This window comes from Oncorhynchus masou, chromosome 15 (assembly GCF_036934945.1).
Source record: "Oncorhynchus masou masou isolate Uvic2021 chromosome 15, UVic_Omas_1.1, whole genome shotgun sequence".
Classification (NCBI taxonomy): domain Eukaryota; kingdom Metazoa; phylum Chordata; class Actinopteri; order Salmoniformes; family Salmonidae; genus Oncorhynchus; species Oncorhynchus masou.
Genome location: NC_088226.1, coordinates 41,583,491 through 41,655,382, shown reverse-complemented (window position 1 = coordinate 41,655,382; position 71,892 = coordinate 41,583,491). Strand labels below are relative to the sequence as shown.

Genomic DNA, 71,892 nt, shown 5'->3' with positions numbered 1-71,892 from the left:
GGTGTAGTGGCCTTGTGAGAGGCTGGTCTTGCAACCTGTCATTATATGCCTGAGAGTCGCTGGAGCTGGGCAGAGGGGGCAGGTCGGGTCCTCGCCATAGCATTGATGTAGGTTTTTTGGTGATGGAAGCACATCATAAACAGCTCTTATGATGAAGCTGATGTTGCTTGCCTCCATTTGCCAAAGCTCACTCCAGTTGATCTTTCTCCTCTCCAGGCCTTCCCACCGCGTCCATTGCCCTTGTTTAGCAAGAGAGACAGCCTTTGCACTTCTTGCAGTCTCCTCCTGTCTGCGCACCTCCTCGACCACCAGCTTCCTGGGTTCAGATGTTGTTGCCTTATGGAACGTTGGTTTGCTTGCTGCCAGGCCAAAACCTCCTCTTCCATGCTGGATATTCCCCACAATGTCTAGGTGTCTCAGGGCTGATGTTGCTTGCTGCACAGCCTTGGATGATGTCCATTTCCATCCAGTTTGTAGGGGAGGTGCAGCCCTGCTAATGGTATGGTCTTTGGAGTCCTTTAATGTCATCTGAAGTCTTACTTTAGAGCACTTGTACTCCTCCGTTAGACTTGTAAGAGGTAGTTCAAGGACCCCTTTGACATAGAGGCCGATGTTACTCAGGCATCGTGGGACACCCATTCATTTCTTCACGTATGAGGTACTGGTTCGCTCCATCTTCTCCACTGTTGTTATTGGGACCTCATAGACGGTGAGTGGCCACATTACCCGGGGGAGAAGTCCAAACTTTAGGCACCAAAGCTTAAGCTTCCCAGGCAGTAGGGTCTTAGGATTCCGCACTTTTCCTTTGCGAAGAGGTCTTTGACAAATGTAAGTTCTTTTTATAGAACTGTGTTCTTGAGTGTTCCTTCTTCCTACGAAGATTCCTTAAATTTTCCACTCTTCGCAAGGTTGCCAGCCGACATTTGATGTCTGCTTGGAGTAGCATGAGACCTTCTCTCTCTGCATCAGAGGCTTTCTTCCACTGCTTTCTCAGCTGCCTTCTCTCTCTGACAAGTATCTCGATCTCTTGCTGCCTCCTAGATTTGGCTGGCGTGGGTGTTGTCTTGCCACTTCTCCTTTCGTTTACTCCAAAGCGCTCTCTCCGTAGTGGTAGATAATGTCTCCCATCCTTTCAAGCTTTTTCTCTGCTGTTCCTACCTGTTGTTCCAAGATTTGTGTCAGATCGTTGTTGATTATTTCCCACTCTCTCTTTTCAACAGCTTTGGGCCACTTCACACTCGGTCTGTGCCCTTTGATCTTTTCCTCTTTTAGAGGTCTCTGTGGTTGGGTGAGTTCATCCACCGGCACTTCTGTACTTGTGTTATCCTCCTCCGTTACAGGGGTGCTGATGCTCTGCAAACTTTGGTTTGCGTCCCGTCGCTGTGCTTCATTCGACTGATTTGACTGGCTGCTTCGTAGGAAGTACTGGTCAATGCGAGGTCCGTGTCCCTGCTCTCCCAAGCACCTTTTCCTCCCTTGATGGATCCTTAACCGCCTTGCCGATGTTACTCTCTCCCAACCACAGCTGCACACCTGAAGTGTGTGTCCTACTGCTGTTATGGTTGTCTCATGTGCTGTGTTCCTACTCGTAGTCGTTTCCGTTCCTGGGTCCATAGCCGTGAGATCAGTCGTTGAGCCATCTTGCGTCCCAGCTCTCGCAGGCTCTAGGGGTATGTTCCTTTGTTGACTTTCAGTAGCACTTAGCGGGTGTCTCCAACATACTGAAGCAGCGTCAGAGACTGCCAACATGCGTGGCTAGCCCATGACAGCCCCAGTGGGATCTATTCCCTCCGGTCAGATGTCTCTCCAAGCTGTCACACAGACTTTCCTATGTTGCCAGCTGTCCTTTCACAGCAGTCACTGGACTGGTCCAGATAATCAGAATCATAAAACACGGGACGAGATGTTAAAAACGGTCCATTGTACCAATAGATGGTATGCACTCACATGAGATTTGCAGTGATGTTGACAGATTGGCATGGGAGGTTTATTTCTTAGACTGGGTTAAGATGTCAATTTTGGGACACATCCTCAGTAGTGTGCCTTAAAATCAGTGGGTGTTTCGGCCTTTAATCACTAAACACCCTCATCAAAGGTGGCCAGCTAAAGGGTGATCAAGCCTGAGCTTGTGTCCCATGCCCAAATAAGATTTCCCACGGGACTATGCAAGGCAGGGGCGTCCTCTTCCCTGAGCCAGCCCTACAGCTGACCGCATACCTCAGACCTATATCCATACCTTACAGACCTATATCCATCCGCCCTGCATTTCTAAAGTTTTTGAAAGCCAAGTTAACAAACTGATCACCGACCATTTCGAATCTCACCGTACCTTCTCCGCTGTGCAATCCGGTTTCTGAGCTGGTCACGGGTGCACCTCAGCCATGCGCAAGGTACTAAACGATATCATAAGCGCCATTGATAAAAGACAAGGCTTTCGACTCTATCAATCACCATATTCTTTTCGGCAGACTCAACAGCCTTGTCTTCTCAAATGACTGCCTCGCCTGGTTCACCAACTCCTTCTCAGACAGAGTTCAGTGTGTCAAATCGGAGGGCCTGTTGTACGGACCTCTGGCAATCTCTATGGGGGTACCACAGGGTTCAATTCTCTGGCCGACTCTTTTCTCTGTATATATCAACGATGTCACTCTTGCTGCCGGTGATTCCTTGATCCACCTGTACGCAGACGACATCATTCTGTATACATCTGGCCCTTCTTTGGACACTGTGTTAAACCTCTTGATACTCCCCATTCCGGATCCGGGATCGTGAATAAAGCCTCAGGCTCATTAGCATAACGCAACGTTAACGATTTCTGAAAATCGCAAATAAAATGAAAATAATGTGCCTGCTCTCAAGCTTATCCTTTTCTTAACAACACTGTCATCTCAGATTTTCAAAATATGCTTTTGAACCATAGCAATTCACTAATTTGTGTAAGAGTATGCAAAGCTAGCTTAGCATTTTGAGTAGCATTTAGCACGCAACATTTTCACAAAAACCAGATAACCAAATAAATAAAATCATTTACCTTTGAAGAGCTTCGGATGTTTTCAATGAGGAGACTCTCAGTTACATAGCAAATGTTCAGTTTTTCCTGAAAGAATCTTTGTGTAGGAGAAATCGCTCCGTTTTGTACATCACATTCGGCTACCGAAACGAACCGAAAATTCAGTCACCAACAACGTCAAACTTTTTCCGAATTAACTCCATAATATCGACTGAAACATGGCAAATGTTGTTTGGAATCAATCCTCAAGGTGTTTTTTCACATATCTCTTCATTGATATATCGTTCATGGAAGCCTGCTTTCTTCTCTGAATTCCATGGAAAAATACTTGCAGCTGAGGTTTGCGCACCAATTTCGGCGCAGGACACCGGGCGGACACCTGGTAAATGTGGTCTCTTATGGTCAATCTTCCAATGATATGCCTACAAATACGTCACAATGCTGCAGACACCTTGGGGAAACGACAGAAAGGGCAGGCTCATTCCTCTCGCATTCACAGCCATATAAGGAGACAATGGAAAACGGAGCCTCAAAAATCCTGCTGATTTCCTGGATGCCGTTTCATCTTGGTTTTGCCTGTAGCTCACGTTCTAGGGCACGCACAGAGAATATCTTTGCAGTTCTGGAAATGTCAGAGTGTTTTCTTTCCAAAGCTACCAATTATATGCATAGTCGAGCATCTTTTTGTGACAAAATATTGGATTAAAACGGGCACGTCTTTTTATCCAAAAATGAAATAGTGCCCCCATTGCATCAAGAGGTTTTAACAAACCTCCAAACGAGCTTCATGCCATACAACACTCCTTCTGTGGCCTCCAACTGCTCTTAAATGCTAGTAAAACTAAATGCATGCTCTTCAATTTGATGCAGTCTATCATAGTGCCATCCGTTTTGTCACCAAAGCCCCATATACCACCCACCACTGTGACCTGTAGGTTCTCGTCGGCTGGCCCTCGCTACATATTCGTTGCCAGACACTGGCTCCAGGTCATCTATAAGTCTCTGCTAGGTAAAGCTCCACCTTATCTCATCTCACTGGTCACCATGACAACACCCACCCGTAGCACGTGCTCCAGCAGGTATATCTCACCCCCTTTGGCCGCCTTTCCTTCCAGTTCTCTGCTACCAATGAATGGAACGAATTGCAAAAATCGCTGAAGTTGGAGACTTATATCTCCCTCACTAACTTTAAGCATCAGCATTGTTAATTTGCTAAATTGTAATTCCTACTATGGCCTATTTATTGCCTTACCTCCTGACGCCATTTGCACATACTGTATATAGACTTTTTCTACTGTGTTATTGACTGTACGTTTGTTTATTCCATGTGTAACTCTGTGTTCCTGTTTGAGTCACACTGCTTTGCTTTATCTTGGCCAGGTCGAAGTTGTCAACTTGTTCTCAACTGGCCTACCTGGTTAAATAAAGGTAAAATAAATATAAAATAAGTTACTTATAAATTACACAATATAAAGTATGATGCACTGACATTAAGGTGATGTAACATGGGTTTATACCACCATGTGTTGCTACTGGGATATTTCCATGTGTTTCACCCTTTAATCAATGGGACAGGGCTCTATCACCCATAGTTAGAATGCCAAGTAACTAATGACTAGAGTTAGATGCCAGTCTTTTTCTCTCATACAGAAGATTCCAGAGAGGTGTGTCTTGAGAGGATTGGAGATGTCCATTCTCCTTCTTCCATTGACATTTTGTGTGTGTGTGTGTGTGCATACAGTATGTGTGCATTACCACGTGAGTTTTCCATCACCTATCTCTTGTCCCTTATCTCCCAGTCAGTCAGCTACATATGCTGGTCTGTGGTGCAGTCAGTCAACTGTGTGTGTGTGTGTGTGTGTGTGTGTGTGTGTGTGTGTGTGTGTGTGTGTGTGTGTGTGTGTGTGTGTGTGTGTGTGTGTGTGTGTGTCTCGCGTGCGTGCGTGGTCAGTCAATAGATTCCCAGCATGACACAGAGTTTCTCCATGAGATCAACACAAACACAAAGCATTTATTTATCTTAACATTCCTTCATCCTCCCTTGTAGATGTTTACAGCTGTACAACTGAGGAAAAAACAAAAAGGGATCCGGGGGTTGGTTGTCACACTTTTTTATTCTCATGTGTATTTCTCAGCACCAGTATATCTTACAAGACTCTCTTCAATATTAGGAGAAAGACCAAAGTATTGGGTTGACATGGAGTTATTAGCCATCAGACACTCTGTCCACTTGTGACAACCAGCCCCATCGCAGGGTTGGATTGTCACAACTGGACAGAGTGTACACGTATTTTTTATTTCGACAGGGAGTCATGCAGAGACCAAGGTCTCTTTTACAGATGAGCCCTGTATACACATTAATATACATCAATAGACACTATAGACCCATTCACTTTTTCTACATATTGTTACGTTACCGCCTTTCTCTAAAATTAATTAAATTGTTTGTGTTTTATCATCCATCTACACACAATACCCCATAATGACAAAGCAAAAACAGGTTTTTAGAAATGTTTGCACATTTATTAAAAATAAAAAATGTAAATATCACATTTACATAAGTATTCAGACCATTTACTCGAGCCTTCGAGTCTTCATGGGTATGGCGCTACAAGCTTGTCACACCTACATTTGGGGAGTTTCTCTCATTCTTCTTTGCAGATCTTCTCAAGCTCTGTCAGGTTGGATGGGGAGCGTCGCTGCACAGCTATTTTCAGGTCTCTACAGAGATGTTTGATCGGGTTCAACACCGTGCTTTGGACATTCAGAGACTTGTCCTGAAGCCACTCCTGCGTTGTCTTGGCTGTGTTCTTTGGATATTTGTCCTGTTGGAAGGTGAAACTTCGCCCCAGTCTGAGGTCCTGAGCGCTCTGGAGCAGGTTTTCATCAAGAATCTCTCTGTACTTGGTCCGTTTATCTTTCCCTCGATCCTGACTAGTCTCCCAGTCCCTACCACTAAAAAAACATCCCCACGGCATGATGCTGCCACCACCATGCTTCACTGTAGGGATGGTATCGGGCAGGTAATTAGCGGTGTCTGGTTTCCTCCAGATGTGACGCTTGGCATTCAGGCCAAAGAATGCCAATTCAATCTATGTTTCATCAGACCAGAGAATCTTGTTTCTCATGGTCTGTTTGTCTTTAGGTGCCTTTTGGCAAACTCAAAGCGGGCAGTCATGTACCGAGGAGAGTCTTCCGTCTGCTCTGACATGCACTGTCAACTGTGGGACCTTATATAGATATGTGTGTACCTTTCCAAATCATGTCCAATCAATTGAATTTACCACAGGTGGACTCCAATCAAGTTGTTGAAAACATCTCAAGGAGGATCAATGGAAACAGGATGCACCTGAGCTGAATTTGAGCTGAATATTTATGTAAATAAGGTATTTCCATACCCAACTATAACATTTTCCGTCAAGATAGAACTGCCAAAGGGGGAGGAGTTGCAGTCTACTGCAGAGATAGCCTGCAAAGTAATGTCCTACTTTCCAGGTCCATACCCAAACAGTTCGAACTACTAATTTTAAAAATGACTCTCTCCAGAAATAAGTCTCTCACTGTTGCCACCTGCTACCGACCCCCCTCAGCTCCCAGCTGTGCCCTAGACACCATTTGTGAATTGATCGCCCCCCATCTAGCTTCGGAGTTTGTTCTGTTAGGTGACCTAAACTGGGATATGCTTAACACCCCGGCAGTCCTACAATCTAAGCTAGATGCCCTCATTCGCACACAAATCAACAAGGAACCCACCAGGTACAACCCTAAATCTGTAAAGAAGGGCACCCTCATAGACGTTATCCTGACCAACTGGCCCTCCAAATACACCTCCGCTGTCTTCAACCAGGATCTCACCGAACACTGCCTTGTTGCCTGTATCCGTTAGGGGTCCGCAGTCAAACAACCACCCCTCATCACTGTCAAACGCTCCCTGAAACACTTCTGCGAGCAGGCCTTTCTAATCGACCTGGCCCGGGTATCCTGGAAGGATATTGACCTCATCCCGTTAGTTGAGGATGCCTGGTCATTCTTTAAAAGTAACTTCCTCACCATCTTAGATAAGCATGCTCCGTTCAAAAAATGCAGAACTAAGAACAGATATAGCCCTTGGTTCACTCCAGACCTGACTGCCCTCGACCAGCACAAAAACATCCTGTGGCGGACTGCAATACCATCGAATAGTCCCTGCGATATGCAACTGTTCAGGGAAGTCAGAAACCAATACATGCAGTCAGTCAGGAAAGAAAAGGCCAGCTTTTTCAAGCAGAAATATGCATCCTGTAGCTCTAACTCCAAAAGGTTCTGGGACACTGTAAAGTCCATGGAGAACAAGAGCACCTCCTCCCAGCTGCCCACTGCACTGAGGCTAGGTAACACGGTCACCAGAAGCATCAGTGTGTCAAATCGGAGAGCATGTTGGCCGGTCCTCTGGCAGTCTCGATGGGGGTGCCACAGGGTTCAATTCTCGGGCCGACTCTTTTCTCTGTATATATCAATGATGTTGCTCTTGCTGCGGGCGATTCCCTGATCCACCTCTACGCAGACAACACCATTCTGTATACTTCTGGCCCTTCCTTGGACACTGTGCCATCTAACCTCCAAACGAGCTTCAATGCCATACAACACTCCTTCCGTGGCCTCCAACTGCTCTTAAACGCTAGTAAAACCAAATACATGCTTTTCAACCATTCGCTGCCTGCACCCACACGCCCGACTAGCATCACCACCCTGGATGGTTCCGACCTTGAATAGGTGGACATCTATAAGTACCTAGGTGTCTGGCTAGACTGTAAACTCTCCTTCCAAACTCATATCAAACATCTCAAATCTAAAATCAAATCTAGAGTCGGCTTTCTATTCCGCAACAAAGCCTCCTACACACCGCCAAACTTACCCTAGTAAAACTGACTATCCTACCGATCCTCTACTTTGGCGATGTCATCTACAAAATAGCTTCCAACACTCTACTCAGCAAACTGGATGCAGTTTATCACAGTGCCATCCGTTTTGTTACTAAAGCACCTTATACCACCCACCACTGCGACCTGTATGCTCTAGTCGGCTGGCCCTCGCTACATATTCGTCGCCAGACCCACTGGCACCAGGTCATCTACGAGTCCATGCTAGGTAAAGCTCCGCCTTATCTCAGTTCACTGGTCACGATGGCATCACCCACCCGTAGCACACGCTCCAGCAGGTGTATCTCACTGATCATCCCTAAAGCCAACACCTCATTTGGCCGCCTTTCCTTCCAGTTCTCTGCTGCCTGTGACTGGAACGAATTGCAAAAATTGCTGAAGTTGGAGACTTTTATCTCCCTCACCAACTTTAAACATCTGCTATCTGAGCAGCTAACCGATCGCTGCAGCTGTACATAGTGCATCGGTAAATAGCCCACACAATTTACTACCTCATCCCCATACTGTTTTGATTTATTTACTTTTCTGCTCTTTTGCACACCAGTATCTCTATCTGCACATGACCATCTGATCATTTATCACTCCAGTGTTTATCTGCAAAATTGTAATTATTCGCCTACCTCCTCATGCCTTTTGCACACAATGTATATAGACAATTTTTCTTTTTTCTACTGTGTTATTGACTTGTTTATTGTTTACTCCATGTGTAACTCTGTGTTGTTGTCTGTTCACACTGCTATGCTTTATATTGGCCAGGTCGCAGTTGTAAATGAGAACTTGTTCTCAACTAGCCTACCTGGTTAAATAAAGGTGAAATAAAAAATAAAAAACCTCAACCTGCCTTTCTCTCATCGGACACCTCTGACCTCCAGCACCATGGGTACCCTTATAGTTGAGCCTACACACACATTTTTCCAGTGATACTACACAGTCCTTTGTCTCATGTCCTCCTGCACACTTCTCACATCAATGCTGCTACATGACCATAAGCTTGACACCTAAATCACCTTAATGGGTTTGAGACAAAAGCTTTCACAGGATAACTGACACATCCTAACTTGACTTTACCTGGTAAAAACTCTGCATCAAAACGCAGTAGTACAGACAGTGTCTTCTCTGTTTCACCATGCTCTCCACCGGGTCTGCGTCGCATCAAACGATGGTCGTCACAGACACCGGGAATCTTCAACTTCAGTTGACCCTCCTCAACACTTGACGCCACTCCAATTATTTGAGCCTCACCCTGCTCTGGAGAGGAAAGCAAGTCACAGTTCTTGTCACCAGTCACGTGGTTTGGCGCGCACTCTCTGGACGGCAGAAATGCAAGATTCCACTTCGAGTCACTTTCACCAATCCAACATTCCCCAACCTCTTCTCCACCCAACCTGAGACCCCACATATGGATCATACACATTCCATGTGACAACTGTCCTCAACCCCCTCATGTCAATTACCACATGGCTGGACCTAGGAACTCCGAAATAGCTTTGAAATATACAGTGGGGCAAAACAGTATTTAGTCAGCCAACAATTGTGCAAGTTCTCCCTCTTAAAAAGATGAGAGAGGCCTGTAATTTTCATCATAGGTACACTTCAACTATGAGAGACAAAATGAGAAAAGAAAATCCAGAAAATCACATTGTAGGATTTGAAATGAATTTATTTGCAAATTATAGTGGAAAATAATTATTTGGTCACCTACAAACAAGCAAGATTTCTGGCTCTCACAGACCTGTAACTTCCTCTTTAAGAGGCCCCTCTGTCCTCCACTCATTACCTGTATTAATGGCTCCTGTTTGAACTTGTAATCAGTATAAAATACACCTGTCCACAACCTCAAACAGCCATACTCCAAACTCCACTATGGCCAAGACCAAAGAGCTGTCAAAGGACACCAGAAACAAAATTGTAGACCTGCACCAGGCTGGGAAGACTGAATCTGCAATAGGTAAGCAGCTTAGTTTGAAGAAATCAACTGTGGGAGCAATTAATAGGAAATGGAAAACATACAAGACCACTGATAATCTCCCTCGATCTGGGGCTCCACGCAAGATCTCACTCCGTGGGGTCAAAATGATCACAAGAACGGTGAGCAAAAATCCCAGAACCACACGGGGGGACCTAGTGAATGACCTGCAGAGAGCTGGGACCAAAGTAACAAAGCCTACCATCAGTAACACACTACGCCGCCAGGGACTCAAATCCTGCAGTGCCAGACGAGTCCCCTTGCTTAAACCAGTACATGTCCAGGCCCATTTGAAGTTTGCTAGAGAGCATTTGGATGATCCAGAAGAAGATTGGGAGAATGTCATATGGTCAGATGAAACCAAAATAGAACTTTTTGGTAAAAACTCAACTCGTCGTGTTTGGAGGACAAAGAATGCTGAGTTGCATCCAAAGAACACCATACCTACTGTGAAGCATGGGGGTGGAAACATCATGCTTTGGGGCTGTTTTTCTGCAAAGGGACCAGGAAGACTGATCCGTGTAAAGGAAAGAATGAATGGGGCCATGTATCGTGAGATTTTGAGTGAAAACCTCCTTCCATCAGCAAGGGCATTGAAGTTGAAACGTGGCTGGGTCTTTCAGCATGACAATGATCCTAAACACACCGCCCGGGCAACGAAGGAGTGGCTTCGTAAGAAGCATTTCAAGGTCCTGGAGTGGCCTAGCCAGTCTCCAGATCTCAACCCCATAGAAAATCTTTGGAGGGAGTTGAAAGTCCGTGTTGCCCAGCAACAGCCCCAAAACATCACTGCTCTGGAGGAGATCTGCATGGAGGAATGGACCAAAATACCAGCAACAGTGTGTGAAAATCTTGTGAAGACTCACAGAAAACTTTTGACTTCTGTCATTGCCAACAAAGGGTATATAACAAAGTATTGAGATAAACTTTTGTTATTGACCAAATACTTATTTTCCACCATAATTTGCAAATAAATTCATTAAAAATCCTACAATGTGATTTTCTGGATTTTTTTTCTAATTTTGTCTGTCATAGTTGAAGTGTACCTATGATGAAAATTACAGGCCTCTCTCATCTTTTTAAGTGGGAGAACTTGCACAATTGGTGGCTGATTTAATACTTTTTGCCACACATATGGGAATAATTAGCACTGTGACAACCAACCTGTGAGACAACCAACCCTGGTCTCCCCTACATTTTGTTAGATATTTAGGCCCAAATCCTAACTAAGATAGGATCATGCTTAAGTTAAGTTTGTGTAAATAATGCATTTGAGGTCAATGTGAGTCAGATGCATACAAAAACAAAAGCGACACCTGCAGATCTCAATTTGGGACTCCAGCCTTTGAAAAGTAAGTAGAAAGAAATAAGAAGCAGACGGTGGTGGTACTTATCTCTTTCAGAGACCTGAATGATTTGTTGTTCTTAATTCAAGCGTGATGAAAACAGCTTTCTCAGACCACTGCTGACGTTGTTCGCTACAGGGGGGTCCTGAGTATGGTGGTCTGTAGTGGTCCCCCCCCCCAGCGTTATAACTTTCCCTTGATCTCTCCCAAACCTCCACAATGTCTACTTTTACAGCTGCTGTCATTTTCCTACTCTCACTATCTCAGTGTGAGTGTGTGTGTGTGTGTGTGTGTGTGTGCCTGTGTCTATGTATGCATACGAGTGTGTGTGTGTCCTGTCTCTGTTCCTGGCCGTTAACACAACATTTCCAAAAACAGGCTGCTGAAGGGGAGACTGGGAATGGGGGATATGTCACAAACAACACCAGCCCAGTCTGTTGTCAACATGGTCGGTGGTGGCTGTAGTGCCTTTTAGTTGCCCACTAGGGAAAGAGATTACACAGTGTATACTGTAAGTGCGTCTCAAATGGCACTCTTTCCCTAGTGCACTACTTTTGACCAAGTCTCTGGTCAAAAGTAGTGTCCTGTATAAGGAATAGGGTGCCATTCAGGGCGCAAGCTATGTCACAGTCATAGTAAAGCCTTTTCGCTACAATTTATGACGTTTTTTATCCTGATAGGATTACAGACCCAGACTAAAGGATGGTGTCTCATTTGTGTTAAAACAGAAGCCATCAGACTTTAATTTGGACCCAGTAGATTTTGCTGTTGGGCTTTCCTCACCTAATTCAATAACAAATCATACGCCATCCACGCTGTACCATTTACACTCATTTCCAGATAACTATAGGATGTGTAGGCTTAAAAGGGCAAGGTGGAGCTTACGTACATACTGTAAATATATACGGAATGTACAAAACATTAGGAACACCATCCTAATATTGAGTTGCACCCCCTTTTGCCCTCAGAACAGCCTCAATTCGTCGGGACATGCTTTACAAGGTGTCGAAAGCGTGCTCCACAGGAATGCTAGCCCATATTGACTCCAATGCTTCCCACAGTTGTGTCAAGTTGACTGGATGTCCTTTGGGTGGTGGACCATTCTTGATACTCACGGGAAACTGTTGAGCGTGAAAAACCCTGCAGCATTGCAGTTCTTAACACACTCAAACCGGTGCGCCTGACACCTACTACCATACCCTGTTGAAAGGCACTTAAATATGTTGTCTTGGAATGGCACATATGGCACATATACATGTCTCAATTGTCTCAAGGCTTAAAAATACTTATTTACATAAATATTTAACCGGTCTCCTCCCCTCCATATACACTGATTGAAGTGACATCAATAGGGGATAATAGCTTTCACTTGGATTCACCTGATCAGTCTATGTTATGGGGGGGGGGGGCAGGTAGCCTCGTGTTAGAGCATTGTGCCAGTAACCGAAAAGGTTGCTGGATAAAACCCCTGAGCTGACAAGGTAAAAATCTGTCGTTCTGCCCCTGAACAAGGCAGTTAATCCCCGGTAGGCCGTCATTGTAGATAAGAAGTTGTTCTTAACTGACTTGCCTAGTTAAATAAAAGTTAAATAAAAAATAAAAACATTTCATAGAACGAGCAGGTGTTCTTAATGTCTTGTACACTCAGTGTATGTATACATGTTCACCATCTTATATTATTGATGAATAACCTGACTCATTCTGGATTATAAAAACCTGATACAACGCACAGATTGGACTATGGGTGCCATGGCAAACAAGCTTCAGCGTCCTTTCACCTTCACATTGCTGTTATGTTTACTCTCCTGGTTTGCAACATTGCCTGAAGCTCTGTCTGTGTGTGTCTGTTGGACTGGATGGTTCTAAACGGCAGTGGATATTTTAATTGCATTTCTTCCAGCGCACGCTCTGTGGAGCATGCAGAAGGGCATGTGATGTGCACATGACTGCCCCAGACCATGCCTCTATCCATTACTAATCCGCTTGAGGAAGGCAGGAGAAGACAAAGGGATTGAGCATTGGTCAAACTCACTCAGTCGGCCCCAATTCGCTCCCTATCCCTTCCCCTTGGCCCTAGCCATCCAATGTTTGTTGTGTAGGGAGGGAGAAATTTGGGATTGGCTGAGTTTGTCATCATGGTGTGTGTTAGGATTGGGTGAGATTTGCTATGGCTAGGCCACAAACTACCTCTCACCACTACAGCCTCTATACCATCTGTTTGCACAGGAGGTTGGTGGCACCTTAATTTGGGAGGATGGGTTCGTGGTAATGGCTGGAGCAGAATAAGTAGAATGGTATCAAATACATGGTTTCCATGTGTTTGATGCCATTCCATTCGCTCTGTTCCAGCCATTATTATAAGCTATCAACCCCTCAGCAACCTCCTGTGATGTTGTCTAATTACTGTCACACGTTGTCTCCTAATGATCACCACTGTAACTGGAGCAACTCCCAATCAGTAGATTCACATATGCTTCAACCCTTTTGATCAGGGTTGTCAAACTCATTCCATGGAGGGCCTAGTCTCTACAGGTTTTTGCTTTCAATTAAGACCTAGTCAACCAGGTGAGGGAGTTCTTTACTAATTAGTGATCTCAATTTATCAATGATTTGATTTATTTTTATTTTTAGGCATTTAGCAAATACTCTTATCCAGAGCGATTTACAGTAGTGAGTGCATACATTTTCATACTTTTTTTTTGGGGGGGGGGGCTCTATGTAGTACTGTGCGCCTCCCATAGTCTGTTCTGGACTTGGTAACTGTGAAGAGACATCTGTTGGCATGTCTTGTGGGGTATGCATGGGTGTCTGAGCTGTGTGCCAGTAGTTTAAACAGACAGGTTGGTGCATTCAACATGTCAATACCTCTCACAAATACAAGTAGTGATGAAGTCAATCTCTCCTCCAATTCGAGCCAGGAGAGATTGACATGCATATCATTAATGGTAGCTTTCTGTGTACACCCAAGGGCCAGCTGTGCTGCCCTGTTGTGAGCCAATTGCAATTTTTCCTAAGTGTGGCATCAGACCACACGACTGAACAGTAGTCCAGGTGCGACAAAACTAGGGCCTGTAGGGCCTATCTTGTTGATAGTGCTGTTAAGAATGCAGAGCAGCACTTTATTATAGACAGTCTTCTCCCCATCCTAGCTACTGTTGTATCAATATGTTTTGAGCATGACAGTTTACAATCCAGGGTAACTCCAAGCAGTTAAGTCTCCTCAACTTGCTCAATTTCCACATTATGCAATACAAGATTTAGTTAAGGTTTAGGTTTTCGTGAATGATTTGTCCCAAAAATAATGCATTTAGTATTTGAAATATTTAGGACTAATTTATTCCTTTCCACCGCAGCTCTTTGTTAAGTGTTGCTGTCATTTCAGTCATTGTGGTAGCTGACGTGTATAGTGTTGAGTCATCCGCATACATGGACACACTGGCTTTACTGGCATGTCGTTAGTAAAGATTGAAAAATGTAAGGGGCCGAGACAGCTGCCCTGGGGAATTCCTGATTCTACCTGGATTTTGTTGGAGAGGCTTCCACTAAAGAACACGCTCTGTGTTCTGTTAGACAGGTGTCACACCTGCTCTCCCTCTCCTGTGGTCGAGGGTTCCAGACTGCCTATCAATTACACACACCTGTACCCTTCGTTACGCGCATCTGAACTCCATCACTATTTGATTGTCTCCCTTTGTCTGTTTCCTGTGTCTGCGTTGATGTTGTTACTTTGTCCCCTGTCCAGATGCTGTTCCTGGCCTGTTTTATGTCTGTTATTCATTAAATGTTCTCCCTGTACCTGCTTCCTGTCTCCAGCATCGATCCTCACAGAATGTAGACACCACAATTGGAAGCATCAGGGAGGCCTGGGGTTTTGTTGGTGACGTCGGGTCCGGGTGACATTTTCGATAGAACCGGGGGTGCCTCAGCTAGCTTGTCGGGCTTCCACGCCCAAGCTGGCTTGAGAGGTTTTTCTTGCCCCGGTGGGCTCGGCAGGCGCCCACCCCATGTCATGCTTCAGCCGGCCATCTGGCTTTCATGCCTCAACTGGATTGTCAGGCTCCCACGAGTCAACCAGTTCGCCAGGCTCCCACGCCTCTGCCGGTTCATCAGGCTTCTACGCCCCAGCTGGCTTGTCCAGCGCCCAGGCCTCAGCCGACCCGCTAGGCTCGCCCAGATGGGACGCCTGGTGGCGCCCCTAGAGGGGGGGGTACTGTCACGACCGCTCCCGCTCTCCTTCCTGTGCTCGAAGGCGCCAGACTTCCTATCATTACGCACAGCTGTCCCCTTCATAACGCGCACCTGCGCCTCATTGGACCCACCTGAACTCATCACTATTTGATTGCCTCCCTTTTATCTGTCTGTTTCCTCTGGGATAAGGTACATTTGCTGAAGCATTATGACAACTCAGCGACATAATGGTAGGGATTAAATGAGCTGGACTTAGGTCATTGTCTCAACGCAAGTCAGTTAAGAACAAATTCTTATTTACAATGACAGCCGAGGAACAGTGGGTTAACTGCTCTGTTCAGGGGCAGAATGATAGATTTTTACCTTGTCAGCTCGGGGATTTGATCTAGCAACCTTTTGGGTTATTGGCCCAATGCTCTAACCACTAGGCTACCTGTCATCCCCACATAATGCTGTGAAAAGAGCCAGGAACCCTACTGATTTGGGTGGATCCCATCCTCTTTATAATACAAGCTTTGTGTCCAGAAAGTATCAAAATTGTCAATAAATGTTACACCCCCATTAATTAGAATCAACATAATAATTCACATTTCCTGTTGCTGCAGAATTATTTTCCTGATGTAGCAAACTGGCTCAAATGAAGATCCTTCATCTGTACAGAGACAGCCCAATTATAATATTTTTCCACTAATTGTTTTTTGACCAATCAGATCTTCTGGGTTAATTGGGGGGGGGGGGGGGGTCTGAATTGGGCTTCCTAGGGAATATGTTGCCATTTGGAACGCAACCAGGGGGTTGAATTAAGACCAAGAGAGAACCAGCTTGTTCTTCTTTGCCTGTCTTGCTTATGAGATGGTCAAAGTAAAACATTTAGCTGGGTGTTTGTTTTGTCATTGACCTGAGCTGCAGTAGTTAACAGCTGTGTACAGCTTATGTTCCATCTCCAGCAGTGAACTGTGGGACTGTTTCTATCCATATGGGATTTTTTTTTACATGGTTGTTCTTCCAAACTTGTTTGTTTGAACAGGTCAGCAACTCTCACGCTTTCCCCCTACAGCTGGGATGATGACGTCATCATGTGGTTATCCACGTACTGTGCATTCGGAAAGTATTCAGACCGCTTGGCTTTTTGTTGCAGCCTTATTCTAAAATTGATTAAATTGTTTTTTCCTCATATATATAAACACAATACCCCACAATGACAAAACAAAAACAGGTTTTTAGAAATGTTTACAAATTTATTACAAACAAAAAACTGAAATATTACATTAACATAAGTATTCAGACCCTTTACTCAGTACTTTGTTGAAGCACCTTTGGCAGCGATTACAGCCTCGAGTCTTCTTGGCTATGACACTATAATCTTGACACACTTGTATTTGGAGAGTGTTTCCTATTCTTCTCGGCAAATCCACTCAAGCTCTGTCAGGTTGGATGGGGAGGAACACTGCACAGCTATTTTCAGATCTCTCCAGAGACGTTTGATCAGGTTCAAGTACGCACTCTGGCTGGGTCACTCAAGGACATTCAGAGACTTGTCCCAAATCCACTCCTGCATTGTCTCCCTCTGTACTTTGCTCCGTCCATCTTTCCCTCGGTCCTGACTAGTCTCTCAGTCCCTACCGCTGAAAAACATCCCCACAGCATGATGCTGCCACCACCATGCTTCACCGTAGGGATGGTGCCTGGTTTCCTCCAGACAAAATAGGCCAAATAGTTCAATATTGGTTTCATCAGACCAGAGAATGTTGTTTCTCATGGTCTGAGATAGAGGACGATTTCAAGTATTCATAACAATCGGTAACTTTCCTTTTTGGATGCCGATTATGGCCGATTACATTGCAATCCACGAGGAAACTGCGTGGCTGGCTGACCACCTGTTACGTGAGTGCAGCGTCAAAAGCACCTTGTGGCTGCAAGGAGCCAAGGTAAGTTACCAGCTAGCATTAAACTTATCTTATAAAAAACAATCAATCTTAACATAATCACTAGTTAACTACACATGGTTGATATTACTAGGTTAACTTGCTTGTCCTGCGTTGCATATAATCAATGTGGTGCCTGTTAATTTATCATCGAATCACAGCCTACTTCAACTTCGCCAAACAGGTGATGATTTAACAAAAGCACATTAGCGAAAAAAGCACTGTCGTCGCACAAATGTACTTAACCATAAACATCAATGCCTTTCTTAACTTCTTGAAACTCCCCAAACCGGATCCGGGTTTGTGACTAAGCCTCAGGCCCATTAGCATAACGCAACGTTAACGATTTCTGAAAATCGCAAATAAAATTAAAATAATGCGTTTGCTCTCAAGCTTAGCCTTTTCTTAACAACACTGTCATCTCAGATTTTCAAAATATGCTTTTGAACCATAGAAATTGACTAATTTGTGTAAGAGTATGCAAAGCTAGCATAGCATTTTGTGTAGCATGTAGCACGCAACATTTTCACAAAAGCCAGATAACCAAATAAATAAAATCATTTACCTTTGAAGAGCTTCTGATGTTTTCAATGAGGAGACTCCCAGCCACATACCAAATGCGCAGTGTTTCCTGAAAGCGTCTGTGTGTAGGAGAAATCGTTCCGTTTTCTACATTGCGCCTGGCTACCGAAACGAACCGAAAATGCAGTCACCTACAACGTGAAACTTTTTCCGGATTAACTACATAATATCGACCGAAACATGGCAAACGTTGTTTGGAATCAATCCTCAAGGTGTTTTTTCACATATCTCTTCATTGACATGCAGTTCTTGGAAGCTTGCTTCTCTCTCTGTGCCCCATGGAAAAATACTGGCAGGTGACTTTTGCGCACCAATTTCGGCGCAGGACACCGGGCGGACACGTGGTAAATGTGGTCTCTTATGGTCAATCTTCCAACGATCTGCCTACAAATACGTCACAATGCTGCAGACACCTTGGGGAAACGACAGAAAGGGCAGACTCATTCCTCTTGCGTTCACAGCCATATAAGGAGATCATGAAAGACAGAGCCTCAAAAATCCTTGTCATTTCCTGGATGCCAAGTCATCTTGGTTTTGCCTGAAGCTCACGTTAAAGGGCACGCACAGAGAAGATATTTGTATTTCTGGACACGTCAGAGTGTTTTCTTTCGAACAGTAGCAATTATATGCATAGTCGAGCATCTTTTTGTGACAAAATATCTTGTTTAAAACGGGAACGTTTTTCTTCCAAAAATGAAATAGCGCCACCATAAGTGTAAGAGGTTAAAATCAATACACAGAAGTATATTTTTTTAAACCTGCATATTTAGTTAGAATAAATTAATGTTAGCAGGCAATATCAACTAGGGAAAGTGTGTCACTTTTCTTGCGTTCAGTGCAAGCAGAGTCCGGGTATATGCAACAGTTTGGGCCGCCTGGCTCATTGCGAACTGTGAGAATTGCCAGAATGTTACATAATTATGACATAACATTGAAGGTTGTGCAATGCAACAGAAATATTTCGATTTAGGGTTCGATAAAATACGTAACGGTTCTGTATTTCACTGAAATAATAAACTTTTTTTGTTTTCTAAATGATAGTTTCCAGATTTGACCAAATTAATGACCAAAGGCTCGTATTTCTGTGTTTATTATATTATAATTAAGTCTATAATTTGATATTTTCATACTTCTGGCGCCGACAGAGATGGCCGCCTCGCTTCGCGTTCCTAGGAAACTATGCAGTTTTTTGTTTTTTTTCTACGTGTTATTTCTTACATTAGTACCTCAGGTCATCTTCGGTTTCATTACATACAGCCGAGAAGAAAAAGAGTGAAACGTAATGGTTTTCTGGTCAAACTACGGAGACGGGCACATCGTGCCCCACTTCCTAGCATTCTTCTTGCCAATGTCCAGTCTCTTGACAACAAGGTTGATGAAATCCGAGCAAGGGTAGCATTCCAGAGGGACATCAGAGACTGTAACGTTCTGTGCTTCACGGAAACATGGCTCACTGGAGAGACGCTATCCGATGCGGTGCAGCCAACGGGTTTCTCCACGCATCGCGCCGACAGAAACAAACACCTTTCTGGTAAGAAGAGGGGTGGGGGTGTATGCCTTATGGCTAAAAAGGCATGGTGCGATGAAAGAAACATACAGGAACTGAAATCCTTCTGTTCACCTGATTTTGAATTCCTCACAATCAAATGTAGACCGCATTACCTACCAAGAGAATTCTCTTCGATTATAATCACAGCCGTATATATCCCCCCCCAAGCAGACACATCGATGGCTCTGAACGAACTTTATTTAACTCTTTGCAAACTGGAAACCATTTATCCGGAGGCTGCATTCATCGTTGTTGGGGATTTTAACAAGGCTAATCTGAAAACAAGACTCCCTAAATTTTATCAGCATATCGATTGCGCAACCAGGGGCGGAAAAACCTTGGATCACTGTTACTCTAACTTCCGCGACGCATATAAGGCCCTGCCCCGCCCCCTTTCGGAAAAGCTGACCACAACTCCATTTTGCTGATACCTGCCTACAGACAAAAGCTAAAAAAAGAAGCTCCCACGCTGAGGTCTGTCCAACGCTGGTCCGACCAAGCTGACTCCACACTCCAAGACTGCTTCCATCACGTGGACTGGGACATGTTTCGTATTGCGTCAAATAACAACATTGACGAATACGCTGATTCGGTGTGCGAGTTCATTAGAACGTGCGTTGAAGATGTCGTTCCCATAGCAACGATTAAAACATTCCCTAACCAGAAACCTTGGATTGATGGCAGCATTCGTGTGAAACTGAAAGCGCGAACCACTGCTTTCAATCAGGGCAAGGTGTCTGGTAACATGACTGAATACAAACAATGCAGCTATTCCCTCCATAAGGCTATCAAACAAGCTAAGCGTCAGTACAGAGACAAAGTAGAATCCCAATTCAACGGCTCAGACACAAGAGGCATGTGGCAGGGTCTACAGTCAATCACGGACTACAGGAAGAAATCCAGCCCAGTCACGGACCAGGATGTCTTGCTCCCAGGCAGACTAAATAACTTTTTTGCCCGCTTTGAGGACAATACAGTGCCACTGACACTGCCTGCAACGGAAAAATGCGGTCTCTCCTTCACTGCAGCCGAGGTGAGTAAAACATTTAAACGTGTTAACCCTCGCAAGGCTGCAGGCCCAGACGGCATCCCCAGCCGCGCCCTCAGAGCATGCGCAGACCAGCTGGCTGGTGTGTTTACGGACATATTCAATCAATTCCTATACCAGTCTGCTGTTCCCACATGCTTCAAGAGGGCCACCATCGTTCCTGTTCCCAAGAAAGCTAAGGTAACTGAGCTAAACGACTACCGCCCCGTAGCACTCACTTCCGTCATCATGAAGTGCTTTGAGAGACTAGTCAAGGACCATATCACCTCCACCCTACCTGACTCCCTAGACCCACTCCAATTTGCTTACCGCTCAAATAGGTCCACAGACGATGCAATCTCAACCACACTGCACACTGCCCTAACCCATCTGGACAAGAGGAATACCTATGTGAGAATGCTGTTCATCGACTACAGCTCGGCATTCAACACCATAGTACCCTCCAAGCTCGTCATCAAGCTCGAGACCCTGGGTCTCGACCCCGCCCTGTGCAACTGGGTACTGGACTTCCTGACGGGCCGCCCCCAGGTGGTGAGGGTAGGTAACAACATCTCCTCCCCGCTGATCCTCAACACTGGGGCCCCACAAGGGTGCGTTCTGAGCCCTCTCCTGTACTCCCTGTTCACCCATGACTGCGTGGCCACGCACGCCTCCAACTCAATCATCAAGTTTGCGGACGACACAACAGTGGTAGGCTTGATTACCAACAACGACGTGACGGCCTATAGGGAGGAGGTGAGGGCCCTCGGAGTGTGGTGTCAGGAAAATAACCTCACACTCAACGTCAACAAAACTAAGGAGATGATTGTGGACTTCAGGAAACAGCAGAGGGAACACCCCCCTATCCACATCGATGGAACAGTAGTGGAGAGAGTAGCAAGTTTTAAGTTCCTCGGCATACACATCACAGACAAACTGAATTGGTCCACTCACACAGACAGCATCGTGAAGAAGGCGCAGCAGCGCCTCTTCAACCTCAGGAGGCTGAAGAAATTCGGCTTGTCACCAAAAGCACTCACAAACTTCTACAGAGGCACAATCGAGAGCATCCTGGCGGGCTGTATCACCGCCTGGTACGGCAACTGCTCCGCCCTCAACCGTAAGGCTCTCCAGAGGGTAGTGAGGTCTGCACAACGCATCATCGGGGGCAAACTACCTGCCCTCCAGGACACCTACACCACCCGATGTTACAGGAAGGCCATAAAGATCATCAAGGACATCTACCACCCGAGCCACTGCCTGTTCACCCCGCTATCATCCAGAAGGCGAGGTCAGTACAGGTGCATCAAAGCTGGGACCGAGAGACTGAAAAACAGCTTCTATCTCAAGGCCATCAGACTGTTAAACAGCCACCACTAACATTGAGTGGCTGCTGCCTGCACACTGACACTGACTCAACTCCAGCCACTTTAATAATGGGAATTGATGGGAAATGTTGTAAATATATCACTAGCCACTTTAAACAATGCTACCTTATATAATGTTACTTACCCTACATTATTCATCTCATATGTATACCTATATACTGTACTCTATATCATCGACTGCATCCTTATGTAATACATGTATCACTAGCCACTTTAACTATGCCACTTTGTTTACATACTCATCTCACATGTATATACTGTACTCGATACCATCTACTGTATCTTGCCTATGCTGCTCTGTACCATCACTCATTCATATATCTTTATGTACATATTCTTTATCCCCTTACACTGTGTATAAGACAGTAGATTAGGAATTGTTAGTTAGATTACTTGTTGGTTATTACTGCATTGTCGGAACTAGAAGCACAAGCATTTCGCTACACTCGCATTAACATCTGCTAACCATGTGTATGTGACAAATAAAATTTGATTTGATTTGATATTTGATAGAGCAGTCTGACTCAAATCAAATCAAATCAAATTTATTTATATAGCCCTTCGTACATCAGCTGATATCTCAAAGTGCTGTACAGAAACCCAGCCTAAAACCCCAAACAGCAAGCAATGCAGGTGTAGAAGCACAGTGGTTAGGAAAAACTCCCTAGAAAGGCCAAAACCTAGGAAGAAACCTAGAGAGGAACCAGGCTATGTGGGGTGGCCAGTCCTCTGCTGGCTGTGCCGGGTAGAGATTATAACAGAACATGGCCAAGATGTTCAAATGTTCATAAATGACCAGCATGGTCGAATAATAATAAGGCAGAACAGTTGAAACTGAGTGGTGGTAGGCAGCAGCAGGCTCGTAAGCCCCCATTCAAACAGCACTTTACTGCATTTGCCAACAGCTCTTAGCAATGCTTGATGCACAGCTCTGTTTATGACTTCAAGCCTATCAACTCCTGAGATTAGGCTGGCGATACTAAAGTGCCTATAAGAACATCCAATAGTCAAAGGTATATGAAATACAAATGGTATAGAGAGAAATAGTCAACACGTCATAATTCCTATAATAACTACAACCTAAAACTTCTTAACTGGGAATAATGAACCCCCAGCTTTCATATGTTCTCATGTTCTGAGCAAGGAACTTAAATATTAGCTTTTTTACAAGGCACATATTGCACATTCACTTTCTTCTCCAACACTGTGTTTTTGCATTATTTAAACCAAATTGAACATGTTTCATTATTTATTTGAGACTGAATATATTTAGTTTATGTATTATATTAAGTTAAAATCAAAGTGTTCATGTTTCATTCAACATTGTTGTAATTGTCATTATTACAAATATATACATAAAAATTGGCAGATTAATCGGCATCAGCTTTTTTTGGTCCTCCAATAATCCGTATCAGTATTCACGTTTAAAAATCATAATCCAGAAACAAGTCTCTCATCGTTGCCGCTTGCTATAGACCACCTTCTGCCCCCATCTGTGCCTTGGTCAACATATGTGAATTGATTTCCCCCCATCTATCTTCAGAGCTTGTGCTGTTAGGTGACCTAAACTGGGACATGCTTAACACCCCGGCCATCCTACAATCTAAACTTGATGCCTTCAATCTCACCAGGTGGAATGATCAATGAACCTACCAGGTACAACCCCAAATCCATAAACACGGGCACCCTCATACAAATAATCAGAACCAACCTGCCCTCCAAATACACCTCTGCTGTCTTCAACTAGGATCTCAGTGACCTCATTGCCTGCGTCCGTAATGACCACCCCTCATCACTGTCAAACGTTCCCTAAAACACTTCAGCGAGCAGGCCTTTCTAATCGACCTGGCCCGGGTATCCTGGAAGGATATTGACCTCATCCCGTCAGTAGAGGATGCCTGGTTATTCTTTAAAAGGGCTTTCCTCACCATCTTAAATAAGCATGCCCCATTCAGAAAAATTAGAACCAGGAACAGATACAGCCCTTGGTTCACTCCAGACCTGACAGCACTTGACCAACACAAAAACATCTTGTGGTGTACTGCATTAGCATCGAATAGCCCCCACGATATGCAACTTTTCAGGGAAGGTAGGAACCAATACTCACAGGCAGTTAGGAAAGCAAAGGCTAACTTTTTCAAACATAAATTTGCATCCTGTAGCACAAACTCCAAAAAGTTCTGGAACACTGTAAAGTCCATGGAGAATAAGAGCACCTCCTCCCAGCTGCCCACTGCACTGAGGCTAGGAAACACTGTCACCACCGATAAATCCACTATAATTGAGAATTTCAATAAGCATTTTTCTACGGCTGGCCATGCTTTCCACCTGGCTACTCCTACTCCTGTCAACAGCCCTGCATACCCCACAGCAACTCGCCCAAGCCTCCCCCATTTCTCCATCACCCAAATCCAGATAGCTGATGATCTGAAAGAGCTGCAAAATCTGGACCCCTACAAATCAGCCGGGCTAGAAAATCTGGACCCTCTCTTTCTAAAATTATCTGCAGAAATTGTTGCAACCACTATTACTAGCCTGTTCAACCTCTCTTTCGTATCGTCTGAGATCCCCAAAGACTGGAAAGCTGCCGTAGTCATCCCCATCTTCAAAGGGGGTGACACTCCAGACCCAAACTCCTACAGACATATATCTATCCTACCCTGCCTTTCTAAGGTCTTCGAAAGCCAAGTTAACAAACAGATCACCGACCATTTCGAATCTCACCGTACCTTCTCCACTATGCAATCTGATTTCCGAGCTGGTCATGGGTGCACCTCAGCCATGCTCAAGGTCCTAAACGATATCATAACCGCCATTGATAAGAGACAATACTGTGCAGTTGTATTCATTGACCTGGCCAAGGCTTTCGACTCTGTTAATCACCACATTTTTATCGGCAGATTCAACAGCCTTGGTTCTCAAATGACTGCCTCGCCTGGTTTACCAACTCCTTCTCAGACAGAGTACAGAGTGTCAAATCGGAGGGCCTGTTGTCCAGACCTCTGGCTGTCTGTATGGAGGTGCCACAGGGTTCAATTCTCGGGCTGACTCCCTTCTCTGTATACATCAATGATGTCGCTCTTTTGCTGCTGGTGATTCTCTGTTCCACCTGTACGCAGACGACACCATTCTGTATACTTCTGGCCCTTCTTTGGGCACTGTGTTTACTAACCTCCAGACGAGCTTCAATGTCATACAACACTCCTTCTGTGGCCTCGAACTGCTTTTAAATGCAAGTAAAACTAAATGCATGCTCTTCAACCGATCGCTGCCCGCACCTGCCCGCCCATCCAGCATCACTACTCTGGACAGTTCTGACTTAGAATATGTGGACAACTATAAATACCTAGGTGTCTGGTTAGACTGTAAACTCTCCTTCCAGACTCACATTAAGCATCTCTAATCCAAAATTAAATCTAGAATCAGCTTCCTACTTTGCAACAAAGCATCCTTCACTCATGCTGCCAAACATACCCTCGTAAAACTGACAATCCAACCAATCCTTGACTTCGGCGAAGTCATTTACAAAATAGCCTCCAACACTCTACTCAGCAAATTGCAATCTATCACAGTGCCATCCGTTTTGTCACCAAAGCCCCATATACTACCCACCACTGAGACCTGAATGCTCTCGTTGGCTAGCCCTCACTTCATATTCATTGCCAATCCCACCCACTGGCTCCAGGTCATCTATAAGTCTTTGCTAGGTAAAGTCCCACCTTATCTCAGCTCACTGGTCACCATAGCCCATCTGTAAATAGCCCATCCAACTACCTCATCCCTATACTGTTATTTTTATTTTGCTCCTTTGCACCCCAGTATCTTTACTTGCACATTCATCTTCTGCACATCTATCACTACAGTGTTTAATTTCTATATTGTAATTATTTTTGCCACTATGGCCTATGTATTGCCTTACCTCCCTTACCCTACCTCATTTGCACACACTGTATATAGACTTTTTCAATTGTATTATTGACTGTATGTTTGTTTATTCCATGAGTAATTCTGTTGTTGTTTGTGTCGCACTGCTTTGCTTTTTCTTGGCCAGGTCGCAGTTGTAAATGAGAACTTGTTCTCAACTAGCCTAACTGTTTAAATAAAGGTGAAATAATGTTTTTTTTTAAATAAAAATAATTGGTCGACCTCTAGTCTGAGAGTGAGCTGTCATGTGCCTTTTACTGGGGAGTGGCTTCCGTCTGGCCACTCTACAATAAAGGCCTGATTGATGGAGTGCTGCAGAGATGGTTGTCCTTCTGCAAGTTTATCCTATCTCCACATAAGAACTCTAGAGCTCTGTCAGTGATCATCGGGTTCTTTGTTACCTCCCTGACCAAGGCCCTTCTCTCCCGATTGCTCAGTTTGGCCAGGCGGACAGCTCTAGGAAGAGTATTGGTGGTTCCAAACGTCTTCCATTTAAGAATGATGGAGGCCTTTGGGACCTCCACCGCTGCAGATTTTCTTTAGTACCCTTCCCCTGATCTGTGCCTCAACACAATCCTGTCTTGGAGCTCTACAGACAATTCCTTTGACCTCATGGCTTGGTTTTTCTCTGAAATGCACTGTCAAATGTGAGAACTTCTATAGACAGGTTTGTATGCCAGCAGCATACCACCCTGCATCCCACTGCTGGCTTGCTTCTGAAGCTAAGCAGTGTTGGTCCTGGTCAGTCCCTGGATGGGAGACCAGATGCTGCTGGAAGTGGTGTTGGAGGGCAAGTAGGAGGCACTCTTTCCTCTGGCCTAAAAAATATCCCAATGCCTCAGGGCAGTGATTGGGGACACTGCCCAGTGTAGGGTGCCATCTTTCAGATGGGACATTAAACAGGTGTCCTGACTCTCTGAGGTCATTAAAAATCCTATGGCACTTATTGTAAGAGTATGGGTGTTAACCCCGGTGTCCTGGCTAAAATTCCCAAGCTGTCCCTCATACAGTCACCTAATCATCCCCAGCTTACAATTGGCTCACTCATCCCCCTCCTGTCCCCTGTAACTATTCCCCCACCCCTCCTTCCTTTGTGACTGCAGTCTGCAGAACTAGGCTAAAGGTCCCAAAACAGACTTGTTTCCCTCACTTGCCAAGTGTGTCGTCATCTACAAGAGCAGAACGTGATTGGAGGGATGTTGGAAACTCTCTCAGTATACTAATAATTGGTTGTGCAATTCCTTGTGTGGCTATTGTGATTTGTGCTAAAGCTTCTCTAGAAATACGCAAAAACCTGACAAGAATGCGTGGACAGGCCATTGTCTTCAGATACTTCTTCCCTCACTGAATCTTTGCCATTTGAAATACAGAATATATTAAGTTAAATTGATACCTATTCAAGTGAAAATTAAGTCTGGTCTGTACCATCATGAGTATTCAGTATGCATCAATCTTATTTCAATTGTTAAACACTCAATATATAAGTTTTCCTACAGCAAGTTATTGGGCTAATTTCATTCAGTCTCGTGAAACTAGTAAATTCAAGATGCCCTAAAAGATCTGAACAGCTGAGTGAAGAGGACAGGAGGGAAATTATATACTCATACTTTCATCACATTGTTGATTGATCGAAGGTTATGCTCCTGATTAAAGTCTAAATTGAGAAGCACATGTCCTCAGTGTAGATCTGACAAGGTTACCTTTACAGTAAAGTCTTACAGAATATTGCGTGTAAACCAGAATTAATCTCTGTGCCCTTGCTTCTGCTTTGCAGGGATCTAGGCCAGGTTACAGTAAAGCAACGTTAAAAGGGCAATCAGCAGTTGCTACAGCTGTTTTTGTACTTAATACTGTATGTACCCATTGATTATTTGTAATAATGACAATTACAACAATACTGAATTAACACTTAACTTTATATAAAACATCAATAAAATCAATTTAGCCTCAAATAAATAATGAAACATGTTCAATTTGGTTTAAACAATGCAAAAACAAAGTGTTGGAGAAGAAAGTAATATGTGCCATGTAAAAATGTGTGCCATGTAAAAAAGCTAACGTTTAAGTTCCTTGCTCAGAACATGAGAATATATGAAAGTTTGTGGTTCCTTTTAACATGAGACTTCAATATGCCAAGGTAAGAGGTTTTAAGTTGTAGTTAATATAGTATTTTTGGACTATTTCGCTCTACACCATTTGTATTTCATATATCTTTGACTATTGGATGTTCTTATAGGCACTATATTGCCAGTGTAACAGTATAGCTTCCATCCCCCTCCTCGCCCCTACCTGGGCTCGAACCAGGAACACATCGACAACAGCCACACTCGAAGCATCGTTACCCATCGCTCAACAAAAGCTGCGGCCCTTGCAGCGCAAGGGGAATAACTACTCCAAATCTAAAAGCGAGTGACGTTTGAAACAGTATTAGCGCACACCCAGCTAACTAGCTAGCCATTTTACATTGGTTACACCAGCCATGAGGCTGATAGGCTTGAAGTCATAAACAGTGCTGTGCTTGAGAAGAGCTGCTGGCAAAACGCACAAAATGCTGTTTGAATGATTACGGGCCTGCTGCTGCTCAGACTGCTCTATCAAATCAGACTTAATTATAACATACAGAAATACGAGCCTTTGGTCATTCATATGATCGAATCCAGAAACTATCATTTCGAAAACAAAATGTTTATTATTTCAGTGAAAGACGGAACCGTTCGGGGGTGGCCTCCCTAAATCTAAATATTCTTGTTACATTGCACAACCTTCAATGTTATGTCATAATTACGTAACATTCTGGCAAATTAGTTCGCAATGAGCCAGGCAGCCCAAACGGTTTCATATACCCTGACTCTGCGTGCAATGAACGCAAGAGAAATGACACAATTTCACCTGGTTAATATTGCCTGCTAAACTGGATTAGTAGTTATAACTAGTGATTATGATTGTTTTTTTATAAGATAAGTTTAATGCTAGCTAGCAATTTACCATGGCTTCTACTGCATTCACGTAACAGGCAGGCTACTCGTGGAGTGCATTGTGTTGGACTGTGCGGTTGCAAGATTGGAACCCCTGAGCTGACAAGGTGAAAATCTGTTGTTCTGCCCCTGAACAAGGCAGTTAACCCACAGTTCCTAGGCAGTCATTGAAAATAAGAATGTGTTCTGAACTGACTTGCTGAGTTAAATAAAAGGTATTAAAAAAATAATAGGAAATCGGCGCCCAAATAAACCGATTTCAGATTATGAAAACTTCAAATCGGCCCCAATTAATCGGCCATTCCGATTAATCGGTTGACCTCTAATTTTGATATCATGGATGGCCAGTTAATGCAGCCATAGCGCAGTCTATAAATGTGATAAAATCACATACTATTAAAGTCAAACAAGAAAGATTATGGTAAAATTAGATTTTTGTTTATGTTACAAAAGACAGAACCTGTCACTTGCAATATAAGTTCCATAGCTGGCCACTAGAACAGTATACAAATCTTTAAGAGACGACGCCCCCCCCCCACAATCAAAAATCTACAGCACCTTGGTTAGTAGATCACGTTAAACAATATTATGAGTAGCAAATTGATACACATAACTAGAAGTAGACCTACATATAGTAAACATTTATCCCTCCAACAGACATCTGTCTGGAATTGTTAAGTCCATAGCATCAATTAAAAAGGGCAATGTTGGCAGTGATCAAAAGGTAGGGATCTACTCTACCCTGAACACAGACTGCAGAATGTACCGAAGATTCCTCCATGAAAAGGGTTAAAAAGCAAGCCATACATGGATGGTCAAGACTTGCAATATGCAAGGGGTTTACAAAGCCACAGACAAAACAGTACTTGGAATGACACTTGAGATGTAGCTCAATAGGACACGAGGGGGATTATTTCAGACCAAAAGAGTATCTAGTTCATTTGCTGTATTCTTTAGGCTCCTCCCCCTCTTCACTGAGCAAACATGTGCGTATCAGCGCTTCCGTGACTGCATATGGGTCGCAGTTAGCAGATGGGCGGCGGTCCTCGAAGTAGCCCTTCTTGTCTTGACCCACCGAGCGGGGTATGCGGATGCTGGCGCCGCGGTTCGCCACGCCGGCTGAGAACTCATGGATGTTGGACGTTTCGTGGTGTCCGGTCAAGCGCCGGGCGTTGTCCAGCCCCCCTTTGGGGTCGTAGGCACGGATGTGGTAGCGGTGTCTCCTTCCCAACTTCTCAATCGAATCTTCGATGCCCCTGTGTGGATAGAAGACAGAAGGGGTTAATCCACTGCTAAAGAGACTTGAGACTTAAAAAGCTTATGAGGCCGGTTTCCCAGGTTGGATTAAGCTTAGTCTTCAACTAAGAAGCATAATCAATGGAGAATTGCCATTTGTCTAGACCTAGGCTTAATATGGGTCCAGGAAAACCAGCCCTAAAAATAGAGCAGTGGGTTTACAGCACAATTGAATCCATGCCTACCTCAATCCGCCATCTTCTCTCATCGCCTTGGTGCTGAAGTTTGTATGGCAGCCAGCCCCGTTCCAATTTCCAGGGATGGGCTTGGGGTCGAATGAGGCCACCACGCCAAAGTCTTCACACACCCGGTGGAGGATGAACCGAGCAGCCCAGAGGTGGTCACCCATGTTGATACCTTCACATGGCCCAACCTGGAACTCCCACTGGAAGACAATAAGAGTCAGAGAGATGATGGTTTTGAATATTTACAGAGTTTCATGAACACAGATTTAGCCTAATCCTGCACAAAGACTAATTCTATGACTATGCTTAATCTGTATACTGAACAAAAATATAAATGCAACATGTAAAGTGTTGGTCCCATGTTTCAGGAGCTGAAAAATGAGCCAAGAACTCTTCCAATATGCAGAAAGCTTATTTCTCAAATTGTGCACATTTGTTTACATCATGTTGGTGAGCATTTCTCTTTTGCCAAGATAACCCATCCACCTGACAGGTGTGCATATTTAAGAAGCTGATTAAACAGTATGACAATTACACAGGGGCAACCTTGTGCTGGTGACAATTTAAAGGCCACTAAAATGTGCAGTTTTGTCACAACAATGCCACAGATGTCTCAGGTTTTGTGGGAACGTGCAATTGGCATGGTAACTGCAGGAATGCCAACCATAGCTGTTGACAGATAACTGAATGTTCATTTCTCTACCATAAAAGTCACCACCAACATCGTTTTAGAGATTTGGCAGTACATCCAACCGGCCTCACAACCACAGACCGCGTTTATGGCATCGTGTTGGCGAGCAGTGTGCTGATGTCAACGTTGTGAACTGTGCCCCAAGGTGGCAGTGAGATTATGGTACGGGCAGGCATAAGCTACAAACAATTGCATTTTATCGATGGAAATTTGAATGCACAGATACCTATCCCAAGGCTCATTCTCATGCCATTTATCCGCCGCCATCACCTCATGTTTCAGCATGATAATGCGCGGTCCCATGTCGAAAGGATCTGTACACAATTCCAGGAAGCTGAAAATATCCCAATTCTTCCAGGACCTGCATAGTCAGACATGTCACCCATTGAGCAAGTTTGGGATGCTCTGGATTGAGGTGTACGATAGCGTGTTCCAGTTACTGCCGATATACAGCAACTTCACACAGCCATTGAAGAGGAGTGGGACAACATTCCACATGCCACAATTAACAGCCTGATCAACTATGCAAAGAAGTGTCGCTCTGCATGAAGCAAATGGTGGTCACAAGATACTGACAGGTTTTCTGATCCACACACTTTTTTTTATAAAGGTATCTGTATTCCCGGTCATATGAAATCCATAGATTAGGGCCTTGTTTATTTAAATTGACCGATTTCATTATATGAACTAAAACATTGCATTTATATTTTTGTTCAGTAGAATAGTCAAGTGGTTCTTACCTGAGCTGGCATGACTTCAGCATTGGTGCCACATATCATAACCCCAGCATATAGACAAGCTCTATAGTGGGCTTCTACGATGTCTCTACCATACGCCTTGTCTGCTCCCACACCACAGTAGTAGGGGCCTGTTCAAAAACACTGCATCATCAGGCTCAACCGTTTAGATGCTAAACATTTAATACTCTACTTGAATATACCGACTGAAAGTAGCTATGGATATCTGCTAATGAATGGTATTTTATATTTAAACTTAACCTCTGAAACTAACCTTGTGGACCAGGGAAGCCGTTGGAAGGCCAGCCAAACGGATGTCCATCTGTGCCCAGGATGGTGTACTCCTGTTCCATGCCAAACCACGGCACCTGGTTCTCCACCATCTCCATGATCTTCTTACACATCAGCCTGAGGTTAGTTTCTGGAGGGGAACAAACATTGTACTGGTCATTCAAACCATTTCTGCTACACTGAGCCAATGGGGCCTGGGTTCAATAAGATACTTAAGGCTGGGCCATGTTCAGCAGGCATGAAATGGAAGAAAACAGGGTGGTATTATCCAAATGTATCCAATAAACCTAATTTGAATTTTCTATTGCAAAAGTTAAAATGTTTGAGCGCCAATAAATATGACGCCCCAATGTTACTGCTTAGGTTTACCTGTAGGCTTGCGGTTGTATTTGAGCACTTCACACAGGACCAGTTTGTTGGGGTCTTTCCTGAAGGGGTCTCTGAACATGGCAGCAGGGATAAGGTACATATCGCTGTTGGAGCCCTCCGACTGGTACGTACTGGAACCATCAAAGTTCCACTCTGGGAGATCTGAAGGAGAGAGGGAGGGAACTGTGCGATAAGAGCAACTCAGGGATTCAAATACCCGTTAGGTTCAGGGTTATTAGTCAAAGCAACCCGTATTTTTGAATTTATGCTGTATTAGAAAAGTAACTGTTGGAGCTCTTTGAGCAATGTGTTACAAGGGTGTAACCAGTCTTTCATCTATATTCATTTAGAAAATAGTTTGCCACCCCGACCCTCCCAAAAAAAGTCATTTCTGCCACCCACCACTGAAAAAACATTAGGGAAAACACTGGGTGTAGCACAAAAGTTTCTTATTACCCATTTCAACAGGCATAGATCAATGCAAATCAAATGCCAGATCTTACCATCAATGTTCTTGGGTTCAGAATCCAGAGTTCGGGTCTTGCAACGGAGCCCCTCTCCAGTCCCATCTATCCAGATGTACATGGCCTGGACCTTGTCTCCCTGAGAAAGGTCCATATAATGCTGCTTCACAGTTTTACTCAAACTGGCACTCTCTGACGTGGCCATTTTTTAACGAGCGCCTGGAAAACCTTGGAACAAAGAGCAATCATTTGGAATCCACTTGAAGCGTTTGATTTTTAGAATTGAGCCATTTGAGGTCTACAACTATGATATTATGCCCACCCACTGATTTATAGTAATAGTTGATCTACTCAAAACGTCGTAACAAAAAAATAAAATGTTCAAAACGTATGTCTTGTAAGTTTGCCTAATTACTATTGCACCAACGTGTGATGAGAACGCAATCAACATCCTGCAATATCGAGTTAAATACATGAACGTTTTCCACAAGAGAAAACAGTCCGGGTTACAATAAAGCACGTACGCGAGCATGCTGCTATGTCAGTTTACAATAGGTTACAATACTGATGCCTGTTTACGCCTGGTTACGATGATGGAAAATAAACGCGCAATGGTTTCTGTTGCCAGGTTATGACAGTCAAAAACCTCTGGCACGCACTATCCATACATGGCACATAATCAACAACAATAATAAATACCTAATATAAATGTAATTCACCATAATTCGGCTAAAAGGTGCGAAACTATAAAGAGAAACAGCACACCAATTAGTCAATAAGATGAAAATACACAATGTAATTGTCGTAGCCGCTTCTAGAACTTTAAAATAGTTTAGGAATAATGACCTTATATCAAGTAAGGAATTCGGATCAAAAGCCTGGTACAGCCTTCTGTAAATGTCCTGTGTAATTCCAAATGTTTTTGTTTCATTCTCTACCGCAAAATTTGTCCTAAAGGTTCCATTTATAAAAGAGAGATATGACCCCCTCGCCTCAGATTGGCTAGAAAAGAACGTGATCCCTTCGTGATCAGGTGATGGGGAGCTCATGGTTTGTGTTCATTGGTCGTCCGGAAAAAATGTGGAGTTTCATTCAATAGCCTGGCTAAAATAATTCCAAACATGTATTTATTTCAAGACTCTACTCTTTGTTTGCTAAAGGAATGATAACTATCCTTACCAAAACCTCAAATACGTTTCTTTATTTGAACAGTATGATAATTTGTTTAAAAAATATGAAACGGGGAAAAAGATTATGCATGGAATAATTTCTATAATATGGTAATTATAAAGAACGATGATTAAGTAAAATACGCCCCTTGACGAAATGAAAACGGAATATTCCTAGAATCAATTATGTTGTGGTGCCTCTAAAGAACAAATGTTCCTAAATGATGAAAAATAAGACCATGATGCTCTTTGACTGTTCTTTGCCTTCTATTGGCTAAAATATCGACGTTCCGTACTATTTTATTATAAGATGAAGAAACAAGAATTTAAAAAATACAGCCTACCGACTTACAAGCCAATTAACCAACAACGTAATGAATTGTAACAATTCATACAGGTTTACGTTACGATTTTATGATTAAATTATTACGTCATTGGTGATATAGAGCGACTGTATGTGAAACCACATGGCTGAATAAAGGCACAGTCTGCCTAGTAGACAACCTGCGTTTTTGAGGTATTATAGAATGAAGGAATAAAAATGACCAACAACTCATCAATACTGAAACCATCTGGTATGTTCTGCATAATACTATAATACCGGTAGGCCTGCACAATGCCATTCCTTAGGCCTACATTATTTGCTGAAGCCTAACATGACCCACATAACATGATAAAATGTAGGCTTATGGTTTTTTTCAACAACACCACAATTTGTTCACATTTGTATCTATTTTAGGTGGCGATGATGACCGACTGTCAGATCTTCTGAAAAATGACGTTTTCGTGGATTTCTTTAACACGTTTCTGAACCTACCGGTGAGCCCCTTCTGCGATATAAAATAGAACACAGCTCTCACAGAATTTAGAATAGAATATAACTGAACAGAATAGAATAGTTCTTTCACATAATTGATACTAGAACATAACTGAGTAGAATAAAATAATTGTCACAGAATGTATGTCACATTTGAATCTGTTGTCTGCCTAGGTGTTTGGTCAAACTCCTCTCTTCTTTCTGTCGGACAACAAATGGTTAACTTGTCCTGAGCTACTTCAAGGCCAGGTAGAGAATACAAAACCTAACGAATGGCGCCCTCCTGTGGTTCATTTATGAAACAGTACTCGCTGTCCATATTTTTTTTAATTTTTTTATTTGAACCATAGGGTTCAAATAGAGTTCAAAACAGAAATTTTACTCTCCATACCCACGAGAAAGACAATACAAATTAATTTCTTCATTTTGAAAAACAAATGTCAGTAGGCCTGGGTATTTTTTATTTAATATTGTAGTGACCTTAACGGAACGCCTATCAACCTCAGCAAGAGGTTCAGACCACTTGTCATAAAGGTTAAGGTGTTGGATTAATAGTTGCCAGACCTGTGTTCGAGTCCTGGTCAAGGCTACCCACTGAATTTGTTATACTTTGTTAAAATGTTATGATTTATATGCTATTCTAATTTTTGACATAACAGGAGGTGAACAGAGGAAGATTTCAGAAGTGGTTGACTGCTCATCGCTTCACCTTGTTCAAGGAAACAGAGTTGTTCCATTACTACACTCTCTGTAAAGAATTCTTGGAGTTTTCAAACCATCATTCAGAAGGTAATCCGATTAAATATATATACAGTATATATATTTTTGCAGTATGATAGCGGTACTGTAAAACTAAAGCATAGAGAAACGCGATAGGGAAGGAACCATAGTTTTGGTCAGTGTTTCCCTGTTGACTCTTATTAGTGATGAACATCTAAATGGTATAAAAACACCCTTTACCAGTTGAAAGTGAAAGTATGGGGAGGGTTTCTAAGTACAAATATTTGGGTTAAGGGTACAATGAGCGATTATAGGTACAATGAGCGATATACATGGAAAGGTAATGTCATAAATGTTGAAACAAAGTGTAAGAAGGTGGTGAATCATACGCGCTCGGTCTCTGGTTATGAATGGGGGGCTGACAGACAATCGTTGATGGATATTCATAGAGCTCTGCTTAGGATGACACTTGATTACGGGTGTATAGTTTAAGGAAACGGCGAAGACCTGGCTTCAGAGGCTGGACAGGATCCAGTATATAGCTTTAAGGATATGTATTGGTGGATTTAAATCAACATCTGTATGTGCATTACTAGTGGAGACAGGTGAGATGCCTTTGGATAAATGGCGTAAAAAAATTGTCATTAGCTTGTTGGGTTAGGTTGAAAGGCTGTGAGGTTGAGCATCCCACTGCTACCGTTCTAGATGACTGTTGGGAATACTAGTAGGCAGTGGTTTTGGTTGGACAGTTGGAAAGCGTGTTGATGAGAGTGGTTGGCCCTTCTGTGCTGATCGAGGATGTTCCTCCATGGTTACTCCCAGATCCTGTTGATCTAACCTTGGTAGCGAAAAGGAAAGATTGGTCAGAAGTCAGTGATCTAGGGAAACTGGTTGACAATTACATTGGTAGAAGTTTTTATCCTTTTTTTAACCACTTTTCACCATGGATCCAAGGACCCAGATAGTGGGCGCACAGGAGCAGGCGTTTACATTCCTGAATTTGATGTGCAGATATGTAGAAAATTAACAGTCCATTTGGCCCAGCTGCAACAGCGTTGTGTTCTCCAATTCGTTTTTGAAATAATAAAAAAAAATCAAGGGCACCAGAGTTGGAGGGCAGCAAAAGCAATGTGGTCGCAAAAGCAATCTAACTGCACATCGTCATCATTGTGTTGATCCAAAGAATTGTAGTCACGTATTCAAATTATCTGCAGAACAAACATTCCTCATCTTTCAGCAGTTGGTGCGCAATTGCCTCAACTGCACCACCGGTCTATGTTGATCCTGGGGATGGCTTGTGGCTGTGGTCTAGCTGTTGCTACAGCTTCGGTGGCTAGAGTGGCCGCAGTGGCCATCTAAAGCTCAATTTTCCTAAATTCTTCGTCTGAATACTCAGGCTCAAATAAATATGTTTCGATGACACAATCGGTGCCCCTCCAGTAGTGGCGACCCGTCAGTCAGTGCAGATGGGGCTCTGTTTTGAGCCTCACATTTTGAGCAAAAAAACAAAAATTCGAATAAAAATTTCTTTTATTTTTTTTTGGGGGGGGGGCGTACTTATTTTGCATGTTATTTTGTCATTAATACGTGTCACATATCAGTTTGCAAACAATGTAAAACATATATATATATATATGTCATTGAGGTAATAACGCCTCATACAAACATGGTCTCTTTTTTGTTTTCTTGAGGTAGCACAAAAATGCTGGTGTTTCAGCCTAGCTCAGTGCTTTCTGTGGTGGTGGGGCAAGCCAGATAGGAGCACTGCGCCGTGATTGGCTCAGTGTTCTGTCACTCATGGGGACATTACGTCACAGGCCAAGTCTAAGTCCTTAGTAAGGGTAGACATCGAACATTTAAGCCCTTTGGGACCTGCCATAGAGTTACATAAAAAGAGCCCTTCCAAGAAGGCTCAAGGTCATTGGCCACAGATAAAATGACATAATCGCCACTGCCCTCCAGTAGTTTTCTTCATCACTCACAAGTATTTCATCGTCAGACATGTTCGTAGGTTGTTCTTTACTTTGTTTAACTAATGTGTAAGGTGGTCTTCACTTCTCTGCCCAAAAAAATACCCACATGAAAAAAGTGTAGTTTACTATAGAATACATACTCCAGTACTTACTATAGAATTCTGTAGTAAATTGTAGTATACTGTAGTATCCCTCGATCATTTGTAGTACTTACTCAATAAATTTGTAGTAAATTGTAGAACACTATAGTAAATACTACAGTATTATCTGCAAAGAAACACTGTAGTAAGTACTACAGTAATCTCCACAAATCACTACATTTAAAAAAACAACTATATATGGCGCACATGCACAGTTGTTACCCATCTCTGCTGCTGTGGCAGTCGGCTACATAAAATAACTATATAAAATAATCACAAAAGTTTTAGGTGGAAAAGTACACATTTACTGACTTATTATAATTTTTTTAAATAGCTAATTTGGCCGTACGCTTTCAATAAAACACCTAATTTGTCCACACCACAGATTTCTGAATCATGAACCATGAACTGGCAATGGAGCAGAGCGAAACCTGCATCCATCAATGTCATGAGTCACGTGACCCATTTTTACATCTGTTTCAGTACAGGACTTGCAGGGAGAGAGAAAGGAGAAGAGGGCAAACTCCACTGAATTAGTTTCAATGTATGGAATCACTTGGGAATTCCAGGATTTTGGGTGAACTTTTCTTTTAACCTTTTTCAAACAAGCAAACCTGAGTCATTTAATAAATATTGCTTGTTTTTTATATCTGCCTCCCACCAGGGGTGGACTGGCCATCTGGCATTTCCGGCAAATGCAAGATGGGCTGGTCTATATTTAGCCAAGTGGGCCTGTCTAACTTGTTTGTTTTTTTGTGTGCAAAATTATCATTATCTGGCTAATAATGGGGGCCTCAATGAAACAAATGGGCCAGTGTGGAGTCCTCGAGGGGAAAAATAGGCCCGTGTAGAGTCCTCGAGGGGACAAATGGGCCGGTGTGGAGTCCTCGAGGGGAAAAAATGGGCCAGTGTGGAGTCCTCGAGGGGAAAAATGGGCCGGTGTGGAGTCCTCGAGGGGAAAAATGGGCCGGTGTGGGGGGGGGGGACACAAGTTTGCTTCCCTGCCCCATCTGCCGTGTCTTTATGGCACATGTGTTTCCTGTCAATTCCATGAAGGTCTGTGTGAAAACCCTGCTGACAGATTCAGAGTAAGGTGCTGTACAATGCTGTACAATGCTAATTTGAGGTTCTTGTTGGTTAAAGTATTGAAATGGACAACAGCGGATCAGTGGTTACTGAGGAGATGCATTGGGAGTGGGAGAGGGATGAGACGATTCAGCACTTTCATCAAGGGCACTTGTGGTAGGTGACTGGTGTTGGTGTGTGTGTGTTCCTGGCCTATGAAGTGGCATTACTCATTTATTTTCCATGCTACTGTGTATTTTCCACGTGTGGTCATTTATCGACTCATGCTTCCTATGTGTGTACAGGGAAGGAGCTGGTGTCGTTCTGTGTGAGAGTGTCCAGGTTGTTCAACATGGACTGTGAGGATGCAGGTCAGAAACACAGATACCTGGCCCTGCTGACTGTCATCAGAGCCATCCATCTCACAGAGGGATCCAGCATCATGGCTATCTGTCACATACCACAAGGTAAAGAGACTAAACTGGTGACAAAGTACATTACCCTGGGATTGATAGTCACCATGAATAAAGATGATTAATTCAAGAGATGGCCAGGCCACATCACCATTACCTGTCCTGAACCTACTCACCTGCCCCTTCTCTGACCTATAGGGCTACATACTGTTTGTGCTGTGTTGATGTATTTTCTTGATTACATCCCTTTGTCTGTGCTCTCCTGTGTCTGTCTGGTAGATACAATGATTAGCATTCTATCCAGTGAGCTACCCGACAGTGCCAGAAAGCAGATCATCGGTCAGATGTATAACAAAGCTTTACATCGGCTGCAGCACTATTGGCTTCCTCAGTTTCTAAGATACTGCAAGGACTCACTCTGGAGAGCTGCAGAGTGCAGCCACATCGTTCAGGAGTACAGCGCCATCGCATCCCACTCTGCTTCTGAGGATGTGCCTGGTATACCTGCTCAACTGGACCCAGGCCTGGGACAGGTGAAGGAGGCAGAGCTGACTGGGAGTGCAACTGGGACCTACTGTTCCAAAAACACCAAGAGACTCCTCTGGATGCGCCATGAGGAACCACAGAAACGATCTGTAATGGCAGCCCGGGAGACTGAGAAGATCCAAGATGGACGTCTCTGTTGCCAGTGGCTTCGTCTTGAGGGTGAAACAGGCCAGGAACGGTGCACTAATGCTGTGCATAGCAGTCAAACCAAATACCAGATTGATGCCACAACTGAACAATACCACAACATGCCTGACGATGCAAAATCCCAAACCTGCAGCAAACAAATCAGCAAAGTGGATAACCTCAAGTCCAGCCACAGAAGTGGTAACCTTCTCCCAAACATTGATGTTGAAGGGGTCCAGGAGGGAGAAGTACTTATTCCACACACCTGTATGGAGACTCCTGCCTACTACCAACCGTCTGTCTTACCAACTCCCCCTTCACCAGCAACTCCAGAGTCCCACCGCTACAATTACCTTCAGCCTGCCCTGTCGGCTGACAGCTTGGCTGGTGGGCCCTTAGCTGCCTTCCTGAGGGCCAAGGGACTGGAGACAGAGCTGCAGCATCTAGGGCTCTGGCAGGACCTGGACCTGGTCCTTAGCCTTGTGCTCAGGTATTTTTTATTTTTATTTTACCTTTACTTTACTAGGCAAGTCAGTTAAGAACAAATTCTTATTTTCAATGACGGCCTAGGAACAGTGGGTTAACTGCCTGTTCAGGGGCAGAACGACAGATTTGTACCTTGTCAGCTCAGGGATTCGAACTTGCAACCTACGGTTACTAGTCCAACGCTCTAACCACTAGGCTACCCTGCCGCCGGTATGGAGATATTTAAAAAATAATGTAAATTGTTGAAAAATAAATCATGAACAAATGTGTTGTGAAAATACTGAATGCAACTTTAAAAATGAAACGACTGTGAAAATGCCCAAAGCGAGAAATATGTTTATAAAATGTGCTGTGTTTAACAGAAATAAACATTGTGGTATTGTGGTATGTGCTAATAATGATTTGTTTTTGGTACTGATGACTCGTTCACTTTTGTAGCCTATCTTTTATTTGACTGTAATATACTGTATCCTCCATACTCAGGGCCCAGGGAGATGACTCCCTCCACAGCCAGAGACAGGCTGTGGCCAGGAGGATCACACACACCTACCTGGGGGAGAACGCAGAGAGGGTAGGCCTCCTGCAGAGCGACACCAGCAGGCAGCTCCGCAGACTCCTGCCTTCTGGAGCAGTCATACCGTGGATATACACAGCCAAACATGAGATCTGTAAGGTACAGTCAGCATGTTGACATACACTTAATATTTGAATGTTTTTGAAGTCCTGTGAATCTTTGAAAATGTCTTGAGTCAATATCTTAGTAATGGGCATTTTGTTTTGTAGGTGCTTTGTGAATCTTACGATTCCTTTTTGGACGAAGACGACAAACATTTCTGCTCCTATCTGGTAACTGATTTGATTTTGTTTTATGCAAATTGATTATACAATATAACTGTATTGTCCATGTTTACAACGGAAATGTGTACCCCCCTTTTACATGTACGTATCTGTCCATCTCCCCTTGAAGTCTGTTGATGGTTATGTTATCATATTTCCCCTTATGATTTGACTACAAGGAGAGTGCTGGTGTGAACTGTGGTCGGAGGTTATCTGCTATTGGCCAGAACACAAAAGAGCAGCAGGTCAGGAGGATGAGGGAGGCTCTGGCCCTTTGTCAGTCCTGTTGTAGCCATGGAGCCACGGAGCAGCCCTCTGATTGGCAGGAGGACTGGGCCCTGATGGCTCTAGAGGACGTGAAGAGAGGAGGGTCTGTCCACCTGCACTACAAAAAGACTGGTAGGAACATAACAAAGGGCTAACACAGAGGAGTTATTGAGAATAAGGGGAATGTGCAGATGTAGTTGTAGCTAAGGCTACGAGAGAGCAATGCTGGTGTTACTACAGCGTGAACAATGAAAGCTCAAGGAGGAGTTCAAACTCCATTTATAGTTGCATTGCAACATTTGTATTACAGTTGAAGTCGGATGTACACCTTAGCCAAATACATTTAAACTCAGTTTTTCACAATTCCTGACATTTAATCCTAGTATAAATTATAGTCTTAGGTCAGTTAGGATCACCACTTTATTTTAAGAATGTGAAATGCCCGAAAAATAGTAGAGAGAATCATTTATTTCAGCGTTTACTTCTTTCATCACATGGGTCAGAAGTGGGTCAGAAGTTTACATACACTCAATTAGTATTTGGTAGCATTGCCTTTAAATTGTTTAACCTGGGTCAAATGTTTTGGGTAGCCTTCCACAAGCTTCCCACAATAAGTTGGGTGAATTTTGTCCCATTCCTCCTGACAGAGCTGGTGTAACTGAGTCAGGTTTGTAGGCCTCCTTGCTCGCACACACTTTTTCAGTTCTGCCCACATATTTTCTCTAGGATTGAGGTCAGGGCTTTGTGATGGCCACTCCAGTACTTTGACTTTGTTGTCCTTAAGCCATTTTGCCACAACTTTGGAAGTATGCTTGGGGTCATTGTCCATTTGGAAGACCCATTTGTGACCAAGGTTTAACTTCCTGACTGATGTCTTGATATGTTGGTTCAAAATATCCACAAAATGTTCCTACCTCATGATGCCATCTATTTTGTGAAGTGCACCAGTCCCTCCTGCAGCAAAGCACCCCCACAGCATGATGCTGCCACCCCCGTGCTTCACGGTTGCGATGGTGTTCTTCGGCTTGCAAGCCTCCCCCTTTTTCCTCCAAACATAACGATGGTCATTATGGCCAAACAGTTCTATTTTTGTTTCATCAGACCAGAGGTCATTTCTACAAAAAGTATGATCTTTGTCCCCATGTGCAGTTGCAAACCGGAGTCTGGCTTTTTTATGGCGGTTTTGGAGAAGTTGCTGAGCGGCCTTTCAGGTTATGTCGATATAAGACTTGTTTTACTGTGGCTATAGATACTTTTTCTACCTGTTTCCTCCAGCATCTTCACAAGGTCCTTTGCTGTTGTTCTGGGATTGATTTGCACTTTTCGCACCAAAGTACGTTCATCTCTAGGAGACAGAAAGTGTCTCCTTCCTGAGCGGTATGACGGCTGCATGGTCCCATGGTGTTTATACTTGCGTACTATTGAACGTACAGATGAACATGGTACCTTCAGGCGTTTGGAAATTGCTCCCAAGGATGAACCAGACTTGTGGAGGTCTCCAAATTATTTTCTGAGGTCTTGGCTGATTTCTTTTGATTTTCCCATGATGTCAAGCAAAGAGACACTGAGTTTGAAGGTAGACCTTGAAATACATCCACAGGTACACCTCCAATTGACTCAAATTATGTCAATTAGCCTATCAGAAGCTTCTAAAGCCATGACATCATTTTCTGTAATTTTCCAAACTGTTTAAAGGCACAGTCAACTGAGTGTATGTAAACTTCTGACCCACTGGAATTGTGATACAGTGAGGTAAAAGTGAAATAATCTGTCTGTAAACAATTGTTGGAAAAATTACTTGTGTCATGCACAAAGTAGATATCCTAACCGACTTGCCAAAACTAAAGTTTTGTTAACAAGAAATAAACACGTTTTAATGACTCCAACCTAACTTCTTGGCGCACCCATCCCATTCGCAGGATCATTTTCGTCAACATCCGCTGAATTGCAGAGCGCCAAATTCAAATTGAGCTACTAAAAATATTTATCACAGCAATCAACTGTATGTGGAGAGCAAACTTCCATGATAAGGACTCTAGGCCATGTGAATACTGTCATTGTGTCTGTCTCTAGAGCCACGTGATCTGCCGTTTGACTTGCTGGCAGTGAGGTACCCAAAGCTGGCCCTGGAGAATCTGAGTGTTAACTATTTGCTGTATCAGAAGAAGAAGCCTTTCTCAGACGGCGAAAGCTCAAAGCCAGTATCTGCTGGTTCCATGATGAAGAAAGCCCCTCTGATGTTGAAGAAAGACAATAGTTTTGTTCGCATGCCGTCTATGAGGCCAAGGTACTGTTGGGACACCACCTGAAATGCGGCCTTCTCATTGAGTCATTGTTTATCTAATGAGTGTATCTAATCTAGCATAACTAAGAATCTTCAGCTACCGCTGATTTTGCAGAAGCCGGCTATTTTGTAGGAGGTTTTACTCGCAACGATTGTGATAAGTGGTTGTTTTACCTACTTTAGTTAAATAAGAGCTCTATGAGCAACTTCTAAATGACTCAAATGTTAATTTGTATATGGCTGTATTGTTTGTCTCTGTGCTACAGGTCATTTGGAGATGTGCTCCGGAACCCTGTGAGTCTGGACTACTTCAAGCGCTTTCTGCGTTTCCACTATGCCCAAGGAGCGCTGCTCTTCACACTGGAAGTAGAGAAGCTGAGAGCCATCGACCGGCCCAAACCTCAGAAGATCAAAATCCTCGCCATCGTGAATAAGTTCTTACGCCGGGAGGACCCCAGTACAGTCCTCAAATCCTTATTCATTATTCCTGTCAGATTCTGTCTAGAGTAGGGTCCTTGGTGACCTTTAGCCAAGCTGACATCAATGGTGGCGTTATTCACTTTGCTGCTGATAGTCTTAAAGGATTGTTTGTATGACGCTGAAAGAGATGTATTGAAGTGAGAAGGCTAACAAGACTAGTATCCCTCTACAGTAATATATTGGAGCTATAGTAAAGTTTAAACGCTAACTAGCATCGTCCCACAGTGGGCTACCTGCAGTGCAGTGCTGACATCATCTCCCAGGCGGCTCAGATGACAACCATTTCCTGTGAGGTTCTCTACACCATCCAGGACTTGGTCACCAAGTCACTGGAAGGAACATGGTATTGGGATTATTTATCCTTGTGGACATGAGTTGATTTAGCCTGGTCCTATATTTGTTTGTGCTGTATAACCAACTCCTATGGTCGTTGTTATGCTAAACATGACAATAAACTCAGACGTTGGCAAGACGGAACAAACAAATCTGGGACCAGGCTATGGATGATTGATGCTACTTGTGTGATTGATGTGGTGTGATGTGTGTGTGTGTGTTTGGATGCAGACGAAACAGTGTGCGTTAATCCGATGTGTGTGTTTGGATGATTCCTTGCAGGTTCAAGCAGTACCAAGACACGTTCCCACCCTGTCCTGCTGTGGGCTCAGACTCCTGCCTGAGAGGAGCCATACTGAAGACCAAACTGGTAGGAACAACACCCGGCCTCTCATCCTCTATGTACTGTTAGACACTAGACAGTTGTACAATCACTGTATAACCCTCTTGGGCAATGGTATCTAAAATGTTCTGTCATTCACTCACTCACTCCTTATGCACCTCACCCTGAAGAAAAATGTCTGGCTGGTGTTTTGCCGATTCATCAAGACAGTCTGTAAGTTTCAAACCGCCATGAAGGATCCTCGCACGAGGACTGAGTTTGAGCTGTACCTGAGAATGAGCTACCGCCACTTCTCCGAATGTAAGCTGTCCTCAGTCCCCTCTCTCCATTCTGTTCCTGGTTGTGGTGCTGAACAAAGTATAGTTTGACAGGTGCTACAGAAAAAATACATATGAATTAAGAGGACAAAACTCCTGTACACTGATCTTGGATGTTCCACAAACCAATGTTTCGGCGTTACACCTTCATCCGGATTTTAAATCTAGTTCTGGTGCACACCACTAAGTTGACCTTGTCTCCTATAGCATGTGACTCCCGTGCCCCTCCTAAAGACGAGGGGGATACCTCCCACATGAAGAGTCGGGTCATTAACGGTAAAGTCATCATCATTGACTTCCTCATCAATGACCTATCTTTTTACCTGGAGAGTGAGAGGTAAGATTGAATCGTCTCACAAGGTCATAAATATGTTTTCCTTCTTACATTATTGACATTCACTTCTATTGACAGAAGTACTTTGCTGTGATTGTTTTCAATGAAAATTAAGACTGTCTGAGTGGGGAAAACTGAAAATTTGCTGTTTTTGACAGCGATTTGGAACTCTCTTTCTTATTGGTCTGTAAACAAATTTACTAGCCAAATTTCCATCTCATCAAAACAGGCTGATCTTTTCAAGCAGCTCTTACACCAGGGGTTCCCAAACTTTTTTGGCCCTAGACCCCATTTTGCGATCTGAAAATTCTCACGACCCCAACCATGTGGAAAAAAATGATGTAATTAAAACAGCCAATGTTTACTTTTTTATTTGGGGCTATGGCAGTCAATTGAAATTCTAACAGCATTTATGACTGTATTCTCAACACACCAGGACACACTTTTAATGTGGGGCTAATGACAGTCAATTGCAAATGAGTCTGACATAATGCATCATATCTCAGCGCCACCAATGTGATGGGTGTGCTTGATGTCACATCGGAGATTCTCAAAGTCAGAGGGTGTGGTCAACAGTACGCCCCTCACCCCTTCTGTCACATCCAACCTGGATCGATATTTGGTTTTAACGAAGACGAGAGCACCGTATCACCCAGATATGAGCTGGCGAAGGGTACGATGAGTTTTAAGGGAGACGGCAGGGTATTCCTTTCTATTCAGGAACCAAAACTCCTCCGTAGTGACCAGTGAATGCATTCGGTCACATGACAGCTCGGTTCAGCTGTTCGGTTTCACATACCAGCATGTCAACTGAGACAGGATCAAAGTCAAACGGGTTGGGAAGTAGACCCCAAAGTGCTCTTCCAAGCGTTGGAGGTGAGCAGTCATCACTCGTGTGGGACACTTACTGATGCTGTTTTCTGTTAGAAACATACACAGCTGAGGGAAGGGGACATGGTTCAATTTTGAAAGACTCTCTCCAATAAGACATTTTTTTTCATCTGAATCCATTGATTTGGTCAGTCATCTGTAGAATGTTTTTGTATTTCCGTTGCATGGTTGCATTCAGTTCGTTCAGATCCCAAATATGTCTGTTACATAGGCAAGGTTATATTTTCTTTTCATTATACAGAAAGTCAACCAAGTCTTTACATTTTTTTTTGTTTTTCATCCATTGTGAATGACAACAGTTCCTCTCTCAATACGAAAAATCAACTCAACACTCCCCCTCGATAACCACCAAGCCTCAGTGTGAAATAGAACATTGTCAAGCTCTGATTCCATATCTCCACAGAGGTTTGGGAACAGGCATGCGCACAGTTGGTGTGTTTTGATGTAGTTTACAAATGAAGTTACCTGCTGCAGTATATCTCCGAGTTCTGTGCTCAGCTCTTTTGATGCCAGTTTCTCTCAGTGTGTCAAACAATGCGCCCATATGGCAGAGGGAGACACATTCATAACTAGAGTGCAGAGGCCCCTGCCCGCTGTCCCGCCATACTGTAGATGGAGCCCCATCTGTGCAAAAGCCCACCATTCGATCTCATGGAGTCTGTTTTTCATCAATATAGCCATGCTCAGGAATTGTGAGACAGAACCATATGTCCTTGTGAATAGCATCCCCAGACATGTATAGCGGACAAAAGTCAATGCATGGGCATCTCGGGCCCTCTCAACTAACGTCCATTTGGAGAGCATAAGTTGGGGAGTTTTTGAATCGTTCAGAGTTTCCTCTTGATTGCTAGCAATAACATAAATTCTTTAAGTGTTATCTGACAAAGCTATTGATGGGAGTTTCTCTACCTCTGCCTCCCCAAAGATTGTATTCCCCATATCAGTTGTGGATGGTAATATCAAAGTCTCTGCAATAGTGTGTGGTTTGATAGCGTAGTGGGCATAGCCATTGACCGTGGGTATGATTCAAGTGCAACGGTCAAGTGTGGCCTTTTCCCATGATCTAAGGGCGCTATCTGGTTGAATTTAATCTTTTAGATTTGAACCATTTTCATTTCGATTTTTAAGGTTAACCACATTATAATGATTTTGAGATACAAAGAGAATATTATATTGTTTTTATATTTTTGTTAATTTTATGTTGTCAGGATTTAGGAAATTCACCCGCAACCCCATTTTCATGTCAGCGACCTCCTATTTTGGGAACTGCTGTCTTACACTAAAAGGGCATTATCATAATTTTCACAATTTCACAGTATAATGTCAACCTCATAGTGTGAAAATACATACAGTATATCACTGAGCGTACAAAACATTGAGAAAACCTTCCTAATATTGAGTTACATATCTCACCTTTCGATTTGTGTGTAGCCCAAACCGTTTGGATGCTACAGACAGAAGTTGGCATGTGACTAATATAATTTGATTTGATTTGTATGGATGTTCACCCCAATCAGTTAAACAACGACTGCCTATCACCACCGATTTCTGTACGCTATTTTTGCTAGCAGCTTATACGAACGGGGGCCAGTATTTAGCAGTCACTTCTTCTAAACCTGAATATAGAGGGAGTACTTCTAAATGTTATGCAGCGAAAACAGCCAAATACTGTATATCCAAATCGGAGTTTAGCAACCACACTGTAGGCCTATACCCTTTAGATCAGATTTGTTGAATGTGCGCCAATCTGGCAGCTTTCTTCTATCCCCCAGCTTTCTTCTATACCCCAATAAAGACAGATTTTTATTGGGATGTTTTTATCATGCCAATTAGATATCCGCGGGGGCGTGGACATCGACTCTTTAATGTGGGTTGTGTCCTGATACCGCTAACCTGTTGTGTTTGTTGTTGTTGTGCTGCAGGTTCAGGAACCTGGCAGATTCAGGCACAGTGATGGCATCTGCAGGGATGTATGGAGAGAATGACCATGCTATGCTACAGCAGAAGGCTGACATGATCATTAAGATTTTCCTCAAGTCAGAGATCTCTCCCAAACTTAGGGTAGGACTACTTAGTTCAGGTGTCTATACGGTACTATGGTTTTATATGATATCACGTTTTATATGATACTTAAAAAAAAAAATATTTCCATCTGCAGTCCCATTGGCTGTCTTTTTATATCCCATATCGTGTTATGGTTAATATCATATGGTAACTCTGTGCTGCTTTGTTTGTAGATAAACATAGCTGAGACCCAGAGGGATGCCATCCTGCAGCAGTGCTCCACTGGGAAAGTAGACAGAGGACTGTTCCACCAGGCTATCGTAACCATCTTCCCCAACCTTGTCTTCTGCTGGAAAAAGTGACCTATAGCTAGTGTTATTATTACTTTCACTTATGTTGCAATGATATTACAGTACATGCTTGTTACACATTTTGGTATTTAGGGAGACCTCTTTGTCTGTGAGCTTATTTAATAAAACATTTCACGAGGCAACAGTCTGATATTGCTTTCCCCCGTAGTGGTTGAATTATAGCCTGTAAACCAGTCAGTAAGAGAGCAGCAACAGACTGGTACCCCGGCTAGTTGAACGGACCTTGCTGAGTGAACTGATCCCTCCCCTGCTTTAGGTTCTGTAATCAGAAGTTGACAAAGAACCTGGATGGAGTCCAGGCTACTAAGAAGCAGGAGGTCTCCTCCACCCCAGACTACATGGGCCCGCTGCTCATAGACAACGACTGGTACCGCAAGGTCAAAACCATCATGTCCATAACAGGTCAGTTCCACTGTCCAAGACAGTTAGAGAGCCGAGTATGGAATCTTTATAAGCCCAGACGAGCAATATGGTGCACAGCTCGGAGTAAATAAATGTACGGGACATATAGATAATACAAGACATGGAGTACAAACAGTTTGACTCTCCGGTTGGTTGTTTGAGAAGTGACACCTCTCTGTCAACAGAGGACCACACCACTCTGAGGTTTACAGTCCACCATGGACTCAAACTGATCCTGCCTCAAGCCATACTGGATCTGAAGCGGTCACACAATAATATGCCACTGCCACACAAGGCCCCCAGTCCCCAGAGATCTGTGCCATCCTACAGCGGGCCACACGCTGAGTATGTATTTCTGTTTTTCTGTATTAAGTGGAGAAAAAAAAAGTGCTTGATTGATGTCAAAACGGTTGTTCCACTATTTGGAGACAGACACCTGTGCATGTACAGTATGTAAATATACATGGCTTATATGTGTGAGCTGTCTTTTTCTAGCCACCCAGTGTTGGACGCACATCACAAACCCCAGTGACACAGGTGAGTGCTTTCTTGTTTGTGTTTCATCTTATGCATAGCACCGGGGGATGCAGTCGCTCCGCTCCCAACCCAGATCTATACAATACGTCAGCAGGAGAGAGAAGATTCTTTAGACCTCTAAATGAGTTACTTGTCTGATTTTGTTTTCGAGGATGCCAAAATGATTAGTCAAATACCTTGCCGTTGTTGTAGTTTCCACCCACCACCAGCAGAGAGCAGCATAGGCCAAGACGGATCCTCTTTCTGATCAGCGAGGACGACTGGAGCGGCCAGTTGCAGTGAATAAACAATACTAATTTACTCATGCGTTTGATCTACTTATTGATTTTTTTTCTTCTAAAAAGCTCAAATCACAAAGGTGGCACTTATTTTTTTCTAATTTGTTACACATCATTTTTACGAAGAAAACAACAGAGCAACCAATACAATGTTTCTGTAACCCATGTAAGATCGTAAGTATGTCGTTCTAAAGCTTATTTTTAAAGGCAGAATAAATCACGGGTAAGTTGTTTGCTCTGCTCTCCTCCTAGGCTGTGTTTCTAAAAAAAATATATATATATTTTAGGCTTAGCTCAAAGCCATTAAGTCAGGCACTTAAATGGGAATCGAGTCTCAACATTGGTATTCCTCCCGCTAACAGAAAGGGTACAGTAATTGGCTAATTTCAGCTCTAATGTGTGCCATAAAAGCCCTTACGATCCCTTTTAATTAAGCCTCAGTGAAAAGCCTTGCTTTGCAACATTAAAAACGGTGTCAAATCAGTATGTAGAACAATGCTGTACATATCAGAAAATTGATCTACACAGTAGTTGAATTAAAAAGTTTCCAACAGGGAATAACTAGGGTAGGCCAGTAGAACATTTTTATTTTATAGGGTCTGGACTCGTTGTATATTACCTCCTTTGTTACCACTGTAGAAAAGCAATTAAAACGGAAGATTTGTGTTTTTATTCCTAAAGAAATTGTCAGCTCAGCTGTCTTAATAAAAAAAATAGATCCTCATGCCCACTCTGCTTAAGTATTAGGGCAGGCTAATTTACATTGTGGCTTGGAGTGAATGAAGGTCTGGGAGGAGGAAAATGTTCGGCTGAGGGCGAACAAAGGCACTGCCTGCGCTAATTCTTGGCGACGGAAATCCCGTTTCTGCATGTTATTGTGACAGAGAATATGAGTCTATCTGAAACCTTGTCAGAGTTATTAAAAATGACGGTCTGCACAGTGTGAATCTGAATGCTGCCTTAGGCCATGTTTTTATTATGTATTGTGAAGTTAGTCTTTTCTTTCAACTCCCTCACATTACACTTTCAAGTGGCGCTGCTGCTGCCATTGTTCAGTTTGTTTGTTTGTTCTCTGAATATGAGAGCATTAAAATGTTGAATTTATTCTGATAAATACATTTAAAATTTGGAATTGATTAGTGCCACTTGTGGTTTTAACTGAGAATGTTAAATCATCAAAGGTTAACACTATCATTACAAATGTGGACTTAAACCTTAGTAATACTGAAATGTTCAGAATGAGTACACAATACAGTATATTTCTATAAAGATCCCCACACTCATGAGTGTTTCCTGTGCGACCTCTTGCCTCAACTCAGTCAGTCTGCCATGCAACCCCCTTTTATTTCCCCTCCTCTTCTCAGCTAAATGTCAACAGTCTCTAGTTTGTAGTTTTGGTGAGAGGGGGGAGGGAGGTGGAGAGTGAGCGAGAAGGAGACCTGCTAGAGGCATTAGACAACGAACGGCTAATTTCCCTAAAACACACTTTTAATTAAACAAATGGCCATGAAGAGGGGAGAGGAAAATATAAATGGTGAGAGACTGTCAAATAATTTCCTGTGTGAGGAGGAGTTCATTAATATTTACAGACCCTGTGGTGTTTCCAGTCCTTATTATATGTAGTGGCCCAAATTGCACTGTGTTCCCTATATAGTGCACTACTTTTGACCAGAGCCATACGAGTCCTGGTCAAAAGTAGTGCACTACAACAGAATAGGGTGCCATTTGGAATGTGACCATTGTCTCTGGTTCCACTCACCAGCACTACCAGAAACCAGACTGTTATGGTCTTTAGAACTAACAGTAATGAGTGTGCTGTGGCCTCTGTGGAATGGTTACACAGTAGCAGGAGTTACTGGTATAGACCTGGTCCCAATTTCGGCCTACTTGACCCTGGTAAATGGTGGAGGTGATGCTGACATGCGCAGGACCAAGATACTAGGTAGCGCCTGTTTAACTCATTCTGTCGTGTTCAGCTATTAGCTGATTAGATTGGGTGTCAAATCCAATCTGTTGTGTTTAAAATGTAAGATGTGGCTTTGAGGCTGCCTTGAGTTTGTCTCTCTTCAGACACAGTCATATGCTTCATTAAACACATTAGGATGCAAGGTGCAGGAGGCACGCTACACACACACACATGCAAAATGTCTTAATTGTGTTCTGTGGACTAGAGTTACAAGGCAGTCAATACACTTTTAGAGAAAAGGGTTCCAAAAAGGTTATTTGTTGAGGGGATAGGGTTATAACAATAATTGTTTTCATCTGAAAAACCCTTTTTGGAAGCTGAAGGTTTTTTGTTAGAAAAACTTTTTTCATCCTAAGTTTTTAAAGAAATGGTGCTGCTGATTATTTGGGAGGCAAGGATTCCACATAGAACCCTTCTGGAAGTTTTTTCTTCTTCTTTTAAATAGTGCCTGAGCATTAGTGTTTACCTCAGTGTTTAAAGAGCAACTGCCCCCTAAAACACAACTTATCATTTAAACAACAGCCTATGTGGCATCAATATGAGTCAGAAACATTTATTATACTGTCAAAATTGACTACAATGTGTAAATATGATAATTTTGGCCATGAAGTCAGTCTTGTCAGTCTTTGTGAGACTTGTGGTCGTGACCGCCTCACAATGTAAATGAAGCTTGGGTTTGTTTCAGTCCTGCCCACATACCAACAGCTGGCAGCACACAAGTAATCATCAATTTGGAGTCCAGCTCAATGCGACCCAATCATAATGTCGTGGTAAATTTGGGTCGACTTTGGATATAATTCGGGACCATCAGTAAATTACAGAATGTACATTTTCAACTGCTCCAGATTTCAATGACTTAAAAACCTCAAAATATCTATACATTTTTTAAACTATATATACAAATATTGAAAGCATTTAATGAGAACTAAAAGGTGTGCAACATGAAAATATTGTCTCATTTATATTGTGTAATTTATTTACGGTCACAAATTAGCCCTGGAGATGGGCTATCTCAAGTCAAACCTACTTTGCCACGGTCTCACACCAGCCTGCTGAAGCTAATTGGCAAAATAATTTGGCTAACTCTTCCCACTTGCGAGCACACACGAGTCACCCACATCAAACCACACCCTGAAACCAACTCACATTTGAATTCAGTCATGGTTGCTAGTATTTCTTAATGAACCAAATCTTCAGTTGCCCTTTACATTTGAAGGGTTCTGAACAGTCAAAATCATGTTTTTCATGAAATTGGATGGTATTTGGATGAAACCAGAACAAAAGCACGTGAAGGATTTCCCCAAACTCTTACTCAGTTTTCATGTCATTACATCAAGGGACATGCCAAGCAGGTGATTTATACAAACTTCTTGACATCATTGATATTTATGATATACACTATACATTGTATACTTGGGGGGTGCAACTAAATATTCGGAAGGTGTTCCTAATGTTTGTATGAACATTGTGTGGCAGTCAGTGTATATATATTTATTGAAATGTACGTAGACCTCACCCTGTAAAGTTTCAACTGAAATTGTCCAAGATGAACTAGCTAGCATAGGTGGTATGTCCATAAGGCTTCCCCCTAAAGTAAATGTAATTTAATTGCCAAAATGATATGGCCTAACTATCTGTAGATAGTTTTAAATCGCATTGCCCACAGTCGGAAAGGCCCGCAATTTGGGCAGCTTGCACGGCAAAATACCAAATATACTCAACAAAAATATAAAAACAACATGTAAAGTGTTTCCCATGTTTCATGAGCTGAAATAAAAGATACCAGAAATCTTCCATACACACAAAAAGCGTATTTTTCTCAAATTTAGTGCAAAATTTTGTTTACATCCATGTTAGTGGGGATTTCTTCTTTGCCAATATAATCCACCCGCTTGAAAGGTGTGGCATATCAAGAAGCTGATTAAACAGCATGATCATTACACAGGTGTAACTTGTGCTGGAGACAATAAAAGGCCACTCTAAAATGTGGAGTGTCACACAACACAATTGCACAGATGTCTCAAGTTCAGCCTAATAATTTCTGCACAAATGGTAAAAAGAACGTCTCAGGGAAGCTCATCCGCGTGCTTCTCGTCCTCTCCAGGGTCTTGAGCTGACTGCAGTTCAGCATCGAATCCGACTTCAGTGGTTAAATGCTCACCTTCGATGACCACTGGCATGCTGGAGAAGTGTGCTCTTCACAGATGAATCCCAGAACTGTATGAGGAAGATGGCAGACAGCGTGTATGGTGTTGTGTGGGTAGCGGTTTGCTGACGTTAACGTTGTGAACAGAGTGCTGCATGGTAGCGGTGGGGTTAGTGTATGGGCAGGCATAAGCTACGGACAACAAACACAAATACATTTTATCAATGAAAATTTGAATACACAGAGATACCGTGACGAGATCCTCTGGGCCGATTGTGGTGTCATTCAACCGCCGCCATCATCTCATATTTCAGCATGGTCATGCACGGCCCCATGTCGCAAGGATCTGTACACAATTCCTGGAAGCTGAAAATGTCCCAGTTCTTCCATGGCCTTCATACTTACCACCAGACATATTTGGGATGCTCTATATTGACGTGTACGGCAGCGTGTTCCAGTTCCCACCATTATCCAGCATCTTCGCACAGCCATTGAAGAGGAGTGGGGAAACATTCCACAAGCCACAACAGCCTCGTCAACTCTATGCGAAGAAGATACAGTGCATTCGGGAAGTATTCAGACCCCTTAACTTTTCCCACATTTTGTTAAGTTACAGCTTTATTCTAAAACGGATGAAAAAATAATAATGTTCTCATCAATCTACACACAATACCTCATAATGACAAAGCAAAAACAGGTGTTTAGAAATGTTTGCTAATTTATAAAATAAACTGATATCACATTTACATAATTATTCAGACCCTTTATTCAGTACTTTGTTGAAGCACCTTTGGCAGTGATTACAGCCTCGAGTCTTCTTGGGTATGACACTACAAGCTTGGCACATCTGTATTTGGGGTGTTTCTCCCATTCTCTCAAGCTCTGTCAGGTTGGATGGGGAGTATCGCTGCACAGCTATTTTCAGGTCTCTCCAGAGATGTTCGATCAGGTTCAAGTCCGGGCCCTGGCTGGCCCACTCAAGGACATTCAGAGACTTATCCCAAAGCCACTCCTGCGTTGTCTTGGCTGTGTACTTAGGGTCGTTGTCCTGTTGGAAGGTGAACCTTCGCCCTAGTCTGAGAACCTGCTCCAGAGCGCTCAGGACCTCATCAAGGATCTCTGCATTTTTCTCTGTTCATCTTTTGCTTGATCATGACAAGTCTTCCAGTCCCTGCCGCTAAAAAACATCCCTGCAGCATGATGCTGCCACCACCATGCTTCACCGTAGGGATGGTGCCATGTTTCCTCCAGATATGACGATTGGCATTAAGGCCAAAGAGTTCAATCTTGGTTTCATCAGACCAGAGAATATTGTTTCTCATGGTACGAGAGTCCTTTAGGTGCCTTTTGGCAAACTCTAAGTGGGCTGTCATGTGCCTTTTGCTGAGGAGTGGTTTCCATCTGGCCACTCTACCATAAAGGCCTGATTGGTGGAGTGCTGCAGAGATGGTTGTCCTTCTGGAAGGTTCTCCCATCTTCACAGAGGAACTTTGGAGCACTGTCAGAGTGACCATCGGGTTCTTGGGTTTTGCTCTGACATCTGACATGCGCGGTCAACTGTGGGACCTTAAAGACAGGTGTGTGCCTTTCCAAATAACGTCCAATCAATTGAATTTACTACCGGTGGACTCCAATGAAGTTGTAGAAATATCTCAAGGATGATCAATGGAAACAGGATGCACCTGAGCTCTATTTTGAGTCACATAGCAAAGGGTCTGAATACTTATGTAAATAAGGTACTTCTGTTTTTTTCATATTTATTAAATTAGCAAACATTTCTAAGAAACTGTTTTTGTTTTGTCATTGTGGGGTATTGTGTGTAGATTGATGAATTTTATATATATATATATATATATTATCCATTTTAGAATAAGGATGTAACGTTTCAAAATGTGGAAAAAGTAAAGGGGTCTGAATACTTTCTGAATGCACTGTATCTTTTTTTGAGGTATGATCCATGTCTCTATGTCTCTATTCCCAGTCATCTCTATTCTCTATTCCCAGTCATGTGGAATTCATAGATTAGGGCTTAATGAATGTATTTCAGTTGACTGATTTCCTTATATGAACTTTAACTCTTTGAAATTGTTGTTGTGTTTATATTTTTTGTTCATTGTAGATTGTTGGGTTTAAAAATACAATCGTGGGAAAGTTTTGAAAGCAGATGGCTAATGCTGTAAAGAGAAGAGAAGAGAAGACAATGAAAATACTGTCTTTTAGTTATCAAAATTCTCAACTTAATTTTGTGAACAGTGTCGCCTATCATATTGGCACCTGTGAAGAGCATCGGCCTGGTGAGTGCATATTCACTCTTTATTATTGTTGGGTCATTGGCTCTTGAAATGTTTTGCTTTTGGACAATCATTTCCTCCTCCAGGTTAGATGGATGTCATATTTTATTTGTGTCTCCCCTTCTCATACGCCTATTATATCGATCAAACTACATCGTTTTTTATTGATATGTTTGTCAGTGTCAGCACTACCCTGTAATAGTTATTCGCCTAAATTATGACTATGTAAGGCTACTATTCCTAAGGTGATGAGTAGCTATCTTACAAAAAAAATCAAATGTGATTATGCTTTATTATGAAACTGCATTCTTATGGTGAAAATGTGCTTCCCCAAACTTGAAACTCACATGCTGCCTTTGCTAGCTATTTGTAGCTTGATAAAACAGTGGTGACATATTCATTTGGGGTAGCTAGCTAAATTATACAGCCAACATGTTGTCTGTCGAAACTGTTACAATAACCCAGCAGTTGGATAAACAGAATTTCTAAAATGAAGAATTTATGTATGACAGAATTGGATGTTGCATGCAATTTCAATGTTGTTTGAGTTGCTTTGTGTATCCGAACATTTTCTTGATATAATATCACTGCAACACTGCTCACTGCGTGTATGTTACATGACATACAGTAGGTGTTTTCAAAGAACTGTCAGTCACGGTGATCTCCCCGCCCACTCAGCGTACTAGCTCCCCGCCCACTCAGCGTACTAGCTCCCCGCCCACTCAGCGTACTAGCTCCCCGCCCACTCAGCGTACTAGCTCCCCGCCCACTCAGCGTACTAGCTCCCCGCCCACTCAGCGTACTAGCTCCCCGCCCACTCAGCGTACTAGCTCCCCACCCACTCAGCGTACTAGCTCCACACCCACTCAGCGTACTAGCTCCCCGCCCACTCAGCGTACTAGCTCCACACCCACTCAGCGTACTAGCTCCACACCCACTCAGCGTACTAGCTCCACACCCACTCAGCGTACTAGCTCCCCGCCCACTCAGCGTACTAGCTCCCCGCCCACTCAGCGTACTAGCTCCCTGCCCACTCAGCGTACTAGCTCTCCGCCCACTCAGCGTACTAGCTCCACACCCACTCAGCGTACTAGCTCCCCGCCCACTCAGCGTACTAGCTCCCCGCCCACTCAGCGTACTAGCTCCCCACCCACTCAGCGTACTAGCTCCCCGCCCACTCAGCATACTAGCTCCACACCCACTCAGCGTACTAGCTCCCCGCCCACTCAGCGTACTAGCTCCCCACCCACTCAGCGTACTAGCTCCACACCCACTCAGCGTACTAGCTCCCCACCCACTCAGCGTACTAGCTCCCCACCCACTTGGTCTGTCTTTTCAGACGTTCTCGTAGTTTGACACAAAGAAAGTCATTTTTCTAACATTTTGAGAATTTCTATCTGGGAAAATATATTATGAGTGATGTTTTAGTCACTCAAAGTCTATTTAAGGTGGGAATCAGAATGACTGTTTGGGACTTTCAACTTTTTAACATGAGTTTAAGTAACCTGATACGTTTAGAAAGACGGGTGTGAATGTTTTAAACTGTACCTATATGGGAATATTTGTGCATGTATATGGTATTCCTTTAATAATTGTATATATACAGTACTGACATAGTTTGTCTCATCTAATCAAATTGTATTACTGACATGTTGAATACAGTGAATTGCTTACTTACAAGGCCCTAACCAACAATGCAGTTTAAAAAATACGATTTTAGAATAAGAAATAAAAGTAACAAGTAGTTAAAGAGCAACAGTAAAATAACAATAGTGAGGCTATATACAGGGGGTACCGGTACAGAGTCAATGTGCGGGGGCACTGGTTAGTTGAGGTAATTGAGGTCATATGTACATGTAGGTGGAGTTATTAAAGTGACTATGCATAGATGATAACAACAGAGAGTAGCATCGGTGTAAAAGGGGGGAAATGTAAATAGTCTGGGTAGCCATTTCATTAGATGTTCAGGAGTCTTATGGCTTGGGGGTAGAAGCTGTTTAGAAGCCTCTTGGACCTAGACTTGGTGCTCCGGTACCACTTGCCGTGCAGTATCAGAGAGAACAGTCTATGCCTAGGGAGGCTGGAGTGTTTGACCATTTTTAGGGCCTTCCTCTGACACCACTTGGTATAGAGGTCCTGGATGGCAAGAAGCTTGTCCCCCAGTGATGTACTGGGCCGTACGCACTACTATGTTTTCAGTCTCTTGGGGGGAATAGGTTTTGTTGTGCCCTCTTCACGACTGCCTTGGTGTGCTTGTTACCATGTTAGTTTGTTGGTGATGTGGACACCAAGGAACTTGAAGCTCTCAACCTGCTCCACTACAGCCCCTTTTCCCGTAGTCCACAATCATCTCCTTTGTCTTGATCATGTTGAGGGAAAGGTTGTCTTCCTGGCACCACATGGCCAGGTCTCTGACCTCCTCCCTGTAGGCTTCTTGTCGTTGTCGCTGATCCGGCCTACCACTGTTGTGTCATCGGCAAACTTAATGCTGGTGTTGGATTCGTGCGTGGCCTTGCAGTCATGAGTGAACAGGGAGTACAGGATGGGGCTGAGCACGCACCCCTGAGGGGCCCCTGTGTTGAGGATCAGCGTGGCGGATGTGTTGTTACCTACATTTACCACCTGGGGGCGGCCCGTCGAACTCCAGGATCCAGTTGCAGAGGGAGGTGTTTAGTCCCAGGGTCCTTAGCTTATTGATGAGCTTTGAGGGCACTATGGTGTTGAATGCTGAGCTGTAGTCAATGAATAGGATTCTCACATGGGTGTTCCTTTTGTCCAGGTGGGAAAGGGCAGTGTGGAATGCAATAGAGATTGCATCATCTGTGGATCTGTTGGGGCGGTATGCAAATTGGAGTGGGTCTAGGGTTTCTGGGATAATGGTGTTGATGTGAGCCATGAACATCCTTTCAAAGCACTTTATGGCCGCAGACGTGAGTGCAACGGGTCGGTAGTCATTTTGGCAGGTTACGTTAGTGTTCTTGGGCACAGGGACTATGGTGGTCTGCATAAAACATGTTGGCATTACAGACTCGGATAGGGAGACGTTGAAAATGTCAGTGAAGGCATTTGCCAGTTGGTCAGGGCATGCTCGCAACACACGTCCTGGTAATCCATCTAGCCCTGCGGCTTTGTGAATGTTGACCTGTTTAAAGGTCTTACTCACATCGGATGCGTAGAGCGTAATCACACAGACGTTTGGAACACCTGGTGCTCTCATGCAAGTTTCAGTGTTATTTGCCTCGAAGCGAGCATAGAAGTAGTATAGCTCGTCTGGTAGGCTCGTATCACTGGGTAGTTCTCGACTGTACTTCCCTTTGTAGTCTGTAATGGTTTGCAAGCTCTGACACATCCGATTAGCTTCGGAGCCAGTGTAGTACGATTTGATCTTAGTCCTGTATTGACACTTTGCCTGTTTGATGGTTCGTCGGAGGGCATAGCGGTATTTCTTATAAGCTTCAGGGTTAGAGTCCCGCTCCTTGAAAGTGGCAGCTCTACCCTTTAGCTCAGTGCGGATGTTGCCTGTAATCCATGGCTTCTGGTTGGGGTATGTACATACAGTCACTGTGGGTATGACGTCATCGATGCACTTATTGATGAAGCCAATGACTGATGTGGTGTACGTAGGAAGTACCAGTGACTCGGTCAATAAAAAAGTGGTCAGATGAAGCAGATGCTAAACTGCAGGACTGTTTTGCTAGCACAGGCTGGAAAATGTTTTGGGAGTCTCCCTATGGCATCCTCAACCCTAACTGTATGCACTCACTACTACTGTAAATCACTCTGGACAAGAGCGTTACTAAAATGTTTTTTTTTTTAAATGGTTATCCCATTAATCAATCTTCTCTACTCTGGCAGTCATTCTGAATGCAGGTTGCGGGTGATTAAAGGTTCTAATTGTGTATGTTCTCACTCTGCCTGGATTCCAATAGGAATTACACATCACTTTGCTAATCCAACATAATGTGACTTGCAGGCTTGATGCGGCCTGTAAACCAGGAGTTTCATAACACCACTGTGTTAGGGTATAACTAGGCCTTCAAAGAAAGGCCTTATGATATATGTAATGTTTTGTCATAAAGAGTTTAATTTTAAAGGCTAATAAGGCTGGTGGAACCGTTCATAGAGGGTTCTAGGGATAGACCTTCAAAGATAAAATGGTTCTTGGTAGATCCTTTCATAGAGGGTTCTACCGTAGGTAGAACCATTTCCAAAGGGTTCTTCCGAGCACCAAAAAGGCTTCCCCTATGGTGAAAAACCCTATATGGTTCTACTATGCACCTTTTTTTCTAAGAGTGTACTGCATGTTGAGGCCTTGTGGTACCATCTGAATATTAGGGCCAAATAATTGTGGGCAGTATCTCCAGTCTGGCACCCATCCTGAACTATTTTCTTACTTTGGACCCAGCTAGGGGCTGTGGAGGCCAGGGGCCAGTGGATGGGTCTCCTCCTTACAGCCCTCAGTAGTCAGGTGGCCCTCAGCCATTCCAGTTGTCTGTCGAGTGTCGGCCTCAATCAGTGTCATGCTGGGGCAGGAAGGAAGACCATCGTACCATTTTTAGATACTACATTGCTTTTAATTGCAGGGTAAATCGCATCATACGACAGAGACACTAAGCCAGATTAAGCCTCAACACTTGTGTTGAATATGTAATAAGCACAGTAAAACCCCTAATTAGCTTGTTGTCTTGTTGTCAGTGTGTTGTGGCCGGTCAGGATAGAAGGAAGGAAGGAGGGAGGGACAGCGGCTGGGCTCAGGCAGATGGCTGCACGTTTCCTCGCAGGCACAACCCAGCCCTGCAGAGGAGAAGAAGGAGGAAGAGAGGAGGATGGGAGGGAGGAGAGAAGAAAGGAAGCCCATATCAGACGCTGCTCTGTCAAGCAGGCGACCAACCGCCATCATCCCCCCCTCCTCCCTCACCTCCCCTCAACAGCCACAGGAGCAAAAGTTAAGAATAGAAGAATCTTGTCACATTGCATGTAAATACATCTCATGTTTAGAGGGGTGATATATACAAGGGCAGATTCCCGAAACAAACAACTCCCGCCTTGGATCTGGGATCTGTAATCCAGACTGTGTTTCCTCTAGTTATTAGTCCCTGTTGGTCAGACCCTGTCACATATCTGTACCTCTTAGAGTTGAGCTCGGGGACCCAAGTTGACATCATCCGTTGTGGGCTGTATTTTGGCCCCGTTTATTTAAGCTAATTTCATTACAGTGTGAATACGCTACTGGATGATGTGGAACTCTGATGTCATCCTCAAAAGTATTTCAAAATACTTTGTGCGTTCAAATCATCACATTCAATTTCTCTTTTATGACCCAAGAGCGTGACCAGAATATACTAATAGAATGAGTAAGAGCTTTGTTCCACTACTGAAGAATATATGTGTAGTGTGTTATACTGTCTTCTCTAGTCCTTTCTGAACGGACCTAGGAAATTCCCTCGAAAATATGATTCTGTAGCCTGTCCATTTCCATCTTTGTGTGCCTAGGAGATTAACATGCTTTTAAGATCAGGACTAGGGTTTAAACTGGGCCTAGGAAACTGACCCTGAGTATTTTTAAGTGATCGAGAAATGTAGAAACAGTACAAAAGGCAGTACTGTATAAAACCTTGATTCTCATCCACCCTATTAGGGCTTAAATATGGCTCTTGTGGAGACTCAGCTTCCCCGAGTCATGGTGTGCATCTCAAACGACACCTTATCCCCTACATAGTACCTATGGGCCCTGGTCAAAATTAGTGCACTGTATAGGAAATAGGGTGAGCAGCGGGCCAGGGAACTTGTCTCCCCCTCTGTGTGTGTGTGTGTGTGTGTTTATTTAATTTATTTTTTTATCTTTTATTTTTTGCAGCTCTGGAACAGGAAGCGGCCAGCAGGAATTTCTGTGTTACCAAATGGTGAGACATAAATCTGGGGATAATTCCGTGTCTGCGTCGACCAAATAATGGAATAAATAAAAAAAGTATACTGTTTGTCAGATGTTGTTGTGGTTGATGAGACCTTTATGAGAAGGACCCTCTTATTATTTTCTTTAAAAAAAAAAATTCTGATCCCTGTCGACGATGGGAAGCCAACAACTAATGCTATTGTTGTGGAACATGTTGGCTTTGTTTGATTCACACTGCTATATCTATGTTGGCTGTAAATACATATGTACGTGGGGTCCACAATTATTGGATCTCTTGATTAAAAATGTGCAAAAAAGACTGTTTAAAATGAACAATACAAATACTGTGCTATATTTATTTTTCTAAAATGTTTTATGAGATTGGAGCACACATTGGTAGGGATCTTAGACCATTCCTCTATACAGAATCTTTCCAGATCATTGATATCCTTTGTCTGCGCTTCTAGACTGAGACATAAGTAGGTACTTCTAGGTTTTACACAGTCAAATGTTACAAATACTAAAACATTTTTGTAAAGAAATACAATTGTATTGCTCATGTAAACAGATTTGCAGATGTTACTGCAGGTGCAGCGAAATTCTTATGTTTCTAGCTCCAACAGTGCAGTTATATCTAGCAATACAATAATACACACATCGTTCAAAAAGTAAAACAAATAGAAATTAAGAAATATATGAGCAGTCAATATCAGAACGAGCAATGTCAGAGTCCGGAATATACATTTAATGTATATAAATGGTGTGTATAGACAGTATGGACAGTATATGAATAGAAAAGGTGTTTACAGCAGTAGTTATATAGGATGAGCAATGATTAGAATACAGTATATATGTATAAAGTAGGTTAAACGGTATGTAAACATTGTTAATGTGACCAGTGTTCAATGTCTCTATATACATGGGGCAGCAGTCTCTAATGTGCCGGGGGCTGGACGGCGAGTGATGATTGTTCAACAGTGTGATGGCATGGAGATCGAAGCTGTTTTTCAGTCTCTCGGTCCCGGCTTTGATGCACCTGTACTGTCTCCGTCTGCTAGATGGTAGAAGGGTGAACAGCCTGTGGCTCGGGTGGCTGAGGTCCTTGATGATCTTCTTGGCCTTCCTATGACACCGGGTGCTGTAGTTTTCCTAGAGGGCAAGCATTGTGCCCCCTGTGATGTGTTGGTCTGACTGCATCACCCTCTGGAGAGCCATGTGGTTGCGGGTGGTGCAGTTGCCATACCAGAATGCTCTCGATGGTGCATCTGTAGAAATGTGTGAGGGTCTTAGGGGTCATGCCAAATTTCTTTAGCCTCCTTTTTCATCATGGTCCCTGGTGCTGTGCAATGATTTTAGTATTTTATTAGGATCCCATTAGCTATTGCTGAAGCAGCAGCTACTCTTCCTTGGGTCCACACAAAACATAAAACATGACATAATACAGGAAATCAATAGACAAGTACAGAACTACATACATGTAAAATAGGAACAATAGAACCCAAAAAGCTCCTACGAACAATTACAAGCATACAGTACATATGCAGTTGAAGTCGGAAGTTTACATACACCTCAGCCAAATACATTCAAACAGTTTTTTTAAACTACAATTCCTGACATTTAATCCTAGTAAAAATTCCCTGTCCTAGATCAGTTAGGATCACCACTTTATTTTAGGAATGTGAAATGTCAGAATAATAGTTGAATGATTTCAGCTTTTATTTCTTTCATTACATTCCCAGAAGGGTCAGAAGTTTACATAAACTCAATTAGTATTTGGCAGCATTGCCTTTAAATTGCTTAACTTGGGTCAAACATTTCGGGTAGCCTTCCAGAAGCTTCCCACAATAAGATGGGTGAATTTTGGCCCTTTCCACCTGACACAGCTGGTGTAACTGAGTCTTTTTCAGTTCTGCCCACACATTTTCTATTTGGATTGGGATCTGGGCTTTTTAATGGCCACTCCAATACCTTGACTTTGTTGTCCTTAAGTCATTTTGCCACAACTTTGTAAATATGTTTGGGGTCATTGTCCATTTGGAAGACCCATTTGCGACCAAGCTTTAACTTTCTGACTGATGTCTTGAGATGTTGCTTCAATATATCCACATAATTTTCCTCCCTCATGACGCCATCTATTTTGTGAAGTGCACCAGATCCTCCTGCAGCAAAGCAACCCCACCACATGATGCTGCCACCCCTTGCTTCACGGTTGAGATGGTGTTCTTCGGCTTGCAAACTTCCCCTTTTTTCCACCAAACATAACGATGGTCATTATGGCCAAACAGTTCTTTTTTTGTTTCATCAGACGAGAGGTAATTTCCTCAAAAAGTATGATCTTTGTCCCCATGTGCAATTGCAAACCGTAGTCTGGCTTTTTATGGCGGTTTTGGAACAGTGGCTTATTCCTTGCTGAGGTTATGTCGATATAGGACTCGTTTTACTGTGGACATAGATACTTTTGTACCTGTTTCCTCCAGCATCTTCACAAGGTCCTTTGCTGTTGTTCTGGGATAGATTTACACTTTTCATACCAAAGTACGTTCATCTCTAGGAGACAGAACGCGTGTCCTTCATGAGCGGTATGACGTTTGTACAGATGAACGTGGTACCTTCAGGCATTTGGAAATTGCTCCCAAGGATGAACCAGACTTGTGGAGGTCTCCCAAAAGAATTCTGAGGTCTGATTTCTTTTGATTTTCCCATGATGTCAAGCAAAGAGGCACTGAGTTTGAAGGTAGACCTTGAAATACATCCACAGGTACACCTCCAATTGACTCAAATTATGTCAATTAGCCTATCAGAAATCAAATCAAATGTTATTGGTCACATACACATGGTTAGCAGATGTTAATGCGAGTGTAGCGAAATGCTTGTGCTTCTAGTTCCGAAAATGCAGTAATAATCAACGAGTAATCTAACCTAACAATTCCAAAACTACTGTCTTATACACACAAGTGTAAAGGGATAAAAAATATGTACATAAAGATATATGAGTGAGTGATGGTACAGAACGGCATAGGCAATATGCAGTAGATGGTATCGAGTACAGTATATACAGTGGGGCAAAAAAGTATTTAGTCATCCACCAATTGTGCAAGTTCTCCCACTTAAAAGATGAGAGAGGCCTGTAATTTTTATCATAGGTACACTTCAACTATGACAGACAAAATGAGAAAAGAAAATCCAGAAAATCACGATTTTTAATGAATTTATTTGCAAATTATGGTGGAAAACTTTAGTTATTGACCAAATACTTATTTATCTCAATACTTTGTTATCTACCCTTTGTTGGCAATGACAGAGGTCAAACGTTTTCTGTAAGTCTTCACAAGGTTTTCACACACTGTTGCTGGTATTTTGTCCCATTCCTCCATGCAGATCTCTTCTAGAGCAGTGATGATTTGGGGCTGTTGCTGGGCAACACGGACTTAAGTTTTGGCTGGAAGCAACAAAATGGAATTGTGGTCAGCTTTTCCGAAAGGAGGGCGGGGGAGGGCCTTATATGTGCCGCAGAAGTTAGAATAGCAATGATCCAGGGTTTTACCAGCCCTGGTAGCACAATGGATATGCTGATACAGTTTAGAGAGTCTTGTTTTCAGATTAGCCTTGTTAAATTCCCCAGCTACAATGAATGCAGCCTCAGGATATGTGTTTTTTTAGTTTGCATAGAGTCAAATAAAGTTAGTTCAGGGCCATCGATGTGTCTGCTTGGGGGGTAATATATACGGCCGTGATTATAATCGAAGAGAATTCCCTTGGTAGATAATGCGGTCGAAATTTTAGTGTGAGGAATTCTAAGTCAGGTGAACAGAAGGACTTGAGTTCCTGTATGTTGTTATGATCACACCACGTCTCGTTAATCATAAGGCATACCCCCCCGCCCCTCTTCTTACCAGAAAGACGGTTGTTTCTGTCGGCGCGAAAGTCTATCAACAGTGTGTGCAAATGGAGTGAGGAGGTAAGGCAATAAATAGGCCATAGTAGCGAAGTAATTACAATTTAGCAAGTTAACACTGGAGTGATAGATGAGCAGATGATGAAAGAGCAGAACAGTAAATAAAAACAATATGGGGATGAGGTAGGTAGATTGGATGGGCTATTTACAGATGGGCTATGTACAGCTGCAGCGATTGGTTAGCTGCTTTGACAGCTGATGTTTAAAGTTAGTGAGGGAGATATGAGTCTCCAGCTTCTGCGATTTTTGCAATTCGTTCCAGTCGTTGGCAGCAGTCATTGGCAGTTCCATGTGATCATGGCTCTATATAATACTGTGCGTTGACTTGAATTCATTCTGGATTTGGGGACTGTGATTAGACCCCCGATGGCATGTCTGGCAGGGTAAGTATGTCTGTCAGAGCTTGATTATTGATTATACAGACAATTTGGAATTTTCAACAGTGATAAAAAAATTCAAAATGTCATGCAGTCAATCTCTCCTCTACTTTGAGCCAAGAGAGACTGACATGCACACTGTTGACATTAGCCCCCTGTGTACATTAAAAGGCAAGGCATGCTGGTCTGTTCTGGGCCAGCAACAGCTTTTCTAGACCCTTCTTTGCAGCACTTGACCGTTTCACTGGGCAGTAGTCAAGATTCAATAAAGCTAGAGCCTGCAGGACTTGTTTGGTCGACTGTGGTGTTACAAATGCTGAGCTTCTCCTTATCACACACAGACCTCTCCCCATCTTTACAATTGAATTAATATGCATTGACCATGACAATTTACAATCTAAAGTGACACCAAGAAGTTTAGTCTCCTCAACTTGTTCACATTCAAAAGAATGGTGGGTTAAAAACAAACCAATTTTGGTTATTGATTACCCTGCACTGGGTAAATATTGGACAGAACACATGCTGGGTTATTTTGACCCAGCCAGTTGGGTTGTGTGAATAACCTAACATGTTGGGATTACCCAAACAGGTTAATTTACCATCAATTGGTTATTTTTTACTTTCATGCTGGGTTGACTCAGCAGCTGGGTCTTTTGTTAATGTAATCCTAAGGTTATTTCCAGGACGTGTGGCTTATTAGGGGTGTGGCTTTCAGGTAGGTCTTATTGGCCACAACAGGAATGAGTAAATGTCATTCCTGTTCTTCATGTTAAGTTTACATACTGCAACAACGACAACAAATCTTTAAAATGTTTAGCATTTTCCAGAACAGGGTTCATCAACTAGATTTAACCACAAGCCTGATTTTAAAAAAAGAAGAAAAAAACATTTTTTCTTATTTTATTTTTCTTGAGCAGACGGTCAGGGGGCCGGAACATAATTACAAATAATTTGTAGACTGCAAGTAGCCCAAACAGATATAACATTTGACTAGAACATAATATTTTCAAACCTTGCTTATATCAGTATGCAATAACGTCTCTCTATCTCTCTATCATGCGTGTGAATACATAGGAACAGATTTCCAAATTTAAAATCACTTGGAGTTGATTTCCTGGTGTTTTTACAATCTTTTATGTCCAACAATGAAAATGTGTTGGACATGGTATGAAAATCGTTCCACAGGAATGCTGGCCCATGTTGACTCCAATGCTTCCCACGGTTGTGTCAAGTTGGCTGGATCTCCTTTGGGTGGGGGACCATTCTTGATATACAAATGCAACTGTTGAGCGGGAACAATCCAGCAGTGTTGCAGTTCTTGACACAAACCGGCGTGCCTGGCACCTACTACCATACCTGTTCAAAGTCATTTAAATCTTTTGTCTTGCCCATTCACCCTGTGAATGGCACACATACACAATCCATGTCTCGGTTGTCTCAAGGCTTCTCCTCCCCTTCATCTACACTGACTGAAGTGGATTTAACATAAATTTAGGCATCATAGCTTTCACCTGGTCAGTCTATGTCATGGAAAGAGCATGTGTTTTGTATATAAAGTGTATACAGGATATGGACATTCCATTCCAGCTAAGGAATGCATACTAATATACTGTATAGCATTTTGCATAAAAACACATTTTCATACATATCTTAAATCGATTCATGAAACATCTGAGAACAGTAATATTTTACACTCTTGAAGGTACCCATAAGCAATCATTTCTGATTAAACAAACAAATGTGAAAAAATTGTGGATATAGTGTTTTCGAAATTAACTCTTCAACTATTCATTAAGTTATTTCCCTCCTAAATATTATTATCAGTAATAATAATAAAAGTAAGAATAATAATAATGTTGACTATATTGAATTGTCAGTTTGTCAATGTTACAGAGATTGTCAATGTCACAGTTTAACTGGAAAAGGTCGTGTTAATGGGGTCGTTCCATATCATTTCAGCAAGCCATGACACCCACCAATTTGGCCAATTTGGATGCAATCAATTGGCTTAATTTCTCAGAGATCTGATTACAGTTCAACAAATATAATGCTGCAGGAAGGCTAATTCTATATGTTTGTAACAACAGAAACGATTTCAGAACAATCTGAGATGGTAGGTGTCAAAATCCTCTTTCTTGTTTTTTTGAGATGGAACAACCCAATGGTGCAGAGCTGTTCTTTACTCTGAAAAGATCTGATTCTAAGACCAGCATAGTTAGAAAATCGTTTAACACCCAGTGATAGAAAAAAAAAAGATTTACTTTCAATTAAAGAAGCATTATTGCAAAAAGGTCATTTCAAAAACTGTGTTTCCTATTACAAATTCAATTACCGGCCTCAGAAAATAAATTACGAGAAAGGGAGGTTTCATTGAATATAATTCTTAATGATAGACTCCGGAATGTAATAACTCTGCCAATTAACCATTTTTATTTGATTTAGGTAGATTTTATGATCTTCTTTCACAATATCAATTAAATGAAATGGCTTGTATTGCCGATGTTAATAATAGGGGAGCTATGAGGGAAGAATCCTTGACTAGGCTAATTAATGTATCGTTATAACCATTTAATTTAAATTTAATCACTAAAACGCGTTTGTAGGTCATGACTCATGAGACCATAGCATAATGTAGCCTACAAAGAAAACACAGGAACATATTGATTGTGTGACATTTAATTTATTTATTTGGTTATAGAAAACAGTTACTTAACAATAATGGGATTATCCATAACAGTAACCTTTTCATATAAAATATAACACATTTCACTTTCAGAAAAATATGACAAATCCAGTGCATTCATGGTAATAAAAGCGCTCAGAAACGCTGAACTTTTATTTTATCAGGTGTGCCGAACCATAATCGTCCGTTTGACAGGTGAGTCTTAGTTCTGTCTGTCTGGGTTCTTACACTTGTTCCAGAGATATCAATCAATCAGTGACGGTCAGATATAAATCCAGCGAAGCAGCAGTTGAGGTCAGCTCTTTTAATTTGCTCACACTGCGTTCTGAAACCGGAATATTCAGCAGTTTGATCGAGATTTGCTGTTTGTGCACATTGCGAAGATTAATGCTGGCGTTTTTAAAACATTCCCAGAGATAGACCTATCAGAATATTCACTCAAACAGATTGTAGGTGGTGTCAAATCCAGATAATACACATGTTTATGTTTCTACACATTTGCTAGCTGAAGTATTAATCGACGTTATAATAGTATACTTTATAAATTACAATTACATGTTCTTAGTTTTATAATCTTGCACTAATGTCGTCTACTGTCGACGTTCGTTTTCGCTTTCATTCCGCCAGGGGGCAGTATAACCGAGCGAGGTGATCAGTGGATCTCCCTCCACGTCTTGAACCACATCGCCTTGGACAAGGGACATAAACAGAGGAACAGCAGGCCAAGTTCTTCAGGTGACGTTTTTTTTGTTCCCCAAAAACCCATAATACCTTCTACATGATCTCAATACTGCAAATAAAGTTGACATCTTTTGAAGAATAGATTCTCTCTATGAAGCTGTCAATTTTGCACATCAGGATTTATTTTTTCATTTGGTGCCTGCTTGCTTTTACGTTATTGTGATTTAGAATCAAATATTCATTTGATATCAAATTTGATTACAATTGCAAAGGCATTGACTATTACCAGATTTATAAGCATGAATGTATTATCAGAGTTAGCACAAAACGATGAAAAGTATAGGCTATAATAAACAAACTAAATGTAATATTTCCATTTCCCTGATGTTGTATCTGAATTAATTTATTCATTTTAATGAATAATGGATGCGGTATATGCAGACATTTTAACACGTACATCTGAATCAAGTTGCAAAGTAGAATTGTTCTCTCACATCCATGAGTTCAGGATACGTTATAATCTAACACACTGGCACTGTCTTATTATCACTGCACATTGTGCATAAGGCTTTATTTTCACCTCTGCCAGGTGGTAGGAAAGCCTTCATAGAATTATAAGGGATTTTGGTTCATATTTAGGTCAACAAAAAGAGGGGAATCCTGTAGTATGTAGCCCTATAGCATGTAGCATGTAGCCCTATAGCATGTAGCATGTAGCCCTATAGCATGTAGCATGTAGCCCTATAGCATGTAGCATGCAGCCCTATATTTAGGTACAATATCCAGATGTGGGTTGACTGAATACACTCACATTATGATCACAAATGCAATGGTGAGCTGGCAACTGAAAACAAAACAAGTTATTGAACAAGCCGTAGTCAATTCTGCTTGACAATATTGATTTCCTATGTTGCTCCCTCTCTTTCCTCCCTCCTATCTCTTTTCTTTACTCTTTCTTTTCTATCTCTCTCTCTCTTCCTCTCTTTCCTTTTCTCTCTCTTCCTCTTCTCTCTCTGCATGGAGTGTCTATCAGAGTTCAGCCGTTGAAAGGGGATTAAGACTAGCCATGTGTGTGTGTGTGTGTGTGTGTGTGTGTGTGTGTGTGTGTGTGTGTGTGTGTGTGTACAGTTTACAAATATGTGTGCTTGTGTGACTGTGCATCTCTGTGTGTGTGTGCATCAGCAGCAGCTGGTTCAGGCTGTTTTCCTATGCTCTGCCTTTGCCCAATCTCAGCGCCAGCCCAAACTCAGCCCCCAGCCCTAACCCACAGCTCCCCGCCCCCACCTCAGCCCAGTCCAGCTGTGATTGATGCGCTCCTGTAGCTGACGGTGCTGAGGCCGGAGCACTGGGACCCGACCATCCAGACTGATGTTTATTTGTGGTCAGAAACCGACTCCCTTGCGTCGTTGGTCACGGCAAGCAGGGGTCCCTGCTAGCTAGTCAAACACCGTAATCCTCACCAACCGACCAATGCAGCTTACAGAATAAGCTCAGAAAGGACAGGCAGGGGTTGCTTTTTATTGTCAGCTAGTATGGTGAACAAATCTCTTCATGCTTTTGCTGTTTTAGAAGCGTTTTCAAAGAACGGTGGAAAATTATGTTCATCGATAACAATGGAATGCATTTTTTACAAACTAATAGATCACATGTAGCTGGTCTAGAGATACGCAAGAGGTTGTCTCTGGCTTGGCTTTGATTTATGCCAGAAAAAAATTATGAAATGTAATATTAAGAAAATAAGCATTTGTTAGCCATGGACAATTAAGTAAAGAGTGAGTTAAACATTAGCATAGTGTATGCTTCATGAACAGGTAATTGATTTAGAGAGGCTATATGTATAGTTTTTCTTTATTAGTTTAATATGGTAGGCTGGGCAGGCCACGCAGTCCAAACAAAATGTACAAATATTTTTTTTCCCCTCCCATGATACAAAGA

The 71,892-nt window shown here is 42.8% G+C and overlaps 3 protein-coding genes and 1 long non-coding RNA gene across 4 annotated transcripts; 3 read left to right on the top strand and 1 right to left on the bottom strand.

Moving 5' to 3' along the window:
- Positions 1 to 27,721: 27,721 nt before the first annotated feature.
- On the bottom strand, positions 27,722 to 33,825 carry LOC135556253 (glutamine synthetase-like). The gene is made up of 7 exons (XM_064989296.1): positions 33,679 to 33,825; positions 32,872 to 33,060; positions 32,369 to 32,530; positions 31,983 to 32,129; positions 31,712 to 31,839; positions 30,281 to 30,480; positions 27,722 to 30,055 (listed from the first exon to the last, which is right to left on the bottom strand). Exons 2-7 carry the CDS (start codon positions 33,035 to 33,037, stop codon positions 29,737 to 29,739), a joined length of 1,122 nt encoding a protein of 373 aa, XP_064845368.1. The 5' UTR covers positions 33,038 to 33,060; positions 33,679 to 33,825; the 3' UTR covers positions 27,722 to 29,736.
- Positions 33,826 to 34,488: 663 nt separating this feature from the next.
- LOC135555099 (uncharacterized) lies at positions 34,489 to 35,075 on the top strand. The gene is made up of 3 exons (XR_010457824.1): positions 34,489 to 34,576; positions 34,741 to 34,820; positions 34,993 to 35,075. It is a non-coding gene; the product is annotated as an uncharacterized LOC135555099 (long non-coding RNA).
- Positions 35,076 to 38,856: 3,781 nt separating this feature from the next.
- LOC135556854 (regulator of G-protein signaling protein-like) lies at positions 38,857 to 44,917 on the top strand. Its single transcript, XM_064990284.1, has 10 exons — positions 38,857 to 38,893; positions 39,022 to 39,183; positions 39,409 to 40,291; positions 40,771 to 40,960; positions 41,071 to 41,133; positions 41,304 to 41,523; positions 43,465 to 43,678; positions 43,942 to 44,132; positions 44,381 to 44,498; positions 44,771 to 44,917. The coding sequence occupies exons 1-10, from the start codon at positions 38,857 to 38,859 to the stop codon at positions 44,898 to 44,900; spliced, it is 2,208 nt and encodes a 735-aa protein (XP_064846356.1). The 3' UTR covers positions 44,901 to 44,917.
- On the top strand, positions 44,914 to 49,953 carry LOC135555097 (regulator of G-protein signaling protein-like). Its single transcript, XM_064987459.1, has 8 exons — positions 44,914 to 45,131; positions 45,356 to 45,485; positions 48,296 to 48,434; positions 48,611 to 48,735; positions 49,005 to 49,150; positions 49,336 to 49,495; positions 49,646 to 49,687; positions 49,880 to 49,953. Exons 1-7 carry the CDS (start codon positions 44,984 to 44,986, stop codon positions 49,680 to 49,682), a joined length of 885 nt encoding a protein of 294 aa, XP_064843531.1. The 5' UTR covers positions 44,914 to 44,983; the 3' UTR covers positions 49,683 to 49,687; positions 49,880 to 49,953.
- The last annotated feature ends 21,939 nt before the right edge of the window (positions 49,954 to 71,892 follow it).

What these genes read in the sequence shown, in the direction of transcription:
- LOC135555097 (XM_064987459.1), top strand. Translation starts at nt 44,984, where the DNA reads ATGCACCTCACCCTGAAGAAAAATGTCTGGCTGGTGTTTTGCCGATTC. An exon ending in CTTGTCTTCTGCTGGAAAAA is followed by an intron (nt 48,736 to 49,004) that starts GTGACCTATAGC and finishes CCCCTGCTTTAG; the next exon opens with GTTCTGTAATCAGAAGTTGA. An exon ending in AACCATCATGTCCATAACAG is followed by an intron (nt 49,151 to 49,335) that starts GTCAGTTCCACT and finishes CTCTGTCAACAG; the next exon opens with AGGACCACACCACTCTGAGG.
- LOC135556854 (XM_064990284.1), top strand. Translation starts at nt 38,857, where the DNA reads ATGAGACGATTCAGCACTTTCATCAAGGGCACTTGTG. An exon ending in TATCTGTCACATACCACAAG is followed by an intron (nt 39,184 to 39,408) that starts GTAAAGAGACTA and finishes TCTGTCTGGTAG; the next exon opens with ATACAATGATTAGCATTCTA. An exon ending in AAGTCACTGGAAGGAACATG is followed by an intron (nt 44,499 to 44,770) that starts GTATTGGGATTA and finishes GATTCCTTGCAG; the next exon opens with GTTCAAGCAGTACCAAGACA.
- LOC135556253 (XM_064989296.1), bottom strand. Translation starts at nt 33,037, where the DNA reads ATGGCCACGTCAGAGAGTGCCAGTTTGAGTAAAACTGTGAAGCAGCAT. An exon ending in TGAACCCAAGAACATTGATG is followed by an intron (nt 32,531 to 32,871) that starts GTAAGATCTGGC and finishes TCTCTCCTTCAG; the next exon opens with ATCTCCCAGAGTGGAACTTT. An exon ending in CTGAAGTCATGCCAGCTCAG is followed by an intron (nt 30,481 to 31,711) that starts GTAAGAACCACT and finishes ATTGTCTTCCAG; the next exon opens with TGGGAGTTCCAGGTTGGGCC.